Source organism: Natator depressus, chromosome 2 (genome assembly GCF_965152275.1).
Source record: "Natator depressus isolate rNatDep1 chromosome 2, rNatDep2.hap1, whole genome shotgun sequence".
Lineage (NCBI taxonomy): Eukaryota > Metazoa > Chordata > Testudines > Cheloniidae > Natator > Natator depressus.
Window position 1 is genome coordinate 53,309,370 of NC_134235.1, and position 72,089 is coordinate 53,381,458.

Consider the following 72,089-nt stretch of genomic DNA (forward strand, 5'->3'; position numbering starts at 1 on the left):
CATCTCACATCTCAATGTCCTTTTCACTGGTCTTGACAACTACAGCTGTGCCCAGATCATATCTATTTGGAATGCAAAGATCACTCTCTAGCTTGTCTCTTTGACACATCACTGCTCTCTTTGAATTCCTCCACTGACTCCCCTCTTCTCTATCACATCAAACATAAGCCATCTGTCTTCACCTTCAAGGCCTTTCACAGCATATCTGCTATCATTCACTATCAAAATGTCAACCCTTGCCTCTGACTAGCCAATATAGCCTCCATCGCCCACTTATTAAATTTTCAACCTAATACCTTGGTGCTTTCTCCCATGCTCCCTGTCATGGGAGGAGCTCTCTGTAAACATCTGCAAAACTACCTCATTATCCTCCTTCAAATCTCTCCTTTGCCATGATACATACAAAAAAACTTAACAATGGTTAGACTACTGGTGTGCTGACACCACGACCTATCATGCTAATGTATGTTGTCTCACTGTTTCCTTATATTCCACTTTTTTTGGTCTGTAGCCATCTGCTGTCTCTTGTCTTAAATTTAGATTGTAAGCTCTTCAGGGAAGGGACCATATTTTTTATTCTTTTTATTCTATGTATGTACAGCAGCTAGCACAATGGGGTCCTTGTCCATTCCTTCCCAAGCACTATGGTAACAAATAATACCTAAATAAATAACAGCAACAAATGCAGCACAGATGAGTAACATTCAGCTGGTCTTTACTTAAGATTCTAGAATACACCATTAATAGTTTCTTCAACCTCAATTTCCTTCGAAGAAAACTCTACTGCAGGAGGTCGACTGTGGTAGATTAGCTCGATGTTCCATTTTGGAGCCACTTCTCTAGTGCAATGGTTCTCTACCTTCTATGTAACAAGACCTCAAGTAAGAACAGAAAAAAGGTTTAGGACACTCCTTCCATCTAGCCATGAAGAAAGGAGGGTGATTCAACCTCCTAAAACCTGTTTGTAAGCCTCTAGGTTGAGAACCTGTGCTTAACTATAAATAAATTGTGAAAATAATTATTAAATTAAAACAAATTATACCTTACAAATATTTGATTTAAATATACTATTTTCTAATATTTCCATGGCAATGGATGTTTGTCAACTTACTTCCTACAGACACTTGTCTTGTCTGAGAATAAAAACTGTGATGGAAAAAAATTCTTTCCCTTTTAGTTCAAAGGAAAAAAAAATCAGTCTAATTTTGACTGTCTTAGATAAGAGCCAAGATTTGGTAGGTATGTAGTTTTGTTTTAAATTAACTTTTTTTTGCTTATTTTATGGCCAAATTGGAGTCTAATGCTTTACACATTAAGACCGACACATCTCCATTCCTCCCCAAGTGTCACTGTAAAGTGATTTTCCTTTTCTGTCTCTCAAGTGGTGATGGAAGAGAGGTTTCACTGACAATCAGAGTACAGAGTTAAAAGGTAAGCCTTACAGTTTTACCAACAGAAACAGTTAAAGAAATTAATTAATATAAATACTGAAACCTGTTAACCTATTTTCATTACTCCTCCCTGCAAAATTAAATCTTATTTTCTAAGAAACACTGGATTCAGCTCCCTTTTTATTCTGACATAGGAAACCTCTCCCCTAAAGACCTCTCCTCTCCAGAAAAGGAAGGAAAAAAGTCAGGGAGCATATACAACATAAAGTATATATGTTCATATTTTCTTCACAAACCTTTATAAGTGATGGAGGTACCATCACCTATAGTTGAGGTTGCCCAGTATTTCCCATTAAAAGACCCTATTTTCAGTTGCTTATAAAACTTTGCCAAGCTTTAACTATTTGAGCTAAAATTTTCAATGCCATGTGTCTGCTTCAGGTTATTTATTAATTTTTAATTTCAGCAAAAATGATTCAGCTGTTTTTGAGAGAGATGGTAAAGAAAAATGTGTTGTTTTGCCCATGTTAAAAAAAATTGTACAATCATTTCACCGTAGAGAAGCTCTATAGCCCCCATGCTTTGGAGCAGGGGTATGGCATTTCACTCCTGGAGTCAGGAGTGTACCTTTTGCCAAGTTATGAACCTCTGCAAATCTCAGTTTGCATATGTTCAGTACACACTTGTTAGAGTTAGGCAGCAAAATTCTCTGAAAGTTCCATCTCTACTGGGCATGCTCAGCCCAGGGCTGCAGGGGCTGAACATGACTTTTCCTGCTATTGCTCCTCCTGGCAGCTGAGGGACTACTGTGTTACTAGGTGAGAAGCAGGTAAGCCAAGTGCCATCTCTGGCAAAGGTTGCAGGCATCAACTAAGAACTGGCTAACTCACAGCTGGACGCCAGACCCAGCTCACTTTTGTGTTAGTATAATTCAAAGTAGATGTTAAAAATATATTAAAATGTGTTTAGTGTTTAAATTTCAGGAAAAACTGATGGGATGTTGCATTCACTGTTTTCTCTTATCTGTACCCTGTTATAATGAAATAGCAAACATTAGCATTGTATTTACCCCTGTAACTAAGTAAACCATCAAATGAGAAAGTTCTTAATTTGCGTTACACAAGGCTTATAACAGGAAAGTGCTAATTCCTGTGCATGGAAAGCCAAATGGTCATTGTGTGTGAGAGCAAAGATCAAATTCTCTAAATGCATTCCTCTTTCCTCATCAGGAGAGAAGGTACACACTTGGGGGCCATCCTGTCAGCTTGGTTTCTGTGAGAAAAAAGCTATACATATGGACACAAGGAAAAATCCTGTTTGGACTGTTTGGATTCTAACAGGGCAGAATAACTGCATAAGAAGACAGAGATCCCCAGAGTTACGCTGGGTAGCCCTAAAAGACTTTTGGGAAATTGGCAGATTACTACATCTCTGGTACCTTTTGAAATTACATAGTGTGACTCACTTGTACATATATTTTTACCTGCTTTAACCTCTCAATAGCTATCATTTCTTTTTCTTAGCTAATAAACCTTTAATTAGTTTACTATACTATTGGCTACCAGCATTGTCTTTGGTGTGAGATCTAGGATGCAAATTGACCTGGGGGAGTGACTGGTCTCCTGGCACTGATTATTTTGTCGTTTTTGGTGTAAGTGACCATTTATCACATAAACCAGCTTGTCTGGATGGCAAGATAGACTGGAGTGTCTAGTGGCTGGCTCACATACAAGATGATAATCTAGTGCTTCTATACATTAATAGAGAACGTATTGTGGTTGCCGGGACATGGCAGGCCTAAGCCTGCCCATAGCTAAAAGCCCTCCCCCTTAACTGCAGGGGAGAGGTGGACCCAGTACGTGGTTTTCCCCAAGTGGATACTGAAGACAAAAATAAAAAACTGGGATAGGAACGAAGGTCATAGAGTGAAAATTAGGAAACTGGAAGCAGAAACCGTGCACAGAACCCCCCACAGCACCCACTGCTCCTTAAAGGCATCTAAGGAGTCAGTGGACACTGCCAAGGCAAACTCTGCAAGGAGACTTAATTGAACAAGGCAATTGAAATAGGCCCCACAGCCCCAGAATACCACCTCCCTATCCAGCTTCCTCCTCTTTGTGTGATGGTTGGCCATCTTGGCCAATGCCAGGAGGAGGCTGATGAGGAGGTCTCACAACTTTGTAGGGCCAAGGATGGGGTGTGCGCGGAAATCAGGAGGTGTGAGGAGAAGTGCAGCCAGTAAGAGGTTCTGAAGGAGTCAAAAAAGGGGTTGCAACCTGGTACATTCTATGTAGATGTGTCCCAATCGCTGCAGAAAGGACAGGTGTTAATAGGAATAACTGAAGTGGCAGAGGTTTGTGCTGTGAATCTAAAGTTTCAAACCTTGCTGATGAATCATGTGGGAGTTAATATTGTTCACATGACGGAATTTGTTTTTTTCAGTTTGCTTTTTTTAAAAGCTAAGAAATTACATAAAAATCTATATAATATGGGTTTAAATTATTTTCTGCTGAACTAAAATATTTTCTGAGTAGTTCACTTCACTTCCTTCCTTCAGATGCTTCTAAAACATCACCTACCTAGAAGTGTGAGGCTCACAAACAGACAGATTAGTTGAGTGAATTTCCTTATCAACCTGTAATTCAACAAGGAACTGTATTTTTCATAAAAGCCAGTAAAAATGTATTCTTTCAAAACAATAGTGTTAAAACAGGCTCTAGTCCTAATCGTCTCCCTGTTTGTACAGCTACACACAAAAATCTAAAGACAATTAGTGACTAACAGCTTCTCCCCTACCTGGGAAAATTGATCTTCTTTCTACACCTTCTTCACTACTAAACGATCAACAATATCATGATTAGACCCTTTTCTCTCTGGGATTCTACATCACAATGATTCTACTGAGGAAAAATGACAGTTCCAACTCCTCCAACAACCTCTTCAGCCAAACACAGAGCTCTTATTTACTAAGAATAAAAATTGTGATCAGCTAGTCTGACCTCCTGTATAACGCAGGCCATAGAAAACTGCCATGAATTAACTCCTGTTTCAGCAAGAGCATATCTTTTAGAAAAAGATCCAATCTTCATTTAAAAGTTCTCTGTGATATAGAATCTATCACAGTTCTTGGTAAATTGTACCAATGATTCCCCTCATTGTTAAAAATTTGCTCCTTATTTCTAGTAGGAATTTGTCTAGCTTCAACTTCCAGCCATTGGGTCTTGTTTTACCTTTGCCCGCTAGACTGAGGAGCCTTTTATTATCAAAGTTTTGTTCTCCATATAAGTACTTATGGACTATGAATAAGTCACCCCTTAACCCCCAGGTTAAGCTATACAGATTGTGCTCTTGCAGTCTACCGCTATAAAGCATCGTTTCCAATCCTTTAATTATTCTCCTGGCTCTTCTTTGAACCCTCTCCAATTTATTCATACCCTTCTTGAACTGTGCACACCAGAAGTTGAAACAATATTCCAGTAGCAGTTGCACCAGGGCCAAATAAGGAGGTCATATAACCTACCTACTCCTACCCCAGAGTCACCTGTTTACACATCCAGGATCGCATTCACCCTTTTGACCACAACATTACACTGGGAACTCATGTTCATCTGATTATCCACCATTACTCCCAAGTTTTTTTCAGAGTCAGCGCTTCACAGGATAAAGTCCCCATCCTGTAAGGAACCAGTCAGGATACAAGCAGTAAGAACTTAAGAGTGAAGGGCCTAGGGATGAGAAGTTTACTAAGGAAAGGGAAAAAAAAGGGAAAGGTAAACCAAAGAACTAAATACCTTTCACATCCCCAACTATCCTTTCCTTGAACAACCTTAGGCTTCAGAATGTGGAAATCAGAATTGTTGGACCTAACATACAGAGAGTGCATCTGTTGGATTAAGAGGTACCATTTGTAGATAGTTAGTTATTTTTCAGATTAAAACTGCATTTGATAGTGATGTAGAGAACTGCAAAACTGAAAAGAGATTATAAAAAGCCTTCAAGTTAAGAAATATTTCCGTCACTTCTCCAAAGACATTTCATCCAGTGTGCAGAATATGTCAAAGACTTGTGCTGATCGGCCACTGGGAGTTATGTACCCAATGGCTTCCACATCATGACACACCACAATAGCAATCCTTGACATTGATTACAATTATCTGATAGTGCCTTCATTAATTGTCACCACCTGAGACTTCAAAAGACTCAATGTTATTGCTCAAAAAAGTATACATGTTCTCTATACAGAGCTAGTGGGAAAGTGTTTTTTGTATGACAATAATAATCATTTGGAATCTAAGGGATAGAAATTGTCCCACTGTTAAACTGTCAGTCAAAAACCTTATTATACATGGATTGAACATCACATCCATATATAACTACCTTTCCTGTCAGTCAAATATGTTGTTCTATACAGATCTAACATCAATTTGATTTTTAAATTGGCAGAGGCTATAAAACATTGTTCTGATGTGATGTCAATGTGATCTAAGTTACTGCGTGTCAGAATACAACAGAATGTCATTCCCCACCCACAAACAGTCAAATGCAAAGATTTCCTTAACTAGTTTCCTTAACTAACATGCCACATTCATCCTATGACACTAAAATCATGATAATTTGAGTATTTTTAATATACTAATTCATCCAATGGGTAACTTCATTATGAATACATTAGCAGCTCGGAACAACCTTTATTCTTGTTTATCCACCACAAATGTTGATTTAAAATGAGATTAGCCCTTTTATCTTTGTTGAGATCAACACTGGTTTATAAAAACAAGTTCAAAAGTACTATTTTCCTATACAAGAACACTTTCCAATGGCATTAACAGCAGAGTGGGAAAAGTAATCCACCCACAGGAATACAAAGTTGCACTCAACTTCTCCACCAGCTTCAAAACTGACCAAGAAAGAAAGGAGCAAGAGTAGTGCCAAACAATGTTCTTCTCCTCTCCCCCATAGATATTTTGATATTTCTGCTTTTAGTTCTGAGGATTTTTGGATCACTAACTCATAGAAAAGCACTACCAAAATTAATTATTTTCTAGCCCATTCAACTTAACACATTACTTGTAATTTTGTTTCCCCTGTGAGGTGTCAAGAAATGAAGTACAGTAAAGAATCATGAAATGAGGTATTACCAAAAAAAACAAAACAAAACAGATTAGAATCCTGAGCATAACACATATTTTTCTATCAATTAATTTGTTTTTTGCAAAAAAAATTTAAAATGTATAAAGAAACCATTAATCTATGGTGCATAATCACCCTACATATACTTACACACATGGGTGACTTAATAATAGTTAAGGCAGGGGTGGGCAAACTTTTTGGCCTGAGGACCACATCAGGGTATGGAAGTTTATGCTGGGCCATGAATGCTCACGAAATTGGGGATGGGGTGCAGGAAGGGGTGAGGACTCTGGCTGGGGGGTGAGGGGTTTGGGGTGTGGAGGGGGGCTCCGGGTTGGGGTGCGGGGGGGGGAGTGAGGGCTCTGGGGTGGGGCTGGGGATGAGGGGTTTGGGGTGTGGAGGGGGGCTCCAGGCTGGGACCGAGGGGTTCGGAGGGCAGAAGCGGAATCAGGACTGGGTCAGGAGGTTGGGGTATGGGGGAGGGGTGAGAGGGCTCCGGCTGGGGGTGCAGGCTCTGGGGTGGGGCCAGGGATGAGGGGTTTAGGGTGCAGAAGGATGCTCTGGGCTCAAACCAATGGGTTCAGAGTGCATGAGGGGATCAGGGATGGGGCAAGCTGTTGGGGAATGGGGAGAGTGCAGACTCTGGGGTGGGGCTGGGGATGAGGGGCTTGGAGTACAAGAGGGGGCTCTGGGCTGGGATCGAGGGGTTTGGAGGGCGGGGGGGATCAGAGCTGTGGCAGGGGGTTGGGGCACGGTGTGTGTGGGGCGGGGGGGCTCAGGCGGTGCTTACTGCAAGCAGCTCCCGGAAGCATTTCCACCCTCCAGCTCCGAGGCACAGCCAGGTGGCTCTACGCGCTGCCCTGTCTTCAGGCGCCACCCCTGCAGCTCCTATTGGCCGAGTGCCTGCGGACAGGGCAGTGTGCAGAGCTGCCTGTCCATGACTCCGTGTACTACATAGGAGCCAGAGAAGGGTCATGCCAGCTGCTTCCTGGGAGCCATGCGGAGTGAGGTAAGCCCCTGACCCCATTCCCCGGCTGGAGCGCCGGAGCGGGTCAACCCCCCAACCCCGCTCCCTGGCAGGAGCTGAGGACCAGATTAAATGGTCTGACTGGCTGGATGTGGCCTGCGGGCCGTAGTTTGACGACCTCTGAGTTAAGGGCATGATTCTATAACCTTAACTCATGCAAAGCACCACTAAAATAAGGGTTGCAAAATCAGGCTATTAATTAGAGACATGGGAGTCACAATGTCTGGGATTTACTCTCTGCTCCACCAATTTCCCTTTAGGTTATGCCTTCTCTGACTCAGTTAAGCCCTCTGTAAAATGGACCTGCTGTACTCCACAGAACCCTTATCAGGCATTATTAACTACATGTTAAAAAACTATGAGCATTTAGGATCCAAATCATAATGATGAAATATATATGATATTGAACAACTTTAATCTTATGGAATTTAGCAAAATAATCTGTCATGTGAGGCTAAAATACAAATAGGTTATGCACAGAGGCTTATGTACAAGTATTAATATACTATTTTTCTATTTCCAAAAAAGCACTCTAATTTGAGATTTAGAACATTGTATATATATTCTGTAATTTAGCTCATTAAAATTCTACTTACCCAATCACCTTGGGTTAACAGATTTTATTTGTTGGAATTCTTTGTTTTGTTTTTAAGACAGGCATTAAAATATAGCCTTTTCATTTATCATTTTAAGGGTGTGGGATTGTTATTATTTGTATTACAGTAGCACCTGGCCCTGTATAAACACATAGTAAGAGACAGTCCCTGCCCCAAAGAGTTTATAATATCTATCAACAAGACAAAGGAAATACTGTTATTCCCATTTTATAGAGGGAGAACTAAACCACAGATAGATAAAGTAAGCTGCCCAAGATTACACTGGAAATCTGTGGCAAAAGTGAAATTTGAACTCAGATCTTCTGAGTCCAAGTCCAGTACTTTGACCATAAGACCATTTCCCACAAAAAGCAAATTTTGTGCCTGATTATGTCCAACTTTCATGACAATTTTGGAAGGCTGTTATGAATATGGTGACACATTTATCTATGCAAAAGACTACGTAAGCAAGTGTCACTGAAATAAACTGTAAAATTAGGGAATTAACTAGACTCAAGTAGGCTACCTTCACTTTTCATTTTAAAAAGAAAAAAAGGGGGTTATAATAGAATTACTTACCACTATGGTATAATACAGAAGAATAACTTTTTTTCCTTAAATGGGGAGGGGACAGTTCTAGATTGCTAAAATGGAAACAGCAGAAATTAAATCAAATGGGTAAGATTTATACAAGGAAAACTTTGATCAAAACATAGCACACATTTTACACAAGGGATTGTACAGAGAGGCACTAAACGCAGGGACAGCATGGTATTTACCAGAGATGTTTTTTAGCAGGTTAGATCATGGTTTTTACTAACTCAGGAAAAACTAGTTAGTCCCAGTTTAAGACATTTTCTATTTTAAAAATTGTGTCATTGATGCACTATATTGCTACCACATTACACATAGTTTTAGTTACATATTTAAATTGTGATTACATAAAGCACTAGGAGATTAATTTACAAATAAAAAGTAAAATTGCAGTGAGCATAACAATGATATATGTTATAATAATACTGACTGTCTAAATATCTGTATACATTTTGGTTCATTATTTTTTCAAGGAAGTTATATATGTCAGGACTTATTTCAGTTTTCAATATTTTACAAATAAGAGTCAAAACATTTGGTTATATGTAGACAACAACAATCCAGACTTTGAGGCTTGAAGCATTAAGCAATCAGAAGCATGCAGAATTGCACACTACCAGTCTAGGTCCACTTGGCCATTCAAAATTGTGTAACAGAAGATCAACTTTGATGTAATGGATAGACCAAGCCTATTCATCAGTTCTGGGTGGATTATCCAAAGTTTGAAAAGATTAGTTCTATGCTTGCTGAACTTGCTGGACACTGATGCAATTGTACCTGAAGTCAGACAGAATATCATCATTCTACAAATGTTTCCACCATGTTGAAGGGGAAACTTTTCCTTGATAGCAGATGAAAACAATGATTTTGGATACCGCAATTCTTCTACTTTAAATCAAGCTAAATATGAGAGAAAGTCAGGATTTTGCTCAGCAACCACGGTCTTGCAATTTCTTTTTGTTCAGATGACAAATTTCTTTCCTGGGTATTTTGGATGAAGAAGGTTGGCCAACATTTGTACAGGAGTAATTGCCTCATAAAATCTCTTGTGTACTTTTCCTTTGTGTGGTGCAAGATCTTTATTTATCAGCAAATGCAACCATTCTTTTCATTCTACAACAATTGTTAATGTGTCCCTTTGGTGTGCATGCCATTTCACAGCAACTAATTTTAATTGTCTGATCAAGTTATTTGCTTCTTGGTAAATCCCTTGATTATTAATAGGGCCCAACCAAATTCATGGCCGTGAAAAATGCATCACAGACTGAAATCTGATTCCCCCTCCCCGTGAAATCTGTGTAGTACAGGGTAAAAGTACACAAAAGACCAGATTTCACGGGGGAAACCAGCATTTCTCAAACTGGGGTCCTGACTCAAAAACAGGCAGTGGGGGGTTTGCAAGGTGGGGTCATGGTATTGCTATCCTTACTTCTGTGCTGCCTTCAGAGCTGGGTGACTGGAGAGAAGCAGTTTCTCACCGGGCGCCCAGCTCTGAAGGCGGTAGCACAGAAGTGAGGGTGGCAATACCACACCAGGCCATCTTTACTTCTGTGCTGCTGCTGGCGGTGGCGCTGCCTTCAGAGCTGGGCTCAGGGCCAGCAGCTGCCGCTCTCCAGCTGCCCATCTCTGAAGGCAGTGCTGCCACCAGCAGTAGCACAGGAGTACAGGAGACAATCCCACAACCCCCCTACAATAGTCTTGTGATCCCTCCCCCTCCCCCCAAGCCTCTGTTTGGGTCAGGACCCCTACAGTCACAACACTGTGAAATTTCATATTAAAATATCTGAAATCATGAAATTTACTATTTTTAAAATCCTATGATCATGAAATTGACCAAAATGGACGAGGAATTTGGCATGGCCCTAATTATTAATTATACTGATAACTCTATCTTCAGTTCTGCCTCATGGTTAGTCAGAATCCTGAGATAATGAGGACAATTTTTAAACATATGTTTCCAGGCATGTTATTTGACTGTTCCATTGTGTAACACCAGGGATTTGGGGTTTTACAGAACTTGGCATTCTTTTAACCAGACTTCAGGCTGATGACAATTACGAAAATGCTTTTGTAAATCTACAACATGTTTCATCAAAGGTCTTGTCCAAGTAGATTTAGCCAATGTGATGTGAATCCATACATAACCAAAGTGTCATCCTCTTGTTCCAAATCACTTCTCATATTTTACATCTTTTTCTCATCGTCTCTCAGGTAGCTCTTTACACAATGGTACAGTTCATTTGCTAATGCCTTGGCTTCTCTTGCCAATGTAGCAGAGTACTTTCCAGTCTTCTTATTGCTTCCAGTATCAACCACCAACACAGAAGCCAAAGTTAGCTATCACTGAGTCATTGTGCACATTTCTCCAGCCATCTTGTATTAATGTAACTGCTTTTCCACGTAATTTGTTGTGTGCTTCCACCTTTAAGCCATTAGTAACTGTATCTAACAGTTCATCTAGTACCTTCTTTTGACAGGGAGCTTCGTAGCTTGGCCTTAGGCAGCTGATAATTGATTGAAAAATTGGATGCTAAATAACAGAAGAGGGAATATTAGACTCATAAAAAATCTGCAATTTTCAAGTTTACGTTTTGTTTCAATTCTGGAGATGTTTTTGTTATAAACATAGCCATTTGTGGTTGAAAAACTGTGATACTTCCTCCTCCTTGTCTTTGGCTGAACTGTATATGGCTTCCTTTTGATGTACTTGGCAATGACAATGCAGTATTATCAGTACCTTCATCCTCAGAGTCTGATTCTAATACTCATGTATGTTTAGCCAAAGTCAGCCGTTCCAGAGTCTCTCTGTTTTTTCCACTGTACTTTGCAAAATATTCGCTCATACAGTCTGCCTTCCCACTTACTTTTTCTTTACAATTTCTACATCTAAGGCTCTCTGCCATCTTCATGAAACTTGTCAAAATAGCCATGAATTGGGTCAAGTGGTCTTCCATCTTAGCTAATGATGAAATATTTTGTCTTGAATCACTGTACTCACTGAGTTCAATCACAGCAGTTGCACTGCAGCCAGCCAGATGAAGAGATAGACTACTGGACTGGACAGTTAGTTTGGCAGTTTACCTCAAACAGAAACTGAAACTTCTGAATCTGGGAATTCCCCATCTGGGAAAGGGGAGTTCCTGGATTCAGAAGTTTCCGTTTCTGTTTGAGATAGCCAAGGCAACAGCATACAGGGGTTGGGGGGCGGGGAGTGTTTGATTTTATTTCCTTTCATTAAAATTAACAGATCATCTTGCTGCAAAATTATTATCAAATTGCTAAATATTTGTCAGTGATTTTCATTAGTATATTTTAATAAAAAATATTTTCCAACTTGCACAGTTCAAATCAGTATTTACCAACATCCTGTCCTAATGTAGTTTTTCCTGGGAAACTGCCAACCCTGAATACATTTACATGAACAATTGAAGGAGATTTCCTAGGGATTTGACAGATTATAGGCTGATGACACTATTGTTACAGTCTCAGTAGAAATCTGGTTTGATCTAGTTAACAAAGAACTAGAACCACACGAAGACAAAATAAAAAAGACAATTTGGAGATACTATGGATTCTTTCCATTACTTAGTCAATATAGCTTATCCTAAATACTGAGGCTGAAACCAGGACAGGAAGAAAATTTGAAATATGGGGAACACAATCTAGTCCTGAATTTATTCCTTTACTCCTAGAATTTAAATTTTAAGAATTTGATTTCTACTCCAAATCTATTTCTGTGAAACCGGGAACAATTAGTGGGGGAAGCAAAAGTGGATGGGAATCTGGGAGGCAGTGACCATGAGTTGGTTGAGTTCAGGATCCTGACACAGGGAAGAAAGGTAAGCAGCAGAATACGGACCCTGGACTTCAGGAAAGCAGACTTCGACTCCCTCAGGGAACTGATGGGTAGGATCCCCTGGGGGAATAACATGAAGGGGAAAGGAGTCCAGGAGAGCTGGCTGTATTTCAAGGAATCCCTATTGAGGTCACAGGGACAAACCATCCCGATGTGTCGAAAGAATAGTAAATATGGCAGGCGACCAGCTTGGCTTAACGGTGAAATCCTTGCAGCTCTTAAACATAAAAAAGAAGCTTACAAGAAGTGGAAGATTGGACAAATGACCAGGGAAGAGTATAAAAATATTGCTCGGGCATGTAGGAATGAAATCAGGAGGGCCAAATCACACCAGGAGCTGCAGATAGCAAGAGACGTTAAGAGTAACAAGAAGGGTTTCTTCAGGTATGTTGGCAACAAGAAGAAAGCCAAGGAAAGTGTGGGCCCCTTACTGAATGAGGGAGGCAACCTAGTGACAGAGGATGTGGAAAAAGCTAATGTACTTAATGCTTTTTTTGCCTCTGTCTTCACGAACAAGGTCAGCTCCCAGACTGCTGCACTGGGCATCACAGCATGGGGAGTAGGTGGCCAGCCCTTTGCGGAGAAAGAGGTGGTTAGGGACTATTTAGAAAAGCTGGACGTGCACAAGTCCATGGGGCCGGACGTGTTGCATCCGAGAGTGCTAAAGGAATTGGCGGCTGTGATTGCAGAGCCATTGGCCATTATCTTTGAAAACTCGTGGCGAACGGGGGAAGTCCCGGATGGCTGGAAAAAGGCTAATGTAGTGCCAATCTTTAAAAAAGGGAAGGAGGAGGATCCTGGGAACTACAGGCCAGTCAGCCTCACCTCAGTCCCCGGGAAAATCATGGAGCAGGTCCTCAAGGAATCAATCCTGAAGCACTTACACGAGAGGAAAGTGATCAGGAACAGTCAGCATGGATTCATCAAGGGAAGGCCTGACTAATCTAATCGCCTTCTATGATGAGATTACTGGTTCTGTGGATGAAGGGAAAGCAGTGGATGTATTGTTTCTTGACTTTAGCAAAGCTTTTGACATGGTCTCCCACAGTATTCTTGTCAGCAAGTTAAAGAAGTATGGGCTGGATGAATGCACTATAAGGTGGGTAGAAAGTTGGCTAGATTGTTGGGCTCAACGGGTAGTGATCAATGGCTCCATGTCTAGTTGGCAGCTGGTATCAAGTGGAGTGCCCCAGGGGTCGGTCCTGGGGCCGGTTTTCTTCAATATCTTCATAAATGATCTGGAGGATGGTGTGGATTGCACTCTCAGCAAATTTGCGGATGATACTAAACTAGGAGGAGTGGTAGATACGCTGGAGGGCAGGGATAGGATACAGAGGGACCTAGACAAATTGGAGGATTGGGCCAAAAGAAATCTGATGAGGTTCAACAAGGACAAGTGCAGGGTCCTGCACTTAGGACGGAAGAACCCAATGCACCGCTACAGACTAGGGACTGAATGACGAGGCAGCAGTTCTGCGGAAAAGGACCTAGGGGTGACAGTGGACGAGAAGCTGGATATGAGTCAACAGTGTGCCCTTGTTGCCCAGAAGGCCAATGGCATTTTGGGATGTATAAGTAGGGGCATAGCCAGCAGATCGAGGGACGTGATCATTCCCCTCTATTCGACATTGGTGAGGCCTCATCCGGAGTACTGTGTCCAGTTTTGGGCCCCGCACTACAAGAAAGATGTGGATAAATTGGAGAGAGTCCAGCAAAGGGCAACAAAAATGATTAGGGGTCTGGAACACATGACTTATGAGAAGAGGCTGAGGGAACTGGGATTGTTTAGTCTGCAGAAGAGAAGAATGAGGGGGGATTTGATAGCTGCTTTCATCTATCTGAGAGATGGTTCCAAAGAGGATGGTTCTAGACTATTCTCAGTGGTAGAAGAGGACAGGACAAGGAGTAATGGTCTCAAAGTTGCAGTGGGGGAGGTTTAGGTTGGATATTAGGAGGGTGGTGAAACACTGGAATGCGTTACCTAGGGAGGTGGTAGAATCTCCTTCCTTAGAAGTTTTTAAGGTCAGGCTTGACAAAGCCCTGGCTGGGATGATTTAATTGAGGATTGGTCCTGCTTTGAGCAGGAGGTTGGACTAGATGACCTCCTGAGGTCCCTTCCAACCCTGATATTCTATGATTCTATGAAGAAGGTTACATCTGAGTTTATTTCCAAATGGTGGAAAACTGTGGAAGTAAAACTATGCAGTAAAATTTTCAGAATGTGCCTAAGAGACTTAGGAGCTACCTAGGTCACACTAAAATCAATGAAATGAAGGCTCCTAGCTACCTAAATCATTTTTAAAAATGGACTGTGGATTTCTCTTCATGTTTTAAAAAGGTGCTCTTCTATAGCAAGATAGCAAACATGTGAGAGGATTTTACAGTGAGATAACTAAGTGGAACCAGGGCACTTGTAGTAGTTACCAGAAGTGGCTAGATAAGGTCAGCACTATGCCACCACCTAGGATTGACTTCACCTAGTTGACCTCCCAGTAAAACTAGAGAGCCTTGTCTCCACTATGTTTTTACAGCACATCAATTATCCCACAGTAAAAAAAACACTATTTTTTTTTGTCAGTGAAGAAAAGCTTTTAGGTTAAGTCACTTAGGAGCTTTTAAAATTTTTATCCAAAATATTGTTCAGACTGTTGTCATTTTTAGAAGATCTAAACATCTGTCCAGATAACTCATCATCAGTCAAGTGTGTTTAGTACTTTCAGACTGGCTTGGTTTGGTCTAGTCAAAATGTTGTGATAGGCTAAATGATAAAAAGCAAGTGAGTTGTTGAAAAACATATTGGTATCTTAGGTCAGATACAAATGACACAGTTTTTAACAGCATAGGGATTCAGTTGTTACATTCTTGTGATACGCTCACAAAACTGCAAGCTTTTCATTTTGGACAACATAAGAAGATAACATAAGAACGGCCATACTGGGTCAGAACAAAGGTCCATCTATCCCAATAGCCTGTCTTCTGACAGTGGTCAATGCCAGGTGCCCCAGAGTAGATGAACAGAACAGGTAATCATCACGTGATCCATCCCCTGTCACCCATTCCCAGCTTCTGGCAAACAGAGGGTAGGGACAACATCCCTGCCCATCCTAGCTAATAGCCATTGATGGACCTGTCGTCCATGAATTTATCTAGTTCTTTTTTTGAACGCTGTTACAGTCTTGGCCTTCACAACATCCTCCGGCAAAGGGATCCACCAGTTGACTGTGCGTGGTGTGAAGAAATACTTCTTTTGTTTGTTTTAAACCTGCTGCCTAGTAGTTTCATTTGATGACCCCTAGTTTTTGTGTAAATAAGAAAAGTGACTTCCTTATTTACTTTTTCCACACCAGTCATGATTTTATAAACCTCTATCATATCCTCCTTTAGTCCTCTCTTTTCCAAGATGAAAAATCCCAATCTTATTAATCTCTCCTCATATGGAAGCTATCCATACCCATAATCATTTTTGTTGCCCTTTTCTGAATCTTTTTTGAGATGGGGCGACCACATCTGCATGCAGTATTCAAGATGTGGGCGTACCATGGATTTATATAGAGGCAATATGATATTTTCTCTCTTATTAACTATCCCTTTCTTAATGATTCCCAACATTCTGCTAGCTTTTTTGACTGCCACTGCACATTGGAGTGGATGTTTTCAGACAACTATCCACAAGGCTGCCAGGATCTCTCTCTTGAGTGGTAACAGCTAATTTAGATCCCATCATTTTTATATATATAGTTGGGATTATGTTTTCCAATGTGCATTACTCTGCATTTATCAATAATGAATTTCATCAGCCATTTTGTTGTCCAGTCATCCAGTTTTGTGAGAAACCTTTGTATCTCACAGTGTGCTTTGGACTTAACTATCTTGAGTAGTTTTGTATCATCTGCAAATTTTGCCACCTCACTGTTTACCCCCTTTTCCAGATCATTTATGAATATGTTGAATACTAGTGGTCCCATTACAGACCCCTGGGGGACACCACTATTTACATCTCTCCATTCTGAAAACTGACCATTTATACCTACCCTTTGTTTCCTATCTTTTAACCAGTTGCCAATCCATAAGAGGACTTTTCTTCTTATCCCAAGACACCTTACTTTGCTTAAGAGCCTGTAGTGAGGGAACTTGTCAAAGGCTTTCTGAAAATACACTATATCAACTGGATCACTCTGGTCCATATGCTTGTTAATTCCCCCAAAGAATTCTAGTAGACTGGTGAGGCATGATTTTCCTTTACAAAAACCATGTTGACTCCTCCCCAACAAATTATGTTCATCTATGTGTCTGACAATTCTGTCCTTTACTATAGTTTCAATCAATTTCCCTGGTACTGAAGTCAGGCTTATTGGCCTGTACTTGCCAGGATCACCAATGGGAACCCTTTTTAAAAATTGACTGGAGGATAGCTAATGTGATGCCATTTGATACAGAACCTGATTTAAATGATAGGTTACAAACCACAGTTAATAGTTCTACAATTTCACATTTGAGTTCCTTCAGCACTCTTGGGTGAATACCATCTGGTCTTGGTGACTTATTGCTGTTTAGAGGCGGTTTGGGAACAAATTGATAATGACACCTCAATCTGGGACAGTTCCTCAGATTTGTCACCTAAAAAGAATGGCTCAAGTTTGGGAATCTCTCTCACACCCTCAGCCATGAAGATCAAAGCAAATAATTCATTTAATTTCTCCACAATGGCCTTATCGTCCTTGCGTGCTCCATTAGCATCTTGATCATCCAACGGCCCCACTGGTTGTTTAGCAGGTTTCCTACTTCTGATGTATTTTTAAAAAAAAATCTATTACTTGTTGAGTCTTTGGCTAACTGTTCTTCAAATTCTTTTTTGGCCTCCCTAATTATATTTTTATACTTTGCTTGCCAGAGTTTATGCTCCTTTCTATTTTCCTCAGTAAGATTTAACTTCCACTTTTTAAAGGATGCCTTTTTGCCTCACTACTTCTTTTACTTTGTTGTTTAGCCACAATAACACTTTTGGGGTTCTGTTTTTTTTTAATTTGGGGTATACATTTAAGTTGAGCCTCTATTATGGGGTCTTTTAAAAGTTTCCACGCCGCTTGCAGAGATTTCACTTTTGTCACTGTACCTTTTAATTTCTGTTTAACTAACTTCCTCATTTTTGTGTAGTTCCCCTTTCTGAAATTAAATGGTACCGTGTTGGGCTGCTGTGGTGTTTTCCCCACCACAGTGATGTTAAATTTAAGTATATTATATTATGGTCACTATTACCAAGCACTCCAGGTATATTCACCTCTTGGAACAGATCCTGTGCTCCATTTAGAACTAAATCAAGAATTACCTCTATTCTTGTGGATTCTAGGACTAGGTGCTCCAAGAAGTAGTCAGTTAAGGTGTCAAGAAATTTTATCTTTGCATCCGATCCTGAGGTGTCATGTACCCAGTCAATATGTGGACAGTTGAAATCCCTCATTATTATTGAGCTTTTTATTTGTATAGCCTCTCTAATCTCCCTGAGCATTTCACAGTCACAATCACCATCCTTGACAGATGGTCAGTATTGCTGTATACAGACTGCTGTATTCTTATTATTCGAGCATGGAAACACTATCCATAGAGATTCTCTGTCACAGTTTGGTTCATTGAAGATTTTTTTTACTTCATTTGATTCTATGCTTTCTTTCACATATAATGTCACTCCCGCACCAGCATGACCTGTTCTGGCCTACTGATATAATTTTTTACCCTGGTATTACTGTGTCCCTTTGATTATCCTCATCCCACCAAGCTTCTGTGATACCTATTATATCAATATCCTCATTTAATACCAGGCACTCTAGTTCACCCACCTTATTATTTAGGCATCTAGCATTTGTATATAAGCACTTTAAGAACTTGTCACTTTTTACCTGTCTGCCATTGCATGATGTAATTGAATGGGACTCTTTTTCATTTGACTTTCTCATCAGATCCTACCCATATTTTATCATCTTCTATCCTCTCTTCCTAAATAGGAGGGAATCTCCATTAGTAGATCCTCCCCTAAGGGATGTCTGTCTGAATCATATGCTCCTTCGCACCTGTCAACTTTCCCCCAGCCCTTAGTTTAAAAACTGCTCTATAAACTTTTTAATTTTAAGTGCCAGTAATCTGGTTCCATTTTGGTTTAGGTAGAGCCATCTTTCCTGTATAGGCTCCCCCTTTCCCAAAAGTTTCCCCAGTTCCTAATAAATCTAAACCCCTCCTCCCTACACCATCATCTCATCCATGCACTGAGACCCTGCAGTTCTGCCTGTCTAACTGGCCCTGCATGTGGAACTGAAACCATTTCAGAGAAAGCTACCATGGAGGTCCGGGACTTCAATATCTTGCCTAAAAGCATAGATCGGGCCTCCAAGACCTCTCTCCTACCCTTCCCTATGTCACTGGTGTGATGGGTTGGACCCCCCTTCCAGGATGCCACCTGATGTACTGGGGTTTCAGAGCCCACCTCTTCCACCAGCCTGGGATCCCTTACACTGTTTTGCTGAACTAGGTTCTCCGGCCTCCTCCAGTACACACACAGGCAGGAACACACCCAGATGTATAATCATACAGACACTACAATCACCACTGCTAGCACTCAAGTTCACCAGCACTCAAGTGCACATCCGCTCTGGAGCGTAAAGCCAAAGTTGTATTGTCTTGCACTGCACAGAAAACTGAACAGCATAAGCTCATGAAATTCGCTCCCTCCCTCAATGTGAAGGAAGATATGCACAGCTTTCCCCCTACCCCACACCCCCGTTATAAATTGCACAAACTGGGTTTTAGAAAACAAAACAAATTTATTAACTACAAAGGATAAATTGTAAGTGATTATAAGGGATAGCAAACAGATCAAAGCACATTACTGAGTAAATAAAACAAAACACGCAAACTAAATTTAATACACTAAATTAACTGGTTAATAGTAGCAAATTCTCACCCTAAGTGTTCATACAGGTTGTAGAGTTTCTTGAAGGTAACTGCTTGCAGCTTAGATCTCCAGAAATTCCTTTCACAGGCTAGACCTTTCTCACCTGGGCTCAGCCCCTGCCTCCTCTTCAAGCTTAGTTCCTTTGTTTCTTCAAATGTTTTCAGCAGTCTTCCTTCTTGGGTGGGAGGGCAGTGGAGAAGAACCCAGATTACCTCACTTCCCCACCTTAAATAGAATTTACATATGGTGGGAATCTTTTGTCTCTCAGTGTGGTTCCCTCACACACACACACACACACACACACACACACACACACACAGTGGAAAAATACCAGAAATCCAAGATGTAATCCAGTACCAGGTGACATGATCACAGCATCCCAGGAAACTTCTCAGGAAGGTGGGAGATTAGCATCTTCAGAGTCCTATTGTTCTTCCAAATGGCCCATCCAGGCCGATTGCATACTGTCTGGGGGGCATACCCCAAATGTAAACACAGTTGTAATTGTTACATAGTCGATATTCTTAACTTTGGATACAGAAATGATACATTCATACAAATAGGATAATCATATTCAGTAAATCAGAACCTTTCCAATTACACCTTACGTGACCCATCTTGCATAACACATACCTTAGTTATGTCATATCAGAAGCATATCTCTATGAAGAACACGGGGTGTAGGCTCACAATTGATACCTCCGTGTTCCACAACAACCAGCTCCTCCCCAGCCCTACACATAAGTCTATCTAGATATCTCGAGAGATCTGCAACCTTCGTACCAGGCAGGCAAGTCACCATGCAATTCTCCCGGTCATCCCAAACCCAGCTATCTATGTTTCTAATGATCAAATCCCTCATAACTATTACCTGTCTCTTCCCAATAACTGGAGTTCCCTCCCCTGGAGAGGTATCCCCAGTGTGAGAGGATACCACATCATCATCTAGAAGGAGGATCCCAACTATGGGATCGTTTCCTTCTACTCCAGTTGGATGTTCTCCTTCCCCGAGACTTTCATCCTCCTCAACAGCACCTAGCCTGTCAGATAGGGGCTGGGACCATTCTACTGTGTCCCAGAAAGTCTCATGTATGTACCTGTCTCCTTTAGCTTCTCCAGTTCAGACACTCTGATCTCCAAAGCCCGTACATGGTCTCTGAGAGCCAAGAGCTTCTTGCTCCTAATGCACACATATGCAACCTGCCCATACAACAAGTAATCATACATGCTTCATTGAGTACAATAAACTGGATAGCCCCCACTCTGTTGCTGGACTTCTGCCTGCATTCTCTTTTTACTCCTGCAGATCCTTCCTTTGTTGTTGTTGTGTTTTTATTAGGGGGTGTATTTGGCCTTAAGTTTAAAGAATGTTAAGGGTATCTAGTCCCCACTCTCCCACTAAACTCCCTTCCAAAAGCCCTGGTCTTCCTCAGTAGCCCTGCCCCTGGTTAAGGGTTGATGGGTGCTAAAGGGCTTAGGGATCAAAGCCTCATTAAGAAGCTCTCAGGCTTGCCTAGCAGGCCACTAGGCTCAGCACACAGTCCCCCAAACAGACCACACGATATATTTCGGTCAAGCAGCAAGCACTCCACAAACACAAACACACACACTACAAACAACAAATTTACCCCAAGGGTCATGTCATTGCTTTTTTTCAAAGTACATGTGTTTTGTCATATGCCACGCACAAGGCTCAAATGTCCTATTGAGAGGGCCAAATATGTTTACTACCGGTATTCAGTTTGTATTCTATATAAACTCATTAAAAAGAAAGGAGAAATCACGTTCACTGCATGCAATTTACTGCTTCTTCTCTCTTAAGTTTTGTATAAATGTACAAACAACAACAACTGCTCTTCCTTGGGGCTCAAATCCACTAAATCCTCTTGATTTTGTGTAAACTGAAATTGATTTATTTTACATCTCATGTTCTTTATAGTATATATATTTTATATATTAAAAAACCAAACTCTAACCCCTTGACTAGAGGCAATTGATAAACACTGAAAAAGTAAAACTTAACATAACTTTAAAGTTGCAAAAGACACTTAAAAGCAAGGAAGTTCAGAGTGAGGGCTCAAACTCCACTTTTAATTTGGCCCACTGCATTTAAGTATTAAAGAACTCAAAAAAAACAGACACATAATATATTCCAGGTATGTTGCTATCCCAAGATACAAAAGGATGATTTAATTAGTTTGCTTCCATATGAAGAAGCAGCACCTCAGCAATTATGAGATCATTAATACAACAGAACCTAACAGCACCTTTCAAAGTTTCTGCCAACCTCTAGGCACACCTTACTCCCATTAGCCTTAATGGAAGTCACATGTGCACTGAGGGGGGAAATGGGCCTACTTAAAGTAATACAATATATACCTATTAATCTTCAGGTCATGCTTAAGGTCAAATATTCTACAAGTGTTTGTGAAGAGTACTTCCTAGGCAAGCACAGAGGCCTCTTCAGCATTGGGACAGATCTACAGGCTATTAAATCTATAAAAAATCTTTGCTTTTTAAACCAACACCAAGCACTCAAAGCAGTAGAAAAATTGTAGGGTGTTTTTTATGGGGAGTGGGGGCATTTTTCTATCATGTCCTTCAAGCATTGGGGGGTGGGAAGGGGAAATGTGACAAGGAATACTAGGCATACATGAAAGGTATGCATCTTACTTTAATTTTTTCCTCCATCCCCCCTCAAATTCCAGTTCCTTAGTTGTGCTTCTTTGTAGAGTATTAACAGCAAAGTGACTGCACTACTGATCTCGGAAATATGCTACGTGGACATCTCACAGGTCAAGAGTTTAATTATTTTCATATTCTGTAAGGACACTCAAATATTCAGCAGATGACCACAGTTCAAGAACTATCGTTGAAGAAAGACAGAGAGTGGAAAGTTTTTCAAACTGGAAATAGAAAATATCTCACTGTATTAGCCATCTACTTCTTGATGAGAATAGTATTGTAACTGAAGTAAGCCTTTACTCTTCAGTTTCCAGCAATGCAATTTACAGCTTCCTCTCCCTTAAATTTTATATAACTGTACAAATCAGTTCCAGCCACTTAATCTGTAAAACTGGTCTGTTCAGGAATGGAGTTGTTAGGTTCACATCTTCATACATGCTATGTCCTGAAGTGGAGTTATATTACTAGACAGTGGATCTACATTTTCTCATGCTACAAGGTTGATTTACATACCAACATACCAGGAAGGATAGCAAGAGCAATTAGGTGTGTCGGGAGAAAATTGAAATGAGACTGCATAAACAAACTAGGGAAATGCAACCTAGGTACTATAAGATGAGTGCAAAACTGGTTGGAAAACTGTTCCCAGAGAGTAGTTATCAGTGCTTCACAGTCATGCTGGAAGGCATAACAAACTGGGTCCTGCAGAGATCAGTTCTTGGTCCGGTTCTGTTCAATATGTTCATCAGTGATTTAGATGATGGCATACAGAGTACACTTATAAAGTTTGCAGACGATACCAAGCTGGGCGGGGTTGCAAGTGCTTTGGAGGATAGGATTACAATTCAAAATGATCTGGACAAACTGGAGAAATGGTCTGAAGTAAATAGGATAAAATTCAATAAGGACAAATGCAAAGTTCTCCATTTAGGAAGGAACAATCATTTGCACACATACAAAATGGGAAATGACTGCCTAGGAAGGATTACTGCGGAAAGGGATCTGGGGGTCATAATGGCCCACAAGCTAAATAGGAGTCAACAGTATAACACTGTTGCAAATAAAGCAAACTTCCTTCTGGGATGTATTAGCAGGAGTGTTGTCAGCAAGAAGTAATTCTTCCACTGATTAGGCCTCAGCTGGAGTATTGTGTCCAATTCTGAGCGCCACATTTCAGGAAGGATGTGTACAAATTGTAGAGATTCCAGAGAAGAGTAACAAAAAGGATTATAGGTCTTGAAAACATGACCTATGAGGGAAGACTGAAAAAAATTGGGTTTGTTTAGTCTGGAAAAAAGAGAAGACAGAAGGGACATGATAACAGTTTTCAAATATTAAAAGATTGTTATAAGGAGGAGGAAGAAAAATTGTTTTTCTTAACCTCTGAGGATAGAACAAGAAGCAATGGGCTTAAATTGCAGCAAGGGAGGTTTAGGCTGGAGATTAGGAAAAATTTAGTAACTGTCAGGGTGGTTAAGCACTGGAATAAATTGCCTAGGGAGGTTGTAGAATCTCCATCACTGGAAATTTTTAAGAGTAGTTTAGACAAACACCTGTCAGGAATGGTCTAGATAATACTTAGTTCTGCCATGAATGCAGGGGACTGGACTAGTTGACCTCTAGAGGTCCCTTCCAGTTCTATGATTCTAAATCTGATTTGTCACACAACAGCTGGTTTGGGTTTTGTTTGTTGATGGGGAGGAAGTGGGCTCTTTGTAAGTATCTTATATGGCAACTGCCTTCTTTGCAACATGTCTGTACAGTACCTAGCAAAATTCTAGTGCAATTCAAAGGTGCTGCCATATATAAATAATAATAAGATTCATTGTATGCCGTAACTAAAAATTCACCCCAGTGATGGCTGCATTTCAGTAGCACGTCAAGTGCCTTGGGTCACGGAATGGTAAAATAATACCATTAGCAAACCTATCAACAGGTTAGGTAGGTGGGGTGGTGCTGGTGTTGAAATACTTGCCTTCAGCACCTCTTTAGTGGTTGTTGCCATGTCTCCTCTCTAGTCTGCTCAGCTTCTCATGAAGCTGCATGCACTTTTTCAGTAAACGGCTCATGTGATGAGTCCTGGACAAGAATCTGCTGCTGCATCCCCTGCTGTGCTATATCTTCCCCATGTTACTTTATCTCCATCCCCTCCTAGATCATTTAATCCACACAGATTCTCACCACCTTGATTAGCCATTTCACACACACACACACACACCAAGGTTTTTCCACCTATACAATCCAGAGACATGCGAGTTTTATGGTGGGAGAGCAGCTCTTGCTGCAGGTTAACCTCAGGTAGGGCGGGGGCAGATTAGGCTTCACAGAGAGTTTCTGCAACGAAATGCACGTGTTTGCTTATCCTGCCAGTAGCAGGATGTGGGATGGACCGGGGGAGCGAGGGGTAAGAGACCCCAAATGTGAGGATGGTGGTTTGGGTTGGAAGGGGCCGGGCCGGGCCAGAGGGGGACTTTGCCAGGGGCGGAGACAGAGTTGGGACGGGGCGAGGGGGTGGAAGGGGGGGGGGGGTTGATGCCGGGGGAGATTTGGCGGGGGCGGGTTGGGGACTGGGGGTGATGGGGGGGGGGGGGCCGGCGGGCCGTTGTTACAAAACACAAAGTTTTAAAAAGATGGCAGGAGAAGGAACGTAACACAGACCCCACATTTAAGCAAAATAACACAGACCCCACATTTAAGCAACACACACACACACACACACACACACACACACACACACACACACACACACGCCTCCTCGAGTCGCTCACTATCAGACTCACCCCCACTGGCCAGTCGCTCTCCTTCCTCTGATTGGTTGAATGGCTTGTCAGTTATATAGCCACAAGAGTTGTCAACCCCGGAAGCGCGAGCCCGGCTACTATCCCGGGTCTCTTAAGTTAGGAGAGGAGAAGCTTTGCTCTAACTCGACGGCATTTCCCGTTTAGTTGGCGGCATTCTAGGCGGCTGACGCTACATCTATGGTATCTGTTGCGTTGTGTGACGGCCGTTCTAGGCAGTGGGCGCGGGCTCCATGATCCGGGTTGCAACTTGCTGTTAATAGCTGCGCCTGGCCTGGTCGCGAGGCGGGCCACCGTGCCCCAGCCCTGGCACCTCACGGCCGGGTGAGTGGGAGCAGCAGGCGGCGAGAGGGACGCTCAGGTTCGCCTCTCCCCAGCGCCAGGCAGCAGCAGCCAGGACGGCAGCGGAGGTCAGTCTGGGGCACAGCGGGGGCAGCCGTTTGAGGAGTTCGGGGGAGACGGAGGACGCGGCGGGGCAGTGGGGGAGGGGAAGCTGTGGCGGGACAAGGGGCGACCGGAGCGGGAGTGTCTTGCGGGGGGCTGTTTAGTGAATTTTAAGTTTCTCTTTCTCAGACCTAGGAAGGAAACCCCACTTCCCTAAAAGTTCACCCCAATGGCCCCAGAACTGCCCCGGCCTAGTCAAAGACTTGGGCCTGGCATCAGTTTTTATAGGCTTCTCACTATGCCAGTTGAGGACTGGCTGGCAGCAAAGGTCACAATCTAGTGGTGACAGGAAAGCTTAGTCTAGCTCTTCCCTGTGGCCTTTGGTCTCCTGCCCACTCCTCTTTGATGGAGGCCTATGGAGAGACTACAGGGCCCAGCCAGGAATGTGCCATGTCCAAAGTGGCAGCTCTGGGAACCCTGCAAGCCAGGTCCTGTAGTCTTTGACCACTAGACCTTTAGGATTAAGGTGGGGTGTTGTTATATGCTGGGGTTGTAGTCTTTGCTATGTTCCTTACACTTTGGGGCTGTTCTCTGCTGAGGATGGCTGCCTTCTGGTTTCACTTGATGCTTGGACAGCACTTGGGCTCTTGATGACCAGTTGAGTAGGGTATGAGTGTTAAAACCGTATTCACTGGGTATCCCTTAACCTGCTAGTGTTTAAACTTATTTTTGGAGTCAGCTGAATTCTGTTTTAAATTTATAGTTTAGGGTTAAAAAAATTTAGGACTGTACATTCCCTTCAGTCCATAGCAATCGCCATCCTATTGCTCTTTCCATCCACTTCTGCCCTTTATACCAGTGGTAAACTTGCACAAAGGTTGAGGTGCACTGTTTGTGCAGGGAAAATGGCCTGATTGTAGTAAACTAAACTTTTAGTTATTAACTCACATCTCACAGTAGGTAAATGTTCACATTTAGGACCACCATTATTTCTACCCTTTATAAGGTCAATTTCTATATTTTTTTTCTTCTTTCCCCATCCTGTTTTCCTCTATTTATATCCCTCTTCCTTCCTTCTATTTTCCTTCCTGTGCAGTAGCTCCCAGTTTCCATTCATTTGAGTATTCATCCTCACCAGCTCATCTGATTAAGTGATCATCAATAAAATTGTTAAATATTTATATTTAAGTGTCACATTGGTCTCTGGAATTAATATTCCAATTAGATTAATTGAGGTGAAGGAATTCATACATGAAATCTATTGTTTCAGGCTGTCCAGACTCTCTTTGCAGTTAGAGGGTTAACTTTATAACTATGATGTCTAGAATTTTTTTTTAATTATGTTTCAGGAGACTCTAAATAGATCATGCAGGCCACATAGATCCTTCAGGAGCACTAGATCCAATATGCAGACCAAGTGTTCGACACCTATGACTTAACTCCAGCACTCCTTATGGAAATAGGCAATAGTATCCGTATTGGAATATCCGCTACAGTTATTAATATGCATCTTAAAGGCATCATCTTGGAAGAAAAAAATTAAATTTCTCTTATTTCTTTGGAAAGAATAAGAACATGAGAATAGCCATATTGGATCAGACCAACAGTCCATCTAGCACAGTATGCTGTCTTCCGACAGTGGTTGGTGCTGATGTTTCAGAGGGAATGAACAGAACAGGGAAATTTATCGAAGGATCATCCCCTTTCATCCAGCTACTGGCAGTCGGAGGCTGAGGGATACCCAGAGAATGGGATTGTATCCCTGATTATCTTCGTGAACAGCCATTGATGGACCTACCCTCTGTGAACTTGTCTAATTATTTTTTGAGCCTTGTTATAGTTTTGGCCTTAACAAAATTCCCTGGCAACGAGTTTCACAGATTGACTGTGCACTGTGTGAAGAAGTACTTCCTTTTGTTTGTTTTAAACCTGCTGCCTGTTAATGTGATTGGGTGACCCTTGGTTCTTGTGTTACATGAAGGAGTAAATAACCCTTCCATATTCACTTTTTCTGCGCCGTTCATGATTTTATAGACCTCTATCATATCCCCACTTAGTTGTCTATTGTCCAAGCTGAACTAATCCCAGTCATTTAATCTCTTCTCCTACTGAAGTTGTTCCATACTCCTAATCATTTTTGTTATCCTTCTCTGTACTTTTTCCAGGTTTTTTTGTTTTTGTTTTTTTTTTTTGAGATGGGGTGACCAGAACTGCATGCAATATTCAAGATGTGGGTGAACCATGGATTTATATAGTGGCATTATGAAATTTCTGTCTTCTTATCTATCCCTTTCGTAATGGTTCCTAACATTGTTAGTTTTTTTGACCACCACTGCATGTTGAGTGGATGTTTTCAGAGAGCTATCCACAATAACTCCAAGATCACCTTCTTGAGCCATAATAGCTAATTTAGACCCCATCACTTTGTATATGGGGTTGGGATTGTTTTTCAATAAGCCTTTATCATCACTGAATTTCATCTGCCATTTTGTTGCCCAGTAACCCGATTTTGTGAGATCCCTTTGTTACTCTTCACAATCAGTTTAGGACTTAGCTTTGAGTAATTTTGTATTGTCTGCAATCTTTGCCACCTCACTGTTTGTTTATTTAAATGTTTTTGGATGTTTTCTACATGTTCAAATATATTGATGTCAATCACAACACAGAATACGAAGTATACTGTGCTCACTTTAGATTTATTTTTGATTACAAATATTTACACTGAAAAAAAAAAGAAATAGTATTTTTCAATTCACCTAATACAAGAACTGTAGTGCCATCTCTGTAATGAAAGTTGAATTACAAATGTAGAATTATGTACAAAAAATAACTGCATTCAAAAATGAAACAGTGTAAAACTTTAGAGCCTACAAGTCCACTTAGTCCTACTTCTTTTTCAGCCAATCGCTAAGACAAACAAGTTTGTTTACATTTTCAGGAGAATGCTGCTCACTTCTTGTTTACAGTGTCACCTGAAAGTGAGAACATGTGTTTGCATGGTACTTTTGTAGCCAGTGTCGCAAGATATTTACATGTCAGATGCACTAAAGATTCATATATCCCTTCATGATTCAGCCACCTTTCCAGAGGACATGTGTCCATGCTCATGACGAGTTCTGCTTGATAATGATCCAAAGCAGTGCAGCCTGCCACACGTTCATTTTCATCGTCTGAGTCAGATGCCACCAGCAGAAAGTTGATTTTTCTTTTTCGGTGGTTCGGATTCTGTAACTGCCGCATCGGAGTATTGCTTTAAGACTTCTGAAAGCATGTTCTACCCCTTGTGTCTCTCAGAATTTGGAAGGCACTTCAGATTCTTAAACCTTGGGTTGAGTACTATAGCTGTCTTTAGAAATCTCAAATTGGTACCTTCTTTGCATTTTGTGAAATCTGCAGGGAAAATGTTCTTAAAATGAACAACATGTGCTGGGTCATCATCCAAGACTTCTATAACATGAAATATATGGCAGAATGCAGGTAAAACAGAGAAGGAGACATACAATTATCCCACAAGGAGTTCAGTCACAAATTATTTAATGTGTTTTTTATAATGAGTGTCATCAGCATGGAACCATGTCCTCTGAAGTGGTGGCCGAAGCAAAAAGGGGCATGCAAATATTTAGTATATCTGGCATGTAAATACCTTGCAATGCTGGCTACAGAAATGCCATGCGAATACCTGTTCTCACTTTCAGGTCATTGTAAATAAGAAGCAGGCAGCATATCTCCCGTAAATATAAACAAACTTATTTTTCTTAAGCAATTGGCTGAAAAAGAAGTAGGACTGAGTGGACTTGTCGGCACTAAAATTTTACTTTTTTTTTTTTTTTGGAGTGCAGTTATGTAACACAAATCTACATTTGTAAGTTGCACTTTTAGAATAGAGATTGCATTATAGTACTTTTATGAGGTGAATTGAGGGATACTATTCTGTTAATTTTTACAGTGGAAATATGGTTGTAATAATACAAAGTGTACAGTGCACACTTTGTATTCTGTGTTGTAATTGAAATCATATATTATAAAAGATAGAAAACATCCAAAAATATTCTAATAAATTTCAATTGGTATTCTATTGTTTAACAATGCAATTAAAACTGTGATTAACTCGAAAAATTAATGGCGTGAGTTAACTGCACTTAATCGACAGCCCTATTCGATATCTATTATCAGTTTAATATGTATTTTGTCTCTCAGCCCTTACTTTGTTTAGTGCAAGTTAGACTGGAAAATTTAAAGTCAATATGAGTCTCTTCACAGATTCATGAGAGTTGCATGAGCTCCTAAGTTCCTGATTCTGGCATGTGGTTTGTTCATTGAAATCCTTATTCTACATAAAGTCCACCAGTTAGTCAGGATTTGGAAAAAAATAGGCATTTAAAAGACCCAAAACTGTCACTGGTAGGGTTTTTTTAAAAAAAAAAAAAAAAAAAAATTCCACATGATCCTGTGTAAGAGCAGCAACTACAAATGAAAAATATGTATTCTCCAATATAAGGTGGACACCATGACTATCCACGAAAATTAAAGTTGGTGTGACTACACACCTGCTTAAAGTCAAGCATATGCGTAAGCATCTGGATGAATCAGGACTTAGACTTGCTGCCTTTATTCTTTCCAGGGGATGCAAACACCTACATTAATGATGGTAAAATGGCATCAGACAGCTGAACAACACAATGTAGTTAATAAAGATCACTTTGAGAAGCTTTATACTCTTTTTTTTGATATGGCAAAGTATGTCCAGATTGCTCAAACTAAAGATCATAGAGGCTATGCTTCACTTCTCAAGTACTGGACCTTGGGATGCATTTTAAAACTATGCAAGGATTAATGGGGTTTCTGGTAGATGCGATGTCACAGAACGGTTCACAGTGGTGGATCACTGAGCATTAGAAATGGGTTTGCCCTACATGATTTTGGAGTTCAAAAACTTAAATTAATTTGGTACTTTTTTATCATATAATTATCTATTCATTCCTTAAGAGTTATTTTTCAGGTACACTTTTTAGATATAAACTAGAAAAAATGCATAATATTAAAAGTATGATTAACCCACAAAAACAAAGGGCTTAAAATTTAGGGTTAAATACAGATATTTTCACTTTCATGTACAGATAATTCTAATTCAGAACTGACTGTTTAATAGACTCTCAATTCTGTATGGTCACACCCTAAAAGTAAAAAAAAAAAACCCTCTCTTCTGGTGCATTTACAAAAAACTATTTGACAAGGGAAGAGGCAGAATTTAATGTGAACAAAAGCTAAGTGTTATAAGGTCAACAATCAGTTTGATAATGCAGCTTAAAAACAACAAGGTGTTTAAAGAGGAAGCTTTCACCTTGAATCAGAATGTTCTTGAGACTGCTAATGTTCTTTGGACATAATCTTTTCAGATGTAACTTTATTTCATAAAGGAGTCAGTGAATCGCGTGCAGAGAACTGGGTCAATGACATTTATTGCAATTCAAGATTCATATGAAACAAATGTGGACCTATGGATAACCTAAATTAAAACTTGTACTATACACCATTCTGCCTCCTCCAGAGACTTCTTAGCATAGGATGGGAGACGCACTTTCCTGCATTCTGATGTTGATACTACCATTTTTAATCCCTGGACCTCCTTCTGTACAGTAACACTAACTATGGCGGTGGCAAGTCAAGAGATGGCCTTTTAAAGACAGGGGAAGGTCAAGTGTGTCTATAAGATTAAAATAAGGGTTCAGAAAATTACGAAATGCTACTGTTTTTTGCCACTGGCATCTTGAAAGAGAATTCTGGGGGGAAGAAGAAGTTCAAGAAGGTTATGTACTGTACTCCATCAATGCCAAGAAACCTAAGGAAACATGAACAAAGTACCTACCTATTTTAAAATGAGTTTACCAAGGAAAAAATACAAGGCCTGGACCTCATTTTCACCCATGCTGTATTGCAACAAAATTATTCAAAATAGGGGAGGAAATAGATCTTACCTCTATTAAATTCTACCTTCTTTCTGCCTCTTAAGAGAAAAAAATTGATAATTTTAAGCTTCCACTTGAAATGAATTAACATGAAACAAAAGATCACCAGTAGATAGTTTTGGGTCAAAATAAGTGTATCATATTATGACTATTCGATCAGAGACCATTTCAGGATCTCTTGGCAGTGACTACAACAGACTAAACTTTAAAAAAAAATAAATAAATAAAGCAGCACAATTGTGTGTGCATTGAGTGAGATGAGCAAATTCCGTATATCAGCAAGTAGCCAGCTAAGTCTGACTAGTGATGCCAGGCACAAATTAGGCACACATGCAGTTTTGATATCCTATCCAAATAAATATGATACATTCAATAACAAAGATGAAATGGACAGACATGCATTACTTACATTAAAAGAAAGTACTGTACTTTTAAAAGCAATATGCTTCATTGGCTAGACCAGAAGATGAACAGTGAACATATTTGGGATTTATAGCAGAATCTGGCCCACTGCCTGCACAAATGCTGTGGGTCTTGGAGCAGCAGGGACATGCCAGCTGCTTTCTGGAAGCTGCTTGGAGCCTGGTAGTGAGTCTGCTAGCCCTGCCAACCCTCCCCGCCAGCACCAATCTCAGGATGGGTAGTGTTTGAGGTCCTTCTTCCATGCAAGGGGTGTGATTCACTTCTGGTTTTATTGGGTACTATCTGGGGCTGATAGTTCTAGTTGACAGACCATGGTGTGGACTGCATTCCTTTGCGATTTAATGATTAAGATATTAAAATGTAAATGTTTGGACACTGGCTACTTTTTATATTTTCTTATCTTGAACTCCTGTATACCTGTGTATACTAATGAAGGGTTGTGCTAATGAGTATAGAGTAGTGAAAGTTTTATGAACTTGTTTTCCAGTGCCAGTATTTGCGATTTTTTTCTGGAACAGGTATCCTCCTAAATTCCATCAGGATGCCATTGTTTTGTCTCCTATAATTTTTTTTGATATGAAGACTATAACTCTATTTGCCGCAGAAGAGAGAGCACTTTAAACTGCTCAATCCTGAACCCATATATGTCAACAGGAATGATCCTACTAATTTAAAGCATGCCGGATCACATTCTAAATGAGGTTTTTAATAGTTGTGAACTAGTTTAATAGTTGTGAACAGAACCATTTCAAAAATGTTTTCATTTGAACATTTTTAAAAACTGTTAAATATTTTAAAATCTTGAAGCTTTTGCATAGAAATAATATGTAAATGCAATATTTCTGTTAATTATGCTAAAAAAGTAGGAGCAAGATGGCAGTGACATTGGAACAGTGGAAATTAGTTTATTACAATGGAATAGCCGGGAGGGGGAATGACACCCTAGAGATTACTTGGATTCGTGAGTTTCTGCTGACAAAGTTTATAGGCCTGTAAATTTAAACGTAGAATTTTTGTAGGCAGCATGCATTGACAAATATGCCTAATGGTAATACATCTAGTACTGAGTGTCTCAGAACAGGTCAATAATAATGCTTATATTGATAGCAGCAATGTAGGAGATGTTACTTGGTATTATAGCTAAAATCCATGTTATCCCCTTAATCATAATTACATTAATATTGACAGGCCCTTGACAATACTCACATTACTATTGATAGATTTCTGTCAATAACATGTTTCTAAATAAAATATATTCATTCATAATTTGTACAATACTCAATAACAGCATTAAAATCTACTTGGAGAAATTCCTATTTTCTTTGTGATATACAATTTGTATTTGGAATGCACTGTAGAAGAGATTCATTTTATTTATAAACTAAAGAAAGCAAAGCATGGGCTTATTTAAGGAAAGAAAAGACTTTATATTATTGGAAAACTGATTTTTTCAAGGGTTTTTTTCTGTGAAACAAAAGCAATTGGCTGTGGTGATAAAATGTCAGCAGGAGACCTTAATATTTAGTTTTAAATCATTTTGCCTTAAACATATTTATGTAACAACTTAATCACACTGATTTTAGTAGAATGCACTATACTGTTCTTGGTTGGTGTGTGGGTTTTTTTTGTTTGTTTTTTTTTTTTTTGCCTTAAGTCTTCCCTTCACATACTCCTAGCCTAGTGATATACTTAAATGAAACACTGGTGTTTGTCTTTATTTATTATTATTGGGCATACAATTCTGGTCCCTTCGCTAGTTTAAAATGATCTAAAGCAAGATGATGAGAAGAGAATAACAAGCAGTAGGGACAAGGAGAAATGGAAGTTAATTAGGCGGCATGGAGGAAAACAAGTTTCTTGGTGAGATCTGTATAAAACAGAAGAATATGAAGTGAAGAATTGCAATGGGGAAAAAAATACAAGCTGAAAGATGGTACTTGTGGGCTGTGTAATTTTATTTACTGATTGATTGGTACAGACACCAGGCTGCATATTTGTTCCAATGGTAGGGCCAGTATCTGTGAAAACAATATGAACTACAAGTGTAACAAAGCATTGAAATAACTTCGTTGTTGGGCAAGGGAAAGTAATCAAAGGAGACCTTTTATGTTAGCACTGTTTAAAAATAAGTGGATAAAAACAGTAAAATAAGAAACCACCATTGCTGCAAAACAGGAAGTATGCAGAGTGGAGGCTTATTATTTCAACAAAAGTTAGCCACAAGACCATTGTGATTCTCATACATATTTAGCATTCACATGGGAGTAGGCATTTCAAATTCTACCCTTTTGATGTTCACGTATGGATAACATTGAAATCAATGGCAGCAACTTCAGAATCTTGCCTTTTATATACATTCTAAATGTCCAAATAACCCTGGTTAAGTGCAGGCTTCTTCAACACGGTTGTAGTGATGGATGGTAATGAGTGTGATATATGGCCCCAATCCAACAAAGCACTTAAGTGTGTGCATAACTTTAAGCATGTGAATAGTCCCATTAAAGTCAAAGTTATGCATGTGCTTAAGTGGTTTGCTGGATAAGAGCCCATGTTAATAGATGTGGTCTGTCATGGCTTACATTATCTAGAAGTACTATATATATATAATTTTTTCCAGGACTTAACGGAAGAATTCTTAGCTACTGCCATAGAGTCTGACTACACTTCATGGCAGCGCAAGCAGCGGGAATGGCTAGTCTCCTCAAATATGTGCCCATCATCTCAGACAAGTACATACTCAGGCTGACTAGCCTCTCCTGTTGCTCATGCCACCACAACTACTCTATTTTTAGTGTGCTAGTTTCATCAGAGCTAAGACAAAGTGTGTCTCCTTGAGCTAGGAATTACACCCCAAGCTTGAGGATTAGATATACCCATAGGCAACAACTTGATGTGTTGTTTTTTGTTTTGTTTTGTTTTGTCCCCCCCCCCCCCCCCATCTCCTCCTTTATTTTAATCGAGCACACATGGAAAAACTAATCACATCTACTGCAAGATTTGTTTCAACAGTGTGTTTCTTGCGATATTACTAAGTCTCCTAATAGGTACAGAAAGGAATACTGCTCTAAAGTTTTTGTAATTTGGGCTTTGAATTGCAGATCACTTTTTTTTTTTTTTTTTTTTTTAACTTTTGGAGCTGTTACGGTTTTGCCAGTATTTTTCTCCCTACCTGCCCGGGGGTGGGTGGGTGTGTTTGAGCTCAAGGAGAATTCATTCCTCTTAAAAAAACCTCTGTTATGGCAACTTTCTGTCTAACAAATAAGGACTGGAAGCAGCTCCTTCTGAAGTTGGTAAATTCCATTTCAGGCTTTTGCTCTCTGGAGAGACTCATTCTGTTCCTATCCCACTTTTCTAAAGCAACTGAACATGCTACCTCCACAGTGCAATTAAGTCCTATTGGTCTGCTTTGCGAGGAACCCAGTTTAAAACCCCAAATCTGTGGGAGCAACCTGTGCACTTATTAGATCACTAGGCCTCCTAGCAACTCATTTTTATTTGTTGTAGCTCGGTGTAAAGGACCACTACATCAGGCACCCCACAGCGAAATCCTGCATATCCTGAGACACGTTATGCCATGACTTTAATACAAGATTACTTTGCCATTGCACTGTATACTACTGTTTTCCCATTGTACAGAATTGTTAATATGATCACATATGCACCAAGCTATTTTTTTTAGGATACCTTTATTTTTCATTCTAATACTCAGGCAGGAAAAGAGTACACATTAGTTGATGTTACCAGCATACATTAATCATCTTGCCAGAAAAATTGTTATACAACTGGTAGCAAAACCCTGCACCTGTCAAAAGAGATTAGAAAATACATGCAGGCATCACTGATATATTGTAAGATAATTTATGTGTGAGTGCTGAATATTTATTTGATCCTTTTAGCATTTTTTAAATATATCACTGTCTTTGTTTTTAAAGGCTTTATCATCCCCAACTTGTTTACATTTCATATTTCTTCTATGCATATTTCTCAGATCTCCTAATATCTTCTATATTATATAGTTTATCAGCAGCTTATGATGTGTTGATATGGCAAGGTTTGTCTTCACTACTTTCCCCCAAGAGTTTACTTACTATACCTATTTGCCACATTAAATGCCATAAACCACTGTACTGTTTTACAATTACTGTTGCTTCATTTTAGTATTTGATCACTCTGCTAGCATCAGGCAATGCATTAAATCTTACAGTGAAGCACTAAATGTGTGATTAGTATTGTGAATAGCTCAGAGGATACAGCTGTGTTACTGTGTGGAATAATAGTGCAGTTTAAGTAATTTTAAGACTAAAGTTATGTTAATATGACACTTCTTGAATGGTGCTGGTTGCAGTGTGTAATATTGTTAATATTTCCTAAAGCGATGGCTTTGTTGCTTGTTCAATTTTGTTCACAATTTTATATGAACTGTATTGAAAGACAAGTATAAACAATGCAAAATGTTAAATTTATACTATAAGCTTATCTGTATTTATTCCTAGAAAGCTGTGGTGAAGACATGGCTTCCAATGGCAATAATTCAGAAAGAGTGAACCCTGTGCTCAGAATAAGTCAGATGGATGCTCTTGAACTAAACAAAGCCTTGGAGCAGCTAGTTTGGTCCCAGTTTTCCAGCTGTTTTCATGGATTTAAACCAGGGCTGTTGGCTCACATTGAACCAGAAGTAAAAGCATTTTTATGTCTTTTCTTGTGGAGATTCACCATCTATTCTAAGAATGCAACTGTGGGACAGACTATTCTGAATATTCAATACAAGAATGACTTATCTCAAACACAGAAATATCAGCCATTGAGCAAACACCAGAAGTTATGGTATCTTATCTGCACTGTTGGTGGAAGGTGGTTGGAAGAAAGATGCTATGATTTATTCAGCAGTCGCCAACTAGAGTCATTCTGCAGAATCAAGCATTTCATTAATTTTGTAGCTGGACTTTTAAAACTTTGTGGACTACTGAACTTTCTGATTTTCCTTCAGAAGGGAAAATTTGCAACACTCACCGAACGTATTTTAGGAATTAGATCTGTCTTTTGTAGGCCTCAGAATGTTCGTCAAATAGGATTTGAATACATGAACAGGGAACTTTTATGGCATGGCTTTGCTGAATTTCTAATCTATCTTCTACCACTCATTAACATGCAAAAGCTCAAACTCAAAATTTCGTCTTGGTCTTTGCCTATTGCAGTTTTTTCCAATAGCGAAAACACTTTAGCAGCACATTGCAAGGAATGTTCTGTATGTGGGGAGTGGCCAACTATGCCTCATACCATAGGCTGCTCACATGTTTTCTGCTACTATTGTATTAAAAGCAACTGCTTATTTGACATGTATTTTACCTGTCCTAAGTGTGGTACAGAGGTATACAATCTTCAGCCATTGAAATACAAGATTGAAATGACAGAAGTTCACACGCTCTAGAGTTTTTTGTGGTGCACTTGAAGCACATACTTTAGAGTAAACTGTGTAATATTCAGAACCACTATTAAATTGATCATATTGTCATTTTGTTTACAGCAGTTTGATCTTTCTCGGTCTTATGTCTGTGATATAATAAAGTCCGTATTGACATTAGTTTCCATATACTAATATAAAATTGTAATTTAGCAATTATTCAAATTATAATCAAAGATTCATGCGATTATATTGTTGGTAGCTATCCGCATATTTCATCAACTGCTTTATGTAATCACCATAGAAGACATTTCCTGTGAACTACTTTTGAGGTAAGTAACTCATTAGCATCTATAATAAAGTGGTGAGACCACCTAAAGAAAATGGAGAGCTGCACAGCAGGATATATCAGCAAAAAACAATTCATGTTCACTCACTACTGAGAATAAGCTTAAAAGTACCTCTTTTTTTTTTTTTTTTTTTAAACAGTTTTTGCCACTGTGCACCATTAATCCAGCATTGTCAGTTTAAATTAATTGCAGTGAATCTGTTTCCTGATTGTCCCAGCCAAATGCATCTATTCTTTCAGGGTACTAAGTGGATACCACCGTAATCTATTATATAAATCATAGGGTACTTTTGTTGTCTTTATGAACATTTTAGTATAGCCTTCATATACCACAGTGATGAACATGGGTCTCTTTGTTTCGTTATTTCAATTGTTGTACCACAATTTCACTGGATATTATCAGTGCAGCTTTGCAATAGCAGAGCACCAAACTCTGAAGGTCTCATAAATAACATGTTTTGTGTGGGTTTTTTTTCCTTAGCAATACTAGATTTTATTTTTATTTTATTTTTTACTTTGTAGTTAGGTGAAATCTTTGCTGCATTGGAGTCAGAACAACCATTGAGGAGCCAAGATTCCCACATCCTCCCCCTGTTGAGAAGAGTTGCCACTGGGTTAATATTTTTAAGGGAGGAAATTCTGGAGCTAAAACTTCAGTATTTGGCAGCTTCCCTTTAACACTTAAATTTCATATATGTTATGTTTTCAAATAGGATCTTAACTGTTGCTGTATTAAGTGACAAAAGAAAATTCCTAAAATGTATATCTTGCCTAAAGATATCAGAAGAAGAATTCAGCTAATTTGTGATCTATCCAAAGGATAACTACCTTCGTTATGTTTGTTCACTTACTGTATGGATAAAATATCACTAATTAAACTGTCATCTAAAAGGTGTATATAATTAAAACAAAAGGTCTGCTGATATTTTGTATTACAACATAGTCTGAATCCCTTATTTTTAACTTTTTTTTTTCAGTCAAATTTTTTAAACTAAACCTTTGGGTAGAGTTCTGTTGTTCATCTACAGTTAGAACAGTTATAGTGCCAGAGTAACCAGTGCAGCTGTGGAGTGAACCAATGCCTAGAACTTATACCAGTTACAAGTACCCTGTACCAGAACTCTTCTGAGTTTTGTTAGAAGTTATCAGCCTTTATTACTATATACCATTTAGCTAGTTTCTACTCCTTATTGCACGTCAGCATGTCTGAATGTACCAAAACCTGCTGACGAGTCTCCTGGTCCTATGAGCAGACTGGTATCTATTTCCCCTGGGATACTTCCTACCTGGTCTCCTAGTACAGCAGTCCACGGGTCCTCGGGGGTAGTCTGGCGGTTAAGTCCGCAGCGACTCCCTTCCCAGGTCACGCTGGCTGGCTGGTATCCACCTGGGATTTGGCATGACTGTCCTCTGTGAACTGAGGCTCCAGCAGATCTGTGGCGGGAGCTCACAATATGCATCTGTCCTCAGGTCGGCTGCTTCCCTTTGTACCCTTTCTCCAGACTGAGAATGCCCAGCAGAGATGGAGGGGTGTGGTTCCTCAGCCTGCAATACACAGTTAACCCCTGTGGGGCCAGTGCAGGTAGATACATCCCATCACAAAGCCAAAAGAATGTTTTCCTTTAAAGGAACACTATCAAGCCAGTAATCTGAAATTGTAACTTAACATTTATCTCCAGCGTTCAAGTAGCACTAACTTCTGCTGACCTTCCCTTTAGCTTGCTGGGTTCTTGTAAATTCCCATATTCAGGTTGCTAAAGATTCTCTCTAGCAATTACTATCCAAAGTACAGTGAAACAAACATTCCACAATTACAGAACACTATACGTGGTGCTTTCTTCCTACCCATACTTCTGAGAGAGACTGAGATTCTGTGACACCCATGCCTCTTCACCCACCCAACCACTTGTGCATCACTCTTTTCTCACAACAGGGCTGGATACTGCTGCCTTTGCAGTCAGTTTACCTTGCTCCTTTGAAATAACTTCATCTCCTGTTCCCTGCTAACCTGGGGAAAAAAGAATTTTGATTCCTTGTGGAACTGCTATGCTAAGTGTTAAACCACCCTACAAACCTTAATCATAATTCAAGTTTTAAGCCACATATTTTGACAGCATTATGACATTCATAGAACTATTTATAAATACCTTTTTAAGAAACTCTGACATATGAGCAATAAATGTCAAACTAGTAGAGATGCCAGGCCAGAGAGGGAAGAGCTGTAAAGAACACAGTACTTGAAGGTTTCAACCTAGGCAGCAATGTTTGGAGTATAAGTAAGTTGTTGCAGGGCTTCTTTTTTAAAAAATGCAAAATGTATTAGTTGTTGTTAGGGTATGATGCATGATGAAATTTAGGCAGCTAAACTCTGGAGTTAGGTGCCTAAGTCCCTTTGCATCACACCACTGTCATCCATGAAACTCCTGCTTGGCTACCACCTAACCCTGTAGGCACCTAAACTCACTCAGCAAATAACATTCTGCTGTCTAGGCAGCTAGGTTTTAGACCCTGTGGCAAGCACACTGCTCCCCAGTCTAGGTGTCCAGATGCCTATCTCCTGCTTCAATCCCTAAAACAACTCTTGAACCAGGGCAAGATAGCCATTCGGTCACCTATGTTGCATGCGGGGCCTGATCCGGTAGATGTCTGAGCATGTCTACCAGATTGGGTTCCATCCAAAATCCAGCTGGAAGAGGAAGCAGTGGTTAGAGCATTTGTCTGGTATGTAGGAGACACTGTTTCAAATTCCTCTTTTCTCCCAGAGGAGTAGAAAAAGATTTGAACAGGAATCTCCCATCTTCTGTCTCTCAAGTGAGGACCCACTGAACTATGCCTTATTCTGATGTGAGGGTCCCTCAGTCTCTCCTGTTGAAGTTGTTCCATTGTAGATAAATAGTGAAAGAGTGATTGGAGCGGGGGCAGGGTGCAAATCCAGGGTCTATCTCCCCTTACCTACCTCCTACTGTTCCACTGGGAATAAATATTTAAACAGTTATTAGACCAGCGAGAGAGAGAAAGAGAACGGTCCTGTAGGATAGGGGGTAGAGCACAGCAGAACAGCTTCAACAGGAAGGATTGAGGGCTCCCCCCAGTCAGAATATGCCATAGCTCAACAGTTAGAGCACTGTCCTGAGAAGTAGGTGACCCCATTTCAAATCCTTGCTCCCCCTCTGGCAGAAAGTGGCAGGAGTTGAAACTGGGTCTCCCACATTCCAGGCAAGTTCTCTAACCATGGAGCTAAAAGTTATAAGGGCAGTCGTGGCAGCAACAGCTCCTCCTCTGGCTGTTTTGGTTTAAGAGACAGGGGCATAAGCAATTCCTGCAAGAAGTGGTTTACATGCATAAGCTGCCTCAGTCCAGGCACCAGGTTCCCATTTGTGGATCACAAGGAGAAGTAGGTGCCTCCCTGCAGCCTGGATTTAGGAGGCTATCTCCATGATAGGGGCAAGGCTTAGTGCATACCTCTCTCATTGGTATCTCCCAGAGTCTAGCTTAGATGGCTTTGTGCCTAGTGTGCTGATTTTATTGATCAGATTCTAAGGTACTTATCTCTCCCCATTCATTATATAAGTAGCCTTGGTGCCTAACTTGGCATTGTGGATCACGAATTTCCCAGGATTTTCTAGGCACTTAAAAGTTAGACATTTCAATGCTATCACAGCATCTAAGTCCCCCTTTGTGGATCTCACCCTTAGTGTTTTTCCTGATTACTGCCTATAAGTTCTCCAGGAAATATTTGGTGGGTCCTCCGAGCAAATACAATTTGTAATTCCAAAAGATGCAATCTTTTATTGAAGCATTCCAGCTGCGTGCTGTTCTACTACAAAACATTTTTAAAATTGGTATCAACCATAACCAAAACTCAAAAATTATACTGTGAAAAAATTTTTTCACCTAGCTTCTCAAAATTAGCAAAACATTCTCACAATCTTAATTCCTCAAAAAATTACCAGTGGGAGTTTTCACAATACAGCTACTACTACTATTGCCACTGACTGTTACCAAATGAGGGTTCATACTAAAACGTTCACCACCTACCTTGTAAGGCAAAGAATGCTGCTTTTGAGCATATTTGAGGTTACTAATTAGTCCCAACTGTTAGTTTTAGAAGGTTAATTTGATCACTTAATGGAATGTCTCTTTCCGTTGCCCCCTAAACTAAGCAAAAACATTAACTGATGTCAGCTCTCATTCAAAGAAATTGTATAGCCTTCAAAAGAAATGAAATTATTTTCTTTAACCATCCATAGAACAATTTTTATGTAGCTACATTAATCTAAGAAAGCAAGAGTCTTTTAAATTTCAATACACGTTACACACAAACATAGCCAACTGATATGTAGTGGTGAGTGGTATATAAATAGTTACTTGTACTTAGATGCCTGAGATTACAGGGAGCCATTGCCATTAGTTTGTTTTTGAATAACTGCTAAGGAGTAATTTTTCTCCGACAGTATGTATCAGCCCTACTTCTTGGAGCAGAAGAAAACATTTTGGGGTTCAAAAGACAATATGAAAGAATTTGTCATATTTTAAGGTATGTAAGTGGCTCTGACAAATGTGGACTATGTCCCTATTAATACTTTTTCTCTTATAAGAATATGAGAGGCTGGATGAAAATTTTTAATTCCATTGCAGAAGTAGTAGCACTGTTTTGGTGTTTTGTAAGCAGACATTATTCTACTAGTGACTGTCTTTGCAGTGATGCATTATTCTGAATTCTATTATTGTACATCAGCGGCAGCTTAAAGTGTATTTTTTATAAACAGCAAACTTCACCTCATAAAAATTCATTACATAAGGGCATAAACAAGTACTTTTCCTTCCAGTCATTGGCAGTAAGTGATTCATCAGTTTTCCACAAAAAACCAATTTCATTGCAGATGTTCTGTAATTTCCAGTCTCCCTGAACTGTAGAATCATATCACCCAATCCCAATGCAAGGAATGTAAGGATTTTTTTTAAGGCAGTGGGGAAGCTGTGCTTAGTCTTTGTAATAGGATTGCATATCATTTGCTGTCTCATCAGTTTTGCAAAATAACCATAAAGTAATCAGTCTGCCATTCTTTACTTTCTTATGCAGGCTATCAACTTACTTGCAAGTATGCAAGTGAATAACTAGTTGGAAAGAAAAAGTCCTCTATTATCCACCGGCTACCCAAAAAGTAACATGTTTGTATAGTTCTTCTTCAGTCCTACAGTTAGGGAGTTTGTAATGCCACTAGTAAAGTATTACAAAGGTGTCAAAATAAAGAAATTTCCAATTATCACCTACTCATTGTCATTCTTTAAGAGATTGATATTCTCTGATTAATTTTAATAAACAAATACTAAACAACAAATACTACTGACAAAATTTCACATTCACCCAGTGAGAAAGAAAGAAAACTAAAAGACAAAGTCAAGTGCCCAAAAGCTATACAACATAACTGTATTTTGTGGAGTATCTTTTATATAGAATGTATCGTAAAACTACTTCACTATATCAAGTGATGCAGTCACATAGTTAAGTCTGATAGCACACGAAGAGAAAAATTAATGGAGATAGGCAAGGGAAAGGATAATTTCAGGTGCGATTGGTGTGGGGAGTTGGGGCAGATATGAGAAAACTGTTCAAGATGGCAGGAGGCATGACTCCAAGACTTGGGTCTGCAAACATCAGAGCTAAATTTTTCCCTCAGAGAAGAAGCTAATAGTAGTGGAATACATGGATAAAGTCAGCAAAAGAAATTCTACAGAGGTTGTTTTTATTTTATTTATTTATTTATTATTGTGAGAGACAAGTAGGTAATTTTTAACTGGTTTGCTCTTTGGGGTAGGGACTGTCTTCTTATCCTGTGGCTATCCAGCATCTCGCACAATGAGGTTCTAGTTCATGACTTGGCTAGAACTCCTAGGTGCTACAAAAATAATAATAACTGGATCCAGTAATGAAAGTGGAGTCATTTGTTTCAGCTCCTACCTTCTTGTTCTTTAACTAAATTGTTCAATATTTTTGAAGTTCTATACAAAATGCTATATTAAAAATGTTAAGATTGCAACATATGTAAAGGCCTAGAGAACAAGTTTAGACACCAATGTTTAAGAATCTCAGGGATTTCAGAGGACAGATGGAACTAGATAGCTAGCGCATTCAATTTTTAAAGCTATACCAGGTCTAAATTCAAAGTTATTTGACAAAGTGAACACGGCAACGGCAGGCCTAAATATAGCCTCAGTCACAAGCCATGCATAATCATATTGTGCCTTATGAGCTTAAGATATAGGGATGCTATTATGGAGTGTTACAGAATGCCCAACAACTTACATAGGATGGGCTTCAGAGTAGCAGCCGTGTTAGTCTGTGTCCGCAAAAAGAAAAGGAGTACTTGTGGCACCTTAGAGACTAACCAATTTATTTGAGCATAAGCTTTCGTGAATCCGATGAAGTGAGCTGTAGCTCACGAAAGCTTATGCTCAAATAAATTGGTTAGTCTCTAAGGTGCCACAAGTACTCCTTTTCTTTTTACATAGGATGATTTACATAGATTCATACTCTTCTGTTCTGTATAAATCAGGACTTTTTCAGAGGCTTGCAAAAGAAAAGAATACAAGTCATTGTTTCATCATCCATTATGTCTACTAGGTTCAACTTAGGCCTGGTCTACACTAGGGGGTGGGATCGACCTAAGATACGCAACTTCAGCTACGAGAATAGCGTAGCTGAAGTTGACATATCTTAGGTCGACTTACCTCACATCCTCACAGTGCGGGGTCGACTGCCACTGCTCCCCCGTCGACTCCGCTTCCGCCTCTTGCCGCGGCGGAGTACAGGAGTCGACAGCAGAGCGATCGGGGATCAATTTATCGCATCTACACTAGACGCAATAAATCGATCCCCGATAGATTGATCACTACCCGCCAATCCGGCGGGTAGCGAAGACGTATTGTAAATGATCAACCCTTATTATTGGGTTCTGCCAGTAAGTCCAATTCTAACTTCCAAGAATTTGGAAAAAAAAGCTGCAAAATTAAGTAAGTATATATAGCTGTTTGATTATTTTTCTCTCTGCCTTCACCATGGCTGCCACTCTGAAATGCATTGTCATGGAAGAACAACTCCCTAAACTTGCACAAAGTAGTGGAACAAAATCTAGGATCCAGTCCTGCATCTGAGTATTCCTAACTCACATACATCATCACAGTGGCCCCAAGTTCTGCAAACAGTATCCTGGAATATACAAGTTCTCAATTCCCCCACTGAAAGACAAGATGTATAGTATCTGGGGGGAGGGGAAAAATTATGGAATAAAATTTCTACACAAGACTCACCTTGCATCTAAGGAAGAGTTCATTTAATAATGCTAAAGTTAGGTGCATATGTAAAACAACATTTAATATAAAAGTTATATACAATTTGTTCATGAAAATACAGATACAGATTCTGAAGGAGATCCGTAACTATTACAACACAGGTAATGGGGGAAATCCTGACCCCACTGAAGTGAACAGGAGTTTTGTGATCTTCAGTGGGGCCAAGATCTCATCTCAGATCCATATTTATTAACATATATGTCCTCATTTCTATGTCCTCAGTTTGATATATTTAATACGGTACCGATCTTCCCATATATTGTATTTATAACCACAGGATTTTCAATGCAATTGTGGTCTCAACAATAAATAGAAATGGACAGAGTAACTAAACAGAGTGTAAAATGGTTTGATTCAACAGGGTGGCATAGCAAATTAGATGACATGTAACAATACTTGCATCTATGGGACACCTTTTTTTGTTATTTCCAAAATCTCACCATACTCATTCCTGTGTTGATCACTCCATAATTTCTAAGGGCTACGTTGTACCCCACCATGGAAATACCTGCAGAAGGTAACAATAGGCCTAGGAAACGCCATGAGGTGTTAAATCCCAGCTCTGCTGCAGTCAATGGGAGTTTGCCATTGACTTCAATTGAGCTAATATTTCTGTCAGATCTTCTCTTCAGTAGAAGTGGTTAGCCCACAGGTGAAGCCTCATCTCCATCATCTTTAGATTCTGTATGAAGAGAACTGCATGCTTTCATTGCTGCTTCTCTGACTCCTCTCTTTCCTGGATAGATTCCCCCTGTAGTCATTAGCAGCAGCAAAAAAGAAAGTTCAGTGGAAGTTAATACTGCTTCAAGCAGTACTGACTCTTGATCAGATTTTCACACAGAAATCTACATTTTCAGCAGGTATAATGCTGCAGAGAACAGCTGGCCCCTCCTGTCGTGGTTACATTCCAAAGCTTTATGGAGCTTAGGCAAAGGGGCTTCCACCAGATTGCAGAGAGGGGGGACAATGCTGTGCATGTCTAATGGGGGTGGCCTTTTCTTCTACATCAAGCAAGACAGGCCTCCGAGGAGGTAGAGGGGGAAACTGCATTTGGGTTTCCCACGTCCCAAATGAGTGCTCTCACCACCAGGCTTAAAGTTATAACATAGACACTGGCATCACTATTATTTTGAATGGGACCCGATCTGATAGGCAGCCTCTGAGCATGCCTATCAGATCGGGCCCTGTGGGTGAGATTGGGAAAATAGGTGGAGGAGCACCTCAGTTCATGGATTGCACTGGGGCTTAGATAGGAGACAGGTATCTAGAGTGAGGCAACAGTGTGCATGCCAACGTGCAGAAACTTAGGTGACTAGGGCCAAATTTAGGTGCCAAGTGAGTTTAGGCACCTACAGGGTTAGGTAAATGCTGAACAGGGGTTTTATGGCTCACAACGGTGCCTAAAATTGGGACCTAGGCACACAAGTACCTTTGCGGATCTAAGCCTAAATCATTAAACATACAAGTGAAGCAAAGGGGTTGTATACATCTATTGGATGATGGACCAATTATGCTGGAGATTTCATTACTCTCTAACAATATACACAGAGAAGGTTATGAACTATTATTATTTTTAAATACATTGGTATAGCACCATAAACATGGATGTTGCTCAGCTATAATCAACATGGCTCTGTGCAGGTGTCATACTCTGTCAATGTGCACCAGATTGCAGGATCAGAGCAGTAGTGTTGAGTAATCACTCTGGGCACAAGCTGCTTGAAAGGATCCTCTTTGTTCAGTGATGCAGTTTCAATTGCCTCTGCATAACAGAACTGGGGCTTCTTCAGCACCGCTCATCCAGACGCCCTGTCTTGGAACATAACCCACTTAAAGATATAGTTTCCAATATCACACGAGCCATAAACAATACGGCTGGACCAAAAGAGCTTACATAATTTTGATAAAATGAGCCAAATATATACAAGACAAAATACAAGATTATGGTCCAGGAGAAGGAGATTCTGTGGATTATTAAAGAGGAATGAAAGGAATGAGGGAATAATTGAAAAGAGAAGTTTTAAGAAGGGATTTGAAGAAAAAAAGGGCACATGGCAAATGAGGACAGGGAGAATCTTCCAGGTATAGCATGATGGGATAAGGGAGGTTAGCATGATAGAAGGCGTGAAGTCTCATTAATACTCAAGTAATAAAATATCATGCATTTAATTTACACTTAAAAAGTAAGTTAGAATAATTTATGTACATGAAAATTCCATGGGCTGAAAATGAATTTTATTGAATGCCTTGCAGATGAGCCTGAGGAACTGAATATAAATCGTGAAAAGGAAACTCAGGATTCAAGCCAGGAAAAAATCTAGAGAAGAAATTAAAGAAACTAGTACAGAAACACAAACGGATAATGTCTGTTTAATGAAATACATAGTCAGATCTTTCAGAGAATGTCTAGCCCTGTAAATTTTGACTAATGGACAAACAGAAAAAACATATATATTATGCTAAGCAATGTTAATAGTAGTAGTATAACAAAGCTACTATAACAACATAAAATTAAAGTAGCAAAGGAATAAGAGAATCGTAACGATGCGTGTTCAGAGACATAAGGGGAAAGTTAAAAGGAACTGGAGACGAATTCTCCAGTTTTTATCAAACACTACCTTCCTTTGAGCTGGAAAAAAATGGAAAGGAAATTTAGCCGTATTGCAAACTTATAAACCTCAATATGCTCACTGAGGATTACAATGACATACTTCCTGCCCCTAATGCAACCCCAGAAATAATACAGGCAATAAAATATATGACCAGGGTCAATATTGAACTTTATACAATTTGTAGGTCGGATTCTCTTTGTCCATTTGTTTTACACTGGTGTTACTCAATTTACTTCACTGAAGTTACTCTGATTCACACCATGGAACGTGGAAGGAGAATGAGGCCCAGATGTAGAAAATGCGTAGCTGACACTGATGACAACACCCATAAAATATGGATTTTAAAATTAATAAAAACAATGTTATACATGTCAGTGGATTATAGGTCTGAGCCCTGATACAGCAAACAGAAGCATTTTCTATGCCTCACCAGAGTTTTCGGACTGAAAAACAACCAGACTGTTAATTACAAGTTCCTGAATTTGTGGGAAAAGAACTTCCCTTTTTCCTTTTCGTGATCTAGTTTATGTTTACATATGAAATGAATGCTTAATGTTATATTCTATCATTAGGGTATTGAAATGAAAGACATCAACCCCTTAAGTAAGAAATTTAAGTTATACCATACAGAGGAAAGGATTAAACTATTCAGAGAATCATCTATCCAGTTTTAGCTATCTAAAGCTTTCTGGACATAGACCCATTGAAATGACAAGTTCCAGTTCAAGAAAGTTGCTAGGAGAGCATAATCACAAGTGACAGAATAATGCATTTTTATTTTAAATAGGAAATATTGATTAATGAATAAAGGTATCTAAAGCATCTATGTTCTATCGAAGTCTACGTGAAAAATATAATTCATATGTTGAAAAGCCAATGCAAATTGAAAATCTTCAAGGTAAAGCTCTAAACATATTTGTTAACTGTGTGAGTAGAAGTTCAGACACACAGATGAGACGAAGAAATGAAGTAATTCTAGAACATAGGTCAAATAAGACTAAAAAGAAAGAATAAAAAAGTAGTGATTCAGATACCAGACTCATTCAGATATTTTGTTCTTCATTCTTAACTAAGCTATGACTGTTGATGAACAGATGGATCAAGTAACTTTGTTATTGTTTTGCAGTGGAGTGATTAAAAAGCATGAAGTAATCAAGAGCAATTCTTAAACCCCAGCTCATTGCAAGAAGGGCATTTCTGTAAAATAATAGAGAGAGAAACTAGAATCTGAGAAGAAACACAAAACTGCAAAGATAGGCAACACAGTCACATGACCCTGAAGAGAAGCTTTGCAAAGACTGCAGAGAATAGAATGTTACAGATAGGTGTCATCTTGTTTCTTAAATTACGGAATTTTTGAGGTGCTCTCCTGGCATAAATTGTCATAGCTCTATTGACTTCAGCTGAGCTACAACAATTAACACAAATTGAAGATATAGCCCTGAAAGCACAAGCGAGATGATTTGCATTTGAAAGTCTATGGATCTTGAGTTTTGGGACGTAAACACACAGGGATTTTGTGCAGTTCTAAATATGAAACTACAAGACATTTGCCCTATTTTCTCATGTGCTGTGAAGAGATGATGCATAAAATACAACTCAGATCCTGGTGACCATCTCAGCTCTATGTGTGAAGTAGGAATTGTCTCATTGGTCCACATCAGCATTTTGAAAAGAGGACCAGTGAACAGACTGTCCATCAAAATTGAATACAAGAAGCTTAGTGCCTCCAGCAAGTTGCTACTTATAAGCTGAAAGACACCTGGACAAGACAGGAAATGAGATACTCATGCAATGACTGGCCACTAAGAAGGGGTGGGGAGGGGCCCTCCACTTGTTGTGGCCCAGGGCCCCTAATCCACCTCTGGCCATACCCCACTTTTGGATACTTTTTGGCCCTTCTTGATGAGTTGCGCCATCTTGCACAATGCATGCCTGCAAAGACACAAAGTATTCAAAGCAAAATCTATGTCTGCTCCCCATTTCTTCTTCCCCTTTCTTTGTGCCTAAATAAATATGCTGCAGTATAAAGCATGTGAGGTACATTTTATGTACCCTACTAGTCTCACCACACCTAATAGAAAAAAATATTATGCATGAATTGGGCCTCATTCTGCCCCCTTTAAATGTATACTAACTTATTCTATGAATAGTCTCATTGACTGACAGTCATAGTTGCTGGGAAAACATTATGATACACACCATGTAACACACACTGGCCCAGATTCTCAGAAAGTATTCAGATGCCTAATTCCCATTGATTCATGGGAGTTAGACACCTAAATACATTAGAGGACAAGACAATTTTTAAAGATCTATTGGCATTTAAATGCTGATTTACAAAAACAAACGTGAAGGGTGGGAAACAGGGATCAAATATGCCAGCAAAGTGATCAGGGTGATGGCAGGCATGCATCTGAGTTCCATCATTCTCTCTTCTTTCTTTAGATATTTGTTTTAATTACATTGCGGGAGGAGTGGTTTGGAGAGCAGGCATTCAGAGCTGGAGACAGTAAGAGGTAACAATTGTTTAAATGAGAAAGAGGAGAGGGAAACAGTGTGAAAGAGGAGAGGGGAATTGTGAGAAGAACAGGCAAGGAGAGTGGGGTGTTGTAGTTGAGGAAGGATCAATAGTGAATGGCAAAACAAGGTTAAAATCCAGAGTCCAAGTCCCCAATCCTGCTAACACCTTAGTGCAAACAAACTACTTTCAGAGTTAGGTGAATGATGTCAAGAGATGATGAAAGGTTCCAGCTGCTACTGGTGTTCTTCATGTGTAGGAGATGTACTGGCCTTATTTCCAAAAACAGGTAGATCTGGGCCCAGTGCAGGAATGCCCTGGGTATACCAGGGAGTACCCTGCACCCTCAACTGTAGCTGGTGCTGGATGCTTATGCCTATTAGATTCTATAAGACTTTTCCATAAAGGAAATCTGTGATATATATGAAATGTGCATGATACTTCATCTATTTTTCAAAAAGAATAAACCTTGATTTCACTGGTCTCATTGTTACCTGCATAGGACCCATGTCTAGCTTTTAATGTTGAGTATATATGTTTAATTTCTCTACCATACCAGGAAATACGGTTCTTGCACTGAATCGCTCTCATCTAAAAATAAATAGTTAAAAATGATCATGCGAATCCTCCATCAGAAGAGATGTTTATTGATGTATACTCACTGCTTACACGTCAATAAGAATATTCATGTGAGTAAACATTTTCAGTATCTGTACCTGTCTTTTTAACAAGTTCCCCATTTCTTTATCTCCTGTGTCAGGTTCCTCACTTTCCTTTTTAGTGGACCAAACTTCTCATTTATCTTCAATTTATTGAAAACTGAACACAAACAGAAATAATTTGTCAATTTTACTGTATTTTCTTTTTATTTCTGTCAAGATTTACTTATATCCCTATATTGGGTCCTGCACTTGAGGTGCTAAGGACCCTCACCTCCCATTTAAATCAATGATACTGATGGCTCTCAGCTATAGGAGTTAAGGGCATTCAATACATCACGGTAACAGGATATCGACCTCTGTCTTTTTACCAACCTGGTCCCAACTTGAATTTTAATTGTAGTGTATCCAACTGTTCTTAATTTTTTTTTTCTCTCATGGATTTCTCATTCACAGTAAAATTCCATTAGACACTTTGTTAAATAAAAGCTGTTGTTTCACTTCCTTTACTACATATGTTCATATGCATTTCAGAGTTAAGGACACTAAATGCCAAAATACTCTTCAATTTCAACCTTATCATACAATACTTGACTGTGTTCTGGACTCAGGCCCAGAAATTAATTTGACTATGTAGACAAACAACCTGTGGAAGAAAACAGTCCTAGGCTACCCTTTAGAAACACAGTTTGCGTAACTATCACAACCAACATTTTAGTAACTTGTTGAAATGATTAAAAATAACAAATGCTTTTTAATCATTTCTATTCCAATCCAGGATCATGGACCCACTGTGCTAGGCACTGTACAAACACATAACAAAAAGATGGTCCCTGCTTGAAGAGCTTACAATCTCTTTAATGTTGAAATCTACTATATACCAACATATACACTTCTATGTGGCTGTGGTGTGAAGGAGCTGATGAGGCCTCGATCCATTGTTGTGCAACCCCTTCTCCCCACTTGGCTACTATTAATCTTATGGCTGGAATAGCAGTTGCAGCTCTTTCATTTCCCATGAGCAGTGAGGCTAGTGAATCTAAGTAAATATGGATCTGGGAGCACTGGTGTGTGGCTACTTCAAGTGCCATGCTCCTCTTCCCACTCCACCCCCAGACAGTGTTTAAGTGGGATGGAGCCTGAGGACTGATTCTCTATACCATGGATGAATTTCACCATAAGTGAGTTATTAGTCCTCTTGGAAGGTGCATAAGCAATAATCCTGAAGTCTGAGGTCCTTTTTGTTCTTTCCTCCACAGAAAAGGAATTGCAGAAGCAGTAGCCCTTGCAAGTTTCCTCAGCACACCACACCACACCTCTGTTCTCGAGAGACTGCCACGAAAGCAGAAAGAGGTGGTTGAGTCTTCATGCCCATTTAATTCTTTGCCTCTCTGATGCTTAAATACTGTAAATTTTGGTGATGGTCTTTGTAATGTGGACTCCTAAGCACTGACCGGAGTGCAAAAACCAAGGAATCTAGCAAGGATTGCTAGATCAGGCCTCAGCTGGTTTCATACTGGCAAATGAGCAGCTGCCAATTGCTAATAACTTCCCACTACCAGTCTCCTGGGACAAGATTTGAACTGGTGACCTATAAGTAACATCTAAGTAATTCAAGATCTCCATATAATCAAAGTTATGGACATCTTACAGATTTGTCTTATCTATAAAAATGTCTTTGTCTGCTCCCTCTAACTTCCCTGCAGCTTCACAACAGTGAATGGACTATCCATACTGTTTCTGATGTCAACTAAAATATTTGTTAAAGTTTTTGCACTCAGTGGTCCAAATCCTCTCAGATGGGTATTTTCAATGAAGTGAAGCAGGGATCAAAAAGAGCAGCATTTGGCTTAGTCTCAACTAATCTCTTATTTGATTTGCTGTTAGCACTCTTGGTTTAAAATTGTGATGTTTAAAATTTCCCATTCATTTTCATGATTTTACCGTGCCTTCATTTTTCCAGTAACATCATACTTATCCCTGAAAACATGTAACTTCAGTCAAACATCATTTTATTACGTGTTTCCGAATACTGCACAAAAGTTACTTAAGGGCTTGCTTCTGCTCTCAACTGAAGGCATTGGCAAAAATCCAATTAACTTCAAGAGGAGGAGGCATGGGTTCTACATTCAACTCTATTTGCTTGATCTTTTCACAGCCTCCTACAGTTTTATCAAGGTATTTACTAGGTATCTACATAGGTATTGCCAATTATAAAATTTTTCTATCTTCAAAACTAATAAAAAAAACCTACATCTTTTTATAGTGTTAAACAAAAAACATAAAAAACAAAAATGGCACTTCAGAATTTGGAAAAAGGGGAAAGTGCCTTGGGTCTTAACTTCAAAAAATACCTAGCAAAATATATCCACAGGCTCACAGACACTCTTTAGAGATGTCTGCCTCAAACTCATTATGCAGCAAAATGATTTCAACTAAACCAAAAATAAAAGTGTGAATGAATCTTTCAGATTAGACGATACGCACAGATTGGATCTTTCTTGCTCTCTCGATAAATGGAAAGGAGTAGTGTTATCAATGCTCCCTGTATTCCACATGGAAGCAGGGGAATGGTCCCGCTACCATGGGGAATTTTCCTGCCTTCTATACTACCCCAGTGGAACTGGATGGCAAAAGGATCTGAGTCAGCACCAACTCCCTTTACCTGGATGCCTGCCTGACCTTGAGGTCTCCTCTTCCTCTCTCCTATGTGGCAGAGTCCTCGTACCTACCCATGATAAGGCTGGGCCCCGGATCCTGGGTAGGGGGACTTAATCCCCAGTCTCGTCATGGGTCACACAGGAGCTAGAGTGTCCCCACTCCAGGGTGCTCACTTCCCCAGTGATCAGTACATTGAGTTTAAGCCACATACAATTTTTTAAACAGCAACTGTAAAAAGAATAAGGGAAAAACTGAAAAGGTTAAAGGAACAAGGAATCCCACACTATGAGGACAGGGAACACCATAAACAATAGTCTCTGGAATGCAAGAACATTCACAGCCTATTCCTTACACATCCCAGGCCTCTTTCCCAGGACCTGGATGTGCCCAGGTTATATCGCAGGTAAGGCACCTGCTCTGGTGGGGTCTACACATCCCCAGGTTCTGGTGGTGAGATCTTTCTCCCTGGAATCGGGCCTCCCATCAGGTTTGTGTCCCCCTTCCAAAACCAGCCTTCAAGGCCCTCTTGTCGGGTGATGTCTTTCTCTGCTTCACCCTCTCTGCCCAGGATCCTCACCTCGTTCTCCCCAGCTGCCCACAACTCCAGTTTACTTGCCGCTGGGCCAACTTTCTGCTATCCCAGATCTGGTCATGCAGCTCCGCACTGTAGCTTGCCTCTGGTCATGCAGCTCCAGCTCCCCTGCTCTGAGCTGCTGCTTTCCTGGGTTCTGCCCTCACAGCTCCAACTAAAAACCTACTAAGTTTCAGTAAGGGAATGTCTACACTGCAATTTAACACCCGTTCCCATGTAAGCTGCCCATGTCAGCTCACTCAGGCTCTTGTGGCTCAGGTAATGAGCTGTTTAATTGCAGTGTAGATGAACCTGGGGTCTCCCACCTCACAGGTTCCCAGAGCCCAAACTACAGCCTGAGTCCAAATGTCTACATTGCAATTAGACAGCCTCTTAGTCCGAGCCCGGCGAGCCCACGTCAGCTGACATTGTCAGCTGTGGGTGTTTAATTGCAGTATAGACATACCTTAAGGGGCCAACAGCCCCCTTACACAGCTTACCAGAAGCTGTAACTAACATGGCTGCCATTGTGAACTATACTTCCCAATCGCCTTGTTTTCAGAGACAAACTGGCTAAAACTAACAGGTTCCACCTTGATCCGTCACCACTGAGGAGACAGAGATGTTTCAGTCTACCTACTCATGGTATTCAGAGCTTTGGTCCCTAAAGCCTGCGGGGGGGCCACCACTACTGGCTTACTTATAAACCCTAGACTGCTTCCCCACAACCATTTCCTCCCCTTCAACAACATTGTCTCATGTCCCACAAGCATTTGGGAAAGTCAATCATACTTAAACACATGCTCAGAGCTAAGCTGGAACTGAGTAGTAACAAAAAAGGAGGACTCATCTTTAGCTTCAAATGTACACACTATTACAGATACACACTTTAACACTAAAAAGAAAACTACTAAGTTACTTCAATAAATATTACAGCCCACTTTTTTAAAAAACATAGAAGTTAAGTCCCTCCCTTTCCAAGATATAATATATCTAATTCAAAACAACTGGCCAAGATTTTCAAAAGTGATTAGTGATTTTTGGATGCCCTAGTTGTGACACTTTCAAGGACCTGATTTTCAGAAAGTGCCAAGCACCTGTGCTGTGAAAATCTGAACCCTTCAAACCTGGGCATCCAAAATCACTAATAATTTTTGAAAACCTTGACAATTTAATTTTAAGCGTGTTTCTTGTGCTTATTTACAAAATAGCACAAGCGAATTCCTTTGCTGAACTGCAGTAATCCACTGATTTATGTTATCAGTTATTAAAATGTATGCTGCTCTGATTTCACAAGCCTTTAATTACTCATCTCCACCCACAGAAAGCATTAGCAAGCAATACATGATATGTATTTCTTAAAATATAGCAGAGAAAGAAAAGCAGAGTGTCAGGCTCTTCAAAAACTGCATATTTTGGTGACTCAGAACAATGAGCAGCAATATCAGGAGATTAATAAAATTAAGCGTTCATATTCATTCTCTCTTGCAGTTGGTCGTGTTTAAATGGTGGGCTGTCCTAGGGTTAAAAATAAGCCCCTCCAGTTTTAAGCTTTTAAATTGTAGTTTTAATCCATGGTCTCATTAAAATTTGATAGACTATATTCAAAGCATATGTCCGACAAATGTTCACAATTCCTTTATTTATTTATTTAGTTAAATGCTATCCACTGCAAACCAGAGGCTAGCAACATTATAATTTTCTCCTGATTATTGAAAAGTTTTCCCCCTGACTACTACTAACATTTAATCTTAAACTTTGTCTTAATTTCATGTAATATCAGAACTCTTTTTCCCATAGAAATTTAGTATCATTTGTAAAAAACCCCCAAACCTAAAACTCATTGTAAAAACCAGCAAAGCAAGGTAATGCAAAGTTAAAACTTACGTTCTATTTCTAACTTTTTTAACACACCTAGGCCTAAGTCCTGCAGACATTTTGCACATGAACAGGCTCATTGAACTTACGTGCACTGTCAAATTCCATTCTGAACGTTATTGATTTGTGTCATATCTTTAACAATTTAATTGCTAGGCATTGTAATTTTCCCAGATATTATCTACTGCACTTTATTTTGTTTATACGGTTCAATTAGGCTGTGTAAATATTTAAAATGTTTAAGTGTTAATTTTTAAAGCTACTAATTTTTTTTTGTAAATTTTATAAAGTTAAGAGTATTAAAGCCTCCATGATTAGACTATCTGAGTGTCTCCCAGGTATTTAAAACTAGAAATAAATCTCTATCTTCTTATCCAGCCAGCAGGAGCAATAGCTTGATTGAGAAATAGATAGGGTTTTTGTTTGCTTGTGTGTGTGTTGTATAAGAAGAACTTACTGAACAAGAGTTAAGTTAAATAAGTAAGTTTTGTGAGGTCTGTGGTCATTCTTGTGTCTTGTGGGAGTCAGTTCCACAATCTAACTTGTATGAAAGTTCTGTAGAAGCCTTAAATATGTAGAGAATGGAGTACTGAGGTGATGTATTCACAGTAATCTACATTGCTAAACCAGTATGGGTTGTTTTGTTCAGGGTTTGTGGCTTTATTTCCTCAAACAGTTTCTTCAGACCTTGACACATGGGTTCCTCTTTTCCTGCAGTCCCAATTGTAATGCTCACATGTCCTTTATCCTCCCTGGACTTACAGTCCTTTATCCCTTAGTGCAGAGGTATCTCTCCAGAAAGTGTCAAGTGAGGAGAGGAGGAGGTTGTTACCTGGCTCTACTATGGGAAGCCTGGGGTCATAGATCATGAGGAAGTGATCTGCAACCAACCCAAGAATACCCTGCTCCACATGGCTACTTCCTGCAATATCCGTCTCAGTTCAGGCCTTCCTCAGGTATCTTCAGCCAAGCTCCCTGTGGAGTACATACCCAGCTTTTGGATTAGTTTGTTTAGGAAACAGAAATAAATGCTTGTTTGTGAGCTTGATACCACTGAGCAATGGTTTCTTTAGAACAGATCAGACTGTTGTATAGTAAAGATTGGGTGGTAGTTTCCTATCATCAGAGGAGCACTTGCTTTGCAGTGGTGGTCTCAGCTATGCTTTACTGTCTTTCCACCCAGGGAAGGCAGGAGTCAAGTTGGTGGCCCTGATTGCCATGACATACTTGTGTAAATGAGCCGGATTCTTTATTGTCTAGTTTGTCAAGGTGGTAATTCAGCACATGCACTAAGGTTAAAATTCTTGAGCTGATCCACTGAATGAGTAAATGAAATTTGAGATGTTGGAGTCAGGGGAATGAAATTCTCACTGGATGATGAAGAGCAGGTAAACTGGTTTGCCACCACTACTCAACTGCTGCATGCTGCACACCTGTATGTGGCAGGGGGAGAGTGGGGAGTGCACCAGTGGAGCCACCTAGTTGCAGATCCACAAACCCTGCCAATGTCTCTACCCCCACAGGAATAGAGAAAATGTCAGACCAGTAGTCCGTTTACACCAGTATTCTGAATTTGACAGTAGCCTGTATCAGATACTTTAGAGAATTTTCCACATAGTGAATTGGAAATATTTAATGACTTGAAAATACTGCAGTATAAATGCTTAGACAATCGTTTATATTGTGAACTTGGTCACTGGAATTTCAATAAAGCCTTCTGAACATTAGCTAATTCAACAAATATCTGAGATCATTAGCTTCCAGGTTTCTCTTCTATGTTCTATTTTTAAAAAAACATTTTTTGTGAAAATGTATATTAAATACAAAAAAAAGCCTCAGACTGAGACGTTTATGCTCTGGGGTTTATTCTCCTATCAGTGCATAAGAGATTTACCCAGATCTCTCCTATTAACACAAGTGGGAGTTGTAAACCAATCCCCTATGCATCACTTGGAGAACATACCTCAAAGCTTTGCCCTGAGCAAATCTTTATGATTGTTACAAACCCCTGGGAATAGGGATTTATAATGGCAACACTGACAAAGACCCTAATCTACAGTTTAGTGATGGGAAGAACAGCACTGATATCCATTTTCAGTTATTATTTTGCTGCTCAACTTGAACTCTAAATTGTTTCCTCCTTGAAGAAATATTTGAAGTAATTTTATAGAAATAACTATGATAGTGCTAAGAAGTTTCTGAAACCTTTTTAAATACTATCTCAATTTTCAACCTTTTCTCCTCATGACACCGTATATGCTATGATTTGTATTATTTCCAGAATTTGCATCAAAACTTTTCAGATTGCAATTAACAAACATCATCTATAACTTCTCACACATATATTGTAAATCTTGTTTTCTGATTTCCATACACTTAATTTATTACTTGCAATTTTTCTCGTTGCCCTTTAGAGACACATGATCTGTTATTTAGGTAATTATTTCCATTTTTAAAAACCTGCAAAAAGGGAGAAAAAACAAAAGCAAGGACTAAAACTAAATTAGATTGATGTTTAAGGAGCTTTTTTGGATCTAGTAAACCCTGCTAAGCTACTGACTTGAAAATTTATATTGTTTGAAACTAAGGCCCTGTCTACACTGGCAAGTTTCTGTGCAGTAAAGCAGCTTTCTGCACTGTAACTCCTGAGGTGTACACACTGCCAAGCCACTTAGTGCTCAGAAACTACGCAGTTGTAGCGCTTAAAAATACCCATCCCAACGAGAGGCCTAGAGCTTTCTCCACCAGGGCTACAGCGCTGCGGTGCCAGTGTAGACACCGTAGTTGATTACAGTGCTGCAATTGGCCTCCAGGAAGTGTCCCACAATGCCTGTTCTTGCCTCTCTGGTCACTGGTTTGAACTCTACTGCCCTGCCCTCAGGTGACTAACAGTCATCCCCACCCCGTAAATTCCTTTGGAATTTTGAAAGCCCCCTTTCTGTTTGCTCGGTGATGCATGCAGTGGTCTCAGCGCATCTTTCCAGGTGGTCATGCCTGCTTCATGCACCAGGCGATCCCCTGCTTGGAGCAATGTCGAGCTGCTGGACCTCATCAGCATTTGGAGAGAGGAGGCTGTCCAGTCCCAGCTGCGCTCCAACCATAGGAATTATGATACCTACAGACAGATTTCACGATGCATGACAGAAAGGAGCCATGACCGGGACACACTGCAATGTAGGGTCAAAGTGAAGGAGCTGTGGAATGCCTACCACCAGTGCTGCGCTCACGAGCTGCCGGTTCTACAAAGAGCTGGACGCGATACTCGGCTGCAACCCCACCTCCACTGCGAAAACCACTGTGGATACTTTGGTGGCTCGTGTGCCAGCCGAAAGGGGACCGAGCCAGGAGGAGGAAATCTTGGATGAGGATGTGGAGGGAGACCCAAAGGCAGAGGATGACTCGGAGGTCAGAGATGCATGCAGCCAGGAGCTCTTTTCTACCCCGGAGGAGGCTAGCTAGTCACAGCTGTCAGATGTTGGCGAAGCGCAAACAGGAGAGGAGGCCCCTGGTAAGTGGATTTGATTTGGGGAATTGCTGAAGAGAGTTGTTGTGGGCAGGAGGGTTGCAGAAAGCAGGCTTGTCTCCCACTGCATGTGTAGTCTGAGTGGCGGAACAGGCTGTTGATTGACGCCCTCACTTCACGGGAATCTCCCTCAGAGAACTCCAGAAAACTCTCATGGAGATACTCTCGTGGAGTTCTTCAGCAGAGCTGCTTTGTTTCTTGCCCCATTAAGGGTGACTTTCCCACGCCACTGTGCCGTCACGGGGGGAGGGGGGGTGAGAGGGCCTGGAGCGGACCATTGCTGCCAGGGCTGGTGCAAGGAGGTTTCATGCCCTAGGCGAAACTTCCACCTGGCGCCACCCCCCGCCCCCGCGGCAACTCCCCGCCTGCCCCCCCGTCCTGAGGGCCCCCCCCCGCAGCAGCTCCCTGCTGCCGCCCCCCCCTCGGCCCGGGGAGCCCCCCCTGCGACACCTCCCCACCTCCCCCCCGTCTCCCTCCTTCCCTCCCCTCGGCCCGGGGAGACCCACCATGCAGTAGCTCCTCACCGGCCCCTCCCTCCCTCCTTCCCTCCCCTAAGCCCGGGGAGCCGTGTGCAGCAGCTCCCTGCCCCAGCTCACCTCTGCTCCGCCTCCTCCCCGAGCACGCCACCGCTTCTCCCGCCTCCCAGGCTTGTGGCACCAATCAGCTGTTTGGCGTGTAAGTCTGGGAGGGAGAGAAGCAGAGCGGGGCGGTGCTCAGGTGAGGAGGCAGAGCAGAGGTGAGCTGGGGCGGGGAGCGGTTCCCCTGTGTGCCACCCCTCCCCCCGTTACTTGCTGCAGGCGGCCCTCCCTGCGCCCTCCTGCCCCAGCTTACCTCCACTCCACCGCCGCCCCCAACCACTTGGCACCCTAGGTGACCACCTAGTTCATCTAGTGGTTGCACCGGCCCTGATTGCTGCACACAGGTGAGCCACATAGCCTCCCTTGATTCCCTGCTCACCCTCAGCAGAGAGATATCTTCCGTAATGATCACATCCTGGGGAAAGTGTGGGGACAGGAATGATTATCAGGCTTCCCCTACAGTGCTGGCTCTCCCCAAGATCCACATGCCCAGTGTACAGCAGGGTCTGGGAAGAGTGATTTACCCTGCCCCTGCGACTACTCACCATTTTAGGGGTCTTGTGGCTCAAGTGTGCTTGGCTGCGGTCAGCCAGTTAGTGACAGGTGTGTGAGTACTGGCTGTGTTTTAAATCAGTGAATCAGTGTTTTCTGTGTTGCAAACAATACTGCTTCTGTAAAATGTGGTGTTTAAATGTCACAGAGATGACCTTGGGAGCCCAGCTTCCCTCTTTGTTATCGGCAGCTGAATGGCTGCGCAGAACTAGAAAGTGGCCAAGAACTAAGGAGGACTTTCTGTGTGATGTTATGATGCACTCTGCCGCCGAGAAGCAGGAATTGAAGGAGTGGTGGGACAGCAAGAAGAGGAATCAAAAGGAGAATGCGGCATGCCAGAATGAAGCCACAGAGCGGCTCTTAAAGGTTATGAAGCTCCAAGCAAACATGCTCCAGGAGATACTAGCTCTTCAAACCGAGCAGTTCTGCGCCCGCCCTCCCCTACAGCCGCTGTTGCAAAACTCTTTCGCAAGCAAACCCCAGACACTGCCAACACACTCTTATCAACTTCCTGCCTCCAGTCTATACCTGCGGCATTCCACTCCTCCACCCTCACGGTCCAGCACTGTGGATTCCCTCACCCACTGCACTCAATACCCTCCCGCTGCAGTTTGGCCCTGCTGAAGTACAGTACCCACTGCATTGTACTCCAAAAGAGAAGGTTGGATATGATCCCTGGACAAATCTTTAGCCGTCCCGGGACCCTTCCTCCTCCTGGGACCTTCCCTTCCCCCATCTCCCTCCGTGCTGATGGGTTTTTTTTTGGTTTGACTCTCTCCTCCGGTTGTTGTTTTTTAATAAAAAAATTGTGTTGGTTTGAAAGCAATCTTTATTCTATAAATTGAAAGCAAAAAGAGTCCTGCAATGCAACATACAATTATGTTAAACCCATTGTCTGCATCAATCACAATCACCTCCTAGCATTACAAGCACTGCACTCCCGAACATAGCAACAAATATTAGTGGCTTTCAGCTTCAAATTGCTGCCTCAAGGCATCCCTGATCCTTATGGCCCAGCACTGCACCCCTCTAATAGCCCTGGTCTCTGGCTGTTCAAACTCATCCTCCAGGCACTGAGCCTCTGCGGTCCAGCCCTGAATGAAGCTTTCACCCTTCCCTTCACAAATATTATGGAGCGTACAGGACACGGCTATAAGTATAGGAATATTGTTGTTGGCCAGGTACAGCTTCCCACAGAGGCAGTGCCAGTGGGCTTTTAAACGGCCAAAAGCGCACTCAACAGTCATTCTGCACTTGTTCAGCCTGTTGTTGAACCACCCCTTGCTGCTGTCAAGTTGCCCTGTGTACAGCTTCATAAGCCATGGCATTAAGGGGTAGGTGGGGTCTCCCAGGATCACAGTGGGCATTTCGAGTTCTCCTACGGTGATCTTCTGGTCCAGGAAGAAAGTGCCTGCTTGCAGCTTCCTGAACAGGCCAGTGTTCCGAAAGATGCGTGCGTCATGCACCTTTCCAGACCAGCCTGCGTTAATGTCTGTGAAATGCTCACAGTGATCCACAAGTGCCTGGAAAACCATTGAGAAATACCCCTTGCAATTAATGTAGTTGGTGGCTAGGTGGTCTGGTGCCAGAATTGGAATTTGTGTGCCATCTATTGCCCCTCCACAGTTAGGGAAGCCCATTTGTGCAAAGCCATCTACAATGTCATGCATGTTTCCCAGAGTCATGGTCTTTTGGAGCAGGATGCGATTAATGGCCCTGCAGACTTCCGTCAACACGAGTCCAACAATAGACTTTCCCACTCCGAACTGGTTAGCGCCCGATCGGGAGCAGTCTGGAAGGGCCAGCTTCCACAGTGCAATTGCCACGCGCTTCTCCAGAGACAAGGCAGCTCTCATTCTCGTGTCCTTGCACCGTGGGGCTGGGACAAGCTCATCACTCAGTCCTGTGAATCTGGCTTTCCTCATCCGAAAGTTCTGCAGCCAGTGCTCGTCATCCCAGACGTGCATCATAATGTGATCCCAGCACTCAGTGCTTGTTTCCTAAGCCCAAAAGTAGCATTCCACTGTGGTCAGGACCTCAGCGAATGCCACAAGCAATCTCGTGTCATAACTACTATGCGTGGCAAGATCAATGTCGCACTCCTCTTGCCTTTGTAGTTTAAAGAATAACTCCACTGCCACTCATGACGTGTTGGTCAGAGTGAGCAGCATACTGATCAACAGTTCGGGATCCATTCCTGCAGCCTGAAGAGGCAGGGTGCGCCGTACACAAATGGTTGAAAGATGGCGCCAAATGTGGATGGAAGCACAGGGATTGCTGAGATGTGAAGCAATGCATCACGGAGCATTGGGACAGGACCCAATGCCTTCCCACAACTCTTAGCAGCGGAAGAGAAAGAGGTGCTCTGTGGGATAGCTGTCCAGAGTGCACCACTCCGAATACCACTAAAAGTGCCGCAAGTGTGAACACGCTATTGTGCAGGCAGCTGACAGTGTGAACACACAACAGCAGTTTCCCTTCAACGCTCTCTGAGTGGCGTTGTAACTCCTGGCACTGTAACTCTGCCAGCGTAGACATACCCTAAGTTTTTTTGTACAACAATTTTATGTTAAAGGAAATCCTGTGAAAGTATTCATTATTAAATATGGACATTATAACAAGTCATAAGTATATTATAACAAGTGAGTAAGCATTGCATGGGTAATTTAGATCAGCAATGGAAGGCCCATAGTGGACTTCCAAGAGTATCTTTTTCTTTTCCTCACAATGTTCTAAAAAGGTTTTCCTGGAGAACACTTTTTGTGCTCAGAGTAGCAGCCGTGTTAGTCTGTATTCGCAAAAAGAAAAGGAGTACTTGTGGCACCTTAGAGACTAAATAAATAGGTTAGTCTCTAAGGTGCCACAAGTACTCCTTTACTCTTTGTGCTGCATTTTTTGCCATTTTCTTCATCTTCCAGTTATGATAAGAGAACTTTATCAGAAAGATGGGTTTTGCAGTATGTTCTGAAGGTAATCAGATTTTGAGCTAGTTTAATCTCCTCTGACAGCTCATCTGATAGCAGAGCCCTTTCCAGAGAAAACACTTTGTCTCTGGTCTTCACTCATGTCATCTTAGGTATTGTGACCTTCATTGTCCTAGCAGAGTGCAACTGTATGGAGACCATGGTTGGATATGCAATCACTGATGTAGATGAGTCCTGACCCTCTGATGGTTTTGAATATTAGAACCAGAGCCTTGAGTTAGCAACAGAAGCAGATTGAGAACTTGTGGAGGATGAAAAGCATAGGGATGATGTGCTCACAATAGACTATTCTCTTGAGACAGTAGACCTCACATGCTGCTGAAGATGAAGCATCTGCATTGCTTACATCTTCTGTTCAAAATACAGTGAATTACATTAATCCAGTGTGGAGGTGTCATATGCATCAACATTTTCTGAGAAGGGGTCCTTGAAAATTGAAGGTATAAATGGACATTTTTTTGTCAATGGTTCTACCTAGTCATCTGACGTTAGTAATACTCCAGTAGGAATCAAGGCTTCATACCATAGTGATGAAATGAGGGACAGCCTTTAATGGGAGTGGAGGGCAGTGTCCCACCTAGTTCCTTCAGAGTGTTTCCCACTCCCAACAAGTATTATTTTATTCTTGAGTGGGTTTGGCTTAAGTCATCTGCTCTTTATCCAGATGCTGATCCCCTTGTAGGCACTGTGACATTCTGATGAAATCATGCTGAAACAGAAATATGTAGCTAAGTGTCATCTATATGGTGGTGGTGGAAGAACCAGTGACATCTCACCACCTCTTCAAAAGGTCTTATGTAAATAATGAAAGTTTGGGAAGTAGTAAGGGAGGATAGATCCTTGTGGGACTTCACAGATGAGGAATTTTGAGAAGGAAAAATAGCTTTCCATCACCACTCTCTAGGTTCCTCTGGGAAGAGTAATTATGCAAATGTGGGAACATAAAAATGTTCATACTAGATTAGACCAGTGGTTCATCTCATAGAATCACAGACTTTAAGGTCAGAAGAGACCATTACAATCGTCTAGTCTGACCTTCTGCACAACACAGGCCACAGAATCTCACCCACCCACTCCTGTAACAAATCCCTAACCTATGTCTGAGCTATTGAAGTCCTCGAATCGTGGTTTAAAGACTTCAAGATGCAGAGAATCCTCCAGCAAGTGACCCATGCCCCATGCTGCAGAGGAAGGCAAAAAAACCCCAGAGCCTCTGCCAATCTGCCCTGGAGGAAAATTCCTTCCCAACCCCAAATATGGCGATCAGCTAAAACCTGAGCATTTGGACAAGACTCACCAGCCAGACACCCAGGAATGAATTCCCTGTAGTAACTTAGATCCCACCCCATCTAACATCCCATCACAGGCCATTGGGCATATTTACTGCTAATTGTCAAAGAACGAAATAGTCAATTATGAAATAACTTGCCCATAGGGCAGTTTCTTTCTAGCCTGTCAGTTAGTGGTTCACTTACCCCTTGAAGCATGTGAGATTCTGTCTTTTTAAAGAGCAAACACACACAAAACATGCAAACAATTTAAAAAAACCCCCATTTCTGTTGTCTAATGTAGCTCTGGAGGTTCTCATTACCCACATAAATATAAATGTCTAATCCTTTTGACAGCCTTTTGGAATCTGAGTAAGCTCTTGGTCTCAATGATACCTGTGAGAATGAGTTCCACCAGTTAATTATATATTGTGCAAAAAACTATTTCATATTATCAATTTAATTTTTTTTTCTTTTCAATCTCATTGAATGTTTCTTGTTCTTGTATGATGATGATAGCATGAAAATTCTCAAGACAGAATTAAAATATTAAAACATTGAAGTTTTTCTTGTTAAATCTATATTATACTTGGATTGAGACAGTCCCTTACATTGGGCTCCAATACTGCAAATATCACAAATGACATTTTAGCATAATGGTTGCCACCACTAACAGGCATACAAATGCAAAATATAATTTAAAATTTTAATTTCTGGTCAGTTTTAGTTTGGACGGTGAGATGATTCTTCCCTTTTGAGCTTTTAAACTATCATGATGAGGAAAATGGACCAGATTTTAAAAAGACAGCACATAGGACTGGGCAAATCACCATTTCTAAATGGACATCTGTCAAAGTTCAGTACTATGGTGTAGAGGAACACATTTTGTGGTCTTTGAAATGCTATTTTTTAGACAAAAATCAGGCTTACATATAGGATTTTAAGTTCTTTTTAGGACAATTATTTTTAGGAAAATAATGTCTACTTAGCAACTGCTTAGAAATTGACCTTCTTAACTGAACCAATTTTTAACAAATATTTTAATTCCTGACCTTTCCTGTCCTTGTTTCCAACTTAAGAAAAAAAATCCATCTCTTTAATGCATGTTCTGATAGTTTTGGAATTTAATGGAAATGAACATGAGTAAATACAATTATTTAGGAAATAAAATCCCTGGTTTGTTTCCCACCCAAAAAACCAGCAAACTAATTTGTATAAACCCCTCCTTTCCCATATAACGAAAGCATGGAACCAGACGTGTAGGTAACAATTGGAAACATATACTCATAATATTCATTTATTATATGTTTGTGTAGCACCTAGCACAACGGTACCCAACCTGTTTATGGCCTTTAAGCACTGCTAAAATATAAACATTAAAGCATAATAAAATAATAATAATAATTAATAATAATCCCGCTCATACGTCTCAGTGCTGAAATGAAACACAAGGACATCTAGAATGAGGGACACTGACCCTTGAAATGGGGGACTATATTTTCCCTCCATTTTGTCCTCAAAACATCCTTCTATCATCCCCAAAGTTTTTCCCTCTGTCCTGTCATTACCTCCAAACTCCCCCATCTCCTCACTTTCTCCATTTTGCCTAGTAGCCTTTTTAGTTTTTCAAGCAGCCCAGAGAATTTTAGGCATCCCTGAAAGTTCCCTGCTTGGGTGGGTTCTGCTTCTGTAGACCAAGGTGCTCTCTCAGCTAGTTGTGCAGAGAATCTCAGCTTGGGTAGTGAGAGGAAGAAACATGAAAAATAGCATGGAGTCATAAGTAAGTAGCAAAGGCAACCCAGGGAGGGGGCATGCATTGGTAGGAGGAGAGAGAGACAGCCGGGGAAGCAAGGAAAGAGAGGCACTCTGCTAGCTCTGAAAGGCAGCCAAGAGGAGAAGCGCATGCAGAACAGTTTGGGAACATGGCACAGGAGGTGTCAGGACTAGAGCTGGGCAAATTTTTGGGCTAAAACTTTTTTTCTCTGAGAAAAGTAATTTCAGGTCAACTGAAACAATTCACAAATTCGCCAAATTGTTTCAGTCCAAAAAAGTCCAAACCAAACAAATCGTCAGAAGAAACACGAACATTTTCTAAGTGAAATATTTTATTTTTTTTTATTGAAAATGTCTTTTTGTTTATAATTTTACTTTAAAAAAACAGTAAGAAAAACCCTCAAAATCAATATGATACATTTAGTTTTTGTTTGTTATTCACACAGCTCTGGTCGGGACATACCCCCAAACCAGTGCTCATGACAGAATTAAACCCAATACAACAGACACACAAAATTACAATATGATCACTGACATGGTAGACACTGATACAGTATCTGTTTGGCATTATAAAACTTAATTTAAAAGCCTTCTAGGCACCATAACAAATGTTGCCCTATAGAAATAAAAATCTGTATACTATAGAAAATGCTTGCCTACCCATGTTAAGAACAACAGCAAATGACAACACCAACATGGGTAATATGGAGAATTATTATAGTGTTGTCTGACCAAATAATTGCTAATTACTAATTACCGTCACTTCATACATATATTTCCATATCTGACTACTTATGGTATTGCTAGTGTGTGGATAGCCTCTAAACATATAATAGAGAATGATGCAAAAAGTATTTAGTAACAATAGGTATCTAGAGAAAAGATACAAACTTTTTCTTACCTGGTATAAATGGAAACTTATTCTAGAACCACTTAAATGAATACTATGCTTCCAACACTAAACTTTTCTTTGTTCCACAACCTAAATTACATTTCATCAGCTAATTTATGCTTCAATTGTGGCATAGTTAAAGAAATGAATTTTCCATCCTCTCCAGATTGCTACTACCAGAATATACCTTTAATACCAGAAAGTAATAATAAAACTGTGTGTTCACCCCTTAAAGACACGTTGTGTCAAATCCATCCCATTGGCAGTTTTAATTCTGCCAAAATTAATGCTGAGTTACACTAAAGATGAATTTCCACAATTGTACATTTGTGTGTCAGGAATCAAAATTCTAAGATGAGCTTTTACACTGCAAATCATATGTCTGCTATTTGTCAACTATTTAGCTGTAAACAGAAACAATATCATTTTTCAGGTTTACATTGCTGGTAGACACATTGACGATAAGACATGTGGAAAACAGAAACAAAGTTTTACATTATTAGTTCTTTAACACACACACACACTCTTCATTTTGTGGATCTTTTAGAATATTGACATTAACAAGGTTGATAAAGATATTTTCAGAGCTAATGATGTGGATGTTTTCTGCAGTTACAACATGCAATCAAATTTGTTAAAGACTGCAAAAAGTGAAGAATGTGCTGGGAAATGTGCCTATCGGAAAGAGTAGTTGGAAGCATGTTAGTATTTGGGCAATTTATTTATTTATGCGGACAGAGGGGAAAGGATGATCATAAGAACCTGTGGTTGTGAAATATTTTTGTTTATGACGTTTAAATTAAAGCTTTGTAAAAACTACAAGTGTGGAACAAACAGATTCTTTTTTTTAAAAATTGCATTAGACCACTGTTAATTTGTTTTTTTTCCCCATATATGGGAGCATTAATACAATCTACTTAAATTTGTTATTGCCCCTGATAACTTGCCTCACAAAATACATGGGGTGTATTTGCAAACCCACTAACATCTTTATTTGTCTTAATAAATTACCCACTTTGCCAACAAACTCCAGCCTCTCTTCAAAGAATATTTGTAAGATCAACTCTGTTTAAATAATGTATCACCTACTAAAACTTTTGGTTTCACATAATAGATCACGAATATACACATCTTGATTTACCATCCTACTCAGAGACTGTATTAGTTTGCAAAGTTTATTCTTCTTACAAGAAATTAACAGCATTCAGTGCTTGTCACTAATGAAAACCATACTTTCCTCCTTCCAACACTGCTGTCAATCAAATGCCTGAATGAAGACTACTAGCCTCTTCACTGTGGAGTTTTGCGACTAGATGCACAATGCACCACTTTCTCCATTTTGTGATCTTTAGGGCTACTGGGTTAGTCTATTCCAATGCATTTTTCTTATATTACATCTCAATATAACATCATAGAAGAAAAATCCTCGTCATAATGCATGTTTAGCAGAATATTTATACTATGGCCAGATTCTGATCTGATTTGCAATGGCCTCAATCTAGAATCATTCCACAAAAGGGATTAGAGGGACATTTTGACCAGTACAGCTGAGATCATAATCTGGCTACATGTGGTATTTAAAAACACTGAAGTGCTATCTGTTTTGAACATTTACATAACAAGAAGTGCTAATTTCTGTATTTTTGTTCTTTTCTACCTTCTCAGTACCAATGTGGGTCCCCCTCCACAGCTATAGCAATTGAAAAACAAATAGGATTCCATCAATTTCCAACAGAAGACAAAAATGTAGCAAGAAAATCAACAGGAAGTTCAACTGATATGCGCTACTTATTGCCATATATGGCTCCTGCCAGGGAAATGCCTGCTTAGATGAATTATGCAAAGTGAATAAACTATCTTCTGGTAAGAAATTTGCATGACCTCTCAATCATATCAGCTGGTTCCCAGACCTGGATGATTTAAAAAACAAAACGATATTTGACAATCTCAAATTATGTGTGGGTCATCCAGATCAGGTCAGTACATTTTCAAGGGACAATCAACTTACTGTGGTGTCTACACCATGCTGGGTCGATGGGAGACGCTCTCCCATTGACTTACCTTACCCTTCTTGTCCCCAGTGGAGTACTGGAGTTGACTTGAGTACTCTGCTGTTGATTTAGCGGGTCTTCACTAGACTCACTAAATCAACCCCCAGTGCATCAGTCACAGCAGTGTCGATCCTGCAGTAGTGTAGACATGGCCTTTACAAGCTGTATCAAGTCTATGTTCCTGAAGAGCCTGGAGTAACCTCTCCAGCAGTTGGTATATTAAGCTGACTGTGGTCTTGAGGAGGAATTGGCAGATTCCGTTTTTGGAAGTACTTCTGAGTCAGAAGCCCTCTTCATTGATTTCTCCATCAAAAATAATTTTATATGAATCTGAAACCTGGTGATTTTGATTCAGCAATAGGGCTGGTAGCCTTGGCACCAAGGCACTGACTACCTAAAATGCAGTTACATAAAAGTAACTTCTCTAACAACTATGAAACGAGAACTTCTAGAGAGATAAAGGGCCACCAGTTTTGTTCTTTTGCACTTCCATGGGCAGTAAGAAGGAACTGAGTGGCAGTTGGAGTTACTCCATCCTTTATGCTCTTTGAAAGGAGTAATGTGAGGATATGCAGGGAGCATGCTTGGCGCCAACTGGTTAAAAGATTCTGGTCTCCTGCAATGGCGCATATCTATGTCAAGAGTGGGACCAATGTGGACAGGTACTCAAAGATGAGTCATATTTTATGCACTGCTATAATTCTCATGATTTAGAGGTAATTATGGTTCTTCATTTCCAACAAAATAGCTTCACTATTATACAATTTCCTTATTTTTCAAAGGACATCTAAATGATCTTTAGTCACCACAAAACACTGGTAGTTATTTTTAAAGCTTCTGACAGTAGAATCAGCCAAGCACAAACATAAGGGGATTTTGAACTCAGTACAACCTTGATGTAATGGAATAGGCAGGTGTTTATAGGCCTACTTTTGTCTCATGGAAAGCTATGAAAAACACTATATTAAACACAATCTAGCTTGTACATTAGGTATTTTCCTTATTTATTCTTTTATTATTAGACATTGGCATAAAATGAAGATCCTTGCTCCTTATGAGTTCTCCTCACAAAGTCATAATAACTTGCTTTTAAGGTTTGAAAAGTATTCTTTTTGTTGTCCTTTCTCTCCCCTCCTCCCCCAAAAGTAGCATGCTATAAAAAGTGCATTGATCTTATGCATTAACTCTTACTCAGAACTCTTATGTAAGGCTAGTTTGACCAAATTTAATATTTCCAAGTTAAGTTACTCAAGGGCAAAACTGCTAGTATTGGAGCCACTCTGAAAGGTCATCAGATGCCTGGCAAATTTACATTCACTGTGGGATACAGTAAAAGATGCTGAAAGTTCCACGAGGCCTCTCACCTTCATAAGCATCACATTTCAGGTGTCACTAAAGTTATATTATCTGCTGGCATAACCAAAGGAACTTCATGAACTTTATAATTTCAGTCAGCATTTGCCATATTCAAAAGAGCCCTTTGCAGAAATTATGACATACATCAGCTGAGTTTACACAGACTCCATGAGTACAATGTTTGAGAGACACCTCATTCAAAGGTTGTATTCATGAGCACTACAAGTTCTGCTGGTTACTCCAATAAGGCATGCAATTTCTCATGTGCTTCCAAAATAGGTGCCTCAACAAGGGACAGAAGATAACATTTTCAAAAGCACCTAAGTGTTTTAGGAACCTTTGTCCCATTGAAAAGCATTTTTGAACATTTTACCCAAATTGTATGAAGTGTCTGTTTTTTTCACTATTATGCTCACAAGTGTTAAGTATTTTCCAGCTACAAGAAAAAAAAAAGTGAGACACTAGCCTAGGTTAAGCAATGTCAGATAAGTGTAAACAAATACAGTACTCAACAAAAACCTACACCCACACACACACCAAAAATTGCTCAAAAGATTAGTGGATTTGCAATTAATGTCCTAATGATAACGTTAACTTACCTAACGTTTCTGAAAACCCTGCTGTGATAGGGTTCTTGGAGGGCCAGGCAGCCTTGCAGTTAGCACACCTGATGTCTGGTCCCTTGCTTCCCTGACTGGGTGCCAGAAAAATCTGGTTCCTGACCTTAGGCTGGGGATCTTCTGGCTTCCATTCGCATCTGGGGCTCAGCCATTAAGGATGTGTGGTAGGGGAATCCAGGTCCTTCTCTCCACCAGGTCCCAGTCCAGGGCCCTATGTGAAGCAACACCAGCAGACTCCTCCCAGCAGAAAGGCTAAGTTCACTGTCCTGGACTAATACCTACTTATGTCCCTTTGGTTTGGGGCATGGCCCCTATCATCCAAATAGTCTATTTTGGCTCACTTTGAGTAGCACTCTCTTGTGGATCTTTTGCAGCATCCTACTATGGCCTCAGGTCCCTCTGGGCAGAAGCGTGTATATGGTTAGAGAGGCCTAGCCCGACAATGTCCTTACAGTCAAAAAATAAAGTTCAATCACGGCTGGATGCTCCCCAGCAGGCTCTCTCAGTCAGGGAGATGTGCTTCTCCCCGGCAGTTGTTCCAGCTGTCAGACTTGCAGTGAAACTCCCCTTATGTACGGAGAAGCAGAACTACCACTTGTCTTTTCACCAGTCAGCCCTAAACTGAACCAAGTTCTCTCCTTTTCTTCCTCTTCCGGGCCTGGCATTGACTGCAGGTACAGCAGGGTGGAGATAG

General features: G+C 40.4%; 1 protein-coding gene and 2 long non-coding RNA genes across 4 annotated transcripts; 2 read left to right on the plus strand and 1 right to left on the minus strand.

Moving 5' to 3' along the window:
• Window positions 1–19,714: 19,714 nt before the first annotated feature.
• LOC141982277 (uncharacterized) lies at window positions 19,715–25,155 on the minus strand. Its single transcript, XR_012638004.1, has 3 exons — window positions 25,003–25,155; window positions 19,869–20,005; window positions 19,715–19,762 (listed from the first exon to the last, which is right to left on the minus strand). It is a non-coding gene; the product is annotated as an uncharacterized LOC141982277 (long non-coding RNA).
• PEX2 (peroxisomal biogenesis factor 2) lies at window positions 25,109–38,449 on the plus strand. 2 transcript variants are annotated; one of them, XR_012638003.1, is made up of 3 exons: window positions 25,109–25,430; window positions 36,287–37,526; window positions 38,066–38,449. XR_012638003.1 is itself a non-coding variant. In XM_074944203.1 (2 exons), exon 2 carries the CDS (start codon window positions 36,304–36,306, stop codon window positions 37,219–37,221), a length of 918 nt encoding a protein of 305 aa, XP_074800304.1. In that variant the 5' UTR covers window positions 25,109–25,430; window positions 36,287–36,303; the 3' UTR covers window positions 37,222–38,449. The 2 variants fall into 2 exon arrangements, 1 of the variants encoding a protein (XP_074800304.1); XM_074944203.1 differs by having other exon boundaries at window positions 36,287–38,449.
• A 12,147-nt stretch (window positions 38,450–50,596) lies between these two features.
• LOC141981364 (uncharacterized) lies at window positions 50,597–69,131 on the plus strand. Its single transcript, XR_012637748.1, has 3 exons — window positions 50,597–50,718; window positions 51,948–52,041; window positions 69,034–69,131. It is a non-coding gene; the product is annotated as an uncharacterized LOC141981364 (long non-coding RNA).
• Window positions 69,132–72,089: the final 2,958 nt, after the last annotated feature.

Excerpts from the sequence above, each read along its gene's own strand:
- PEX2 (XM_074944203.1), top strand. The coding sequence starts at position 36,304 with ATGGCTTCCAATGGCAATAATTCAGAAAGAGTGAACCCTGTGCTCAGA.